This window comes from Carcharodon carcharias, chromosome 14 (assembly GCF_017639515.1).
Source record: "Carcharodon carcharias isolate sCarCar2 chromosome 14, sCarCar2.pri, whole genome shotgun sequence".
NCBI lineage: Eukaryota > Metazoa > Chordata > Chondrichthyes > Lamniformes > Lamnidae > Carcharodon > Carcharodon carcharias.
The window spans coordinates 144,953,496-145,025,584 of record NC_054480.1 but is presented as its reverse complement, the minus strand read 5'-3'; the positions used below and the strand labels follow the sequence as shown (position 1 = coordinate 145,025,584).

Here is a 72,089-nt window from a genome sequence, read left to right as displayed (position 1 = left end):
ATTCTATTCACCATGTCCGACAACTGGAGCCAGCAAGGATTTAATTAATAGCTGTTCCTAACGTGCTGACTGCAGAAAAGACACCATGCTCTAGATTGGAGTTCAAGGTCTTAATCACAACATCCATTAATAATATTGCTGAATTTGGGATTGCAACAAAGGCACCTCACAACCAAGAACTTTGGAGTAGCTTTTCCATGGTTTTCTGTAGCTGGTCAGATGGTAATCCATCGTCATGCAGGTGTGGGTTGTGAACTCCATATATACAATGTAGAATGCTTATAGTACATTTTCAAATGACTGCATGAACTACTGATGTTGAGCTACCAAGTTGCTTTTATTGACAAGCACATCAAATGCAAACCCAAATGCTTAGGAGTGATTGGAGCCCTCAAGTTGTCTGTCCAACCAACAGGCTGTGGCTCTTTGAATTCTACCAGTATTTTGCTTCTCCTGAACCATGCTGTTTACCAAGGCCTGTAACTCACTAACTGAGAAATGGCACCTGGTGGGTAGGGAGTCTATTAACCTGATGCATAAAAGCATCACAACTGTATGGAATAGGCTGGATGGACCAGCTGGTCTTTTCTTGCCTTCCAGTTTTCATATTTTATAATAATAAACTGAAGTCAGTTTATTTTGGAATACAGCAACTTGTAGTCAATGTGTGGCGAGATTTACTTTGAAGGATTTTGATGTCAGTAGCATAACTTTCTGAGTGAATTAATGTGCTAGTTTCAATTATTCCAGGAAACAGATATATTTATGTTTAAGCTACCACTGGCGGAATGCATGATGTGGGTGTTGAGTCCGGATATTGAACTCTGCCACTTCCTCCTAAGTTCTAGAATATTGGCTGTAATGCCCCTTGAAAAATTGAAACAACTACAATATTATACTGTGGTCCTACTTGTGAAATGTGACTGTGATTAAGGAAATAAAACATGATAAACAAAGGATGATATTATCCATAGGCTTGAAAGACTTCTGCCCACATTCCCTTCTATTACATATATACTTAGAATCTCCCCTCTTTAACCCGAGTCAAGATCATATCTTAAGTCACTCCCCCTCCAGTTTGTTTGTGTGTGCAGCCTTGTTGTGTCACATGCTGTTCCAAGGTAGCCATCCTGTTTCTATTCTTCTACCGATACCTCTATATAACAAATCATTAGGAGGTACCCAAGAGCTGCATGATGTACATTCCTGGCTAATTCCTCTCACTCCCCAGGTGGTCATCCATCACTTTACACATTTGTTGAGATTTGTGAACTTGCCGTAATGAAATATTGTTCACTTTCTATAGCCCAAATGTAACTGGGGTCAAACGTCATGCTCTCCCAGTTTGCAACATGAAGCTGAGATCATTTTAACTTCAAGGTCTTACTTCCTTATTTAAATAAGTTAGGCCCAACTCCTCTGCCAAACCTGGTATCATTGAGGACCTGGCAGATGGAAGCAGGCAAGTGTAGCAGGCAGCTGCTGCCAGGACCTGTGAAAACTGTCCCCAGGCAATAAAGGTATCGCTAGGTGGGGGAGCTGGAGGAGGAGTGCCTGATGTCATTCCTGGGAAGAGGGAAGCCTGGGGTAGGGAAGACCCTAGGTATCCTTGAAGGGCCTGGAAGAGCTTTTTTTTTTTTAATTTAGCCTCTTCAGCCTGCTGCTTCTTGGTATCTGTAGTTGCTGGTGAGGTGAGCACCAGGTACTGACATCGATGAAAGTGTGCTAAAATGACACTGAGGTCTGAAGCCATTCTCAGACCCCAACTTTATCATTTCAGTTAGGCCTGCACCTTGCCTAGGATGAGACACTGTCTGAATTGCACCAATAGAAGTAGCATCAGGCTGCCATGATTTTAACCCCATACTGCCCCATTTTCCTCAGGGTGGTTAAAGTCAGGGCTATTGAACCAGTAGCCTTCAGCAGCTGGATAATTTTCTCCTTTTAAATGCTCAGACTGAGACTGAGTCACTTATTCCATTATATTATAAGAAGGTTCCCGTACATCTGGTAAACTAGATCTCAGCAGAAAGAGAAGAATCCTTTGTACTGCAAATTACTGAAATGGGGGGTTTTATTTTCAGCAATCTAACAAACATAAAAACAGGAATGCAACAAACAATTTGCATCTTCCCTTCATTATTTACAACAGGAATTGATACATATGCATAACAAAGAAAGTCGGACTGTTGGGAGCTGCATTTCCAAATCCAATGCTGGTATGTTCATTTGTTTTATTTTCCTTAATAGCGCTATGGTCTTTTCTTTAGATAAATGAAGAGGTATTGGGTTTCCCCAGAGGCATTAAACATAAAAAAGACTAACAAAAGTGCACCCCTGTTTAGAAGGGCGCAACTGATAAAAAAAAAACTTAAACAGTAACATTAATTGCTCTATCCATCAAACACTTACCGGTCACAGGTCTCAAACATACCGGTGAACATGTGCTCTCTTGCTCAGGGGTCACCCAGGCCTGGACAAAGCCACAGAAGAGAGGCAAGCAAACACAGTGACCATCCCCAAGGGCCGCATCAAACCAGACTAGCCATATTTTGTTCTGGTTGCGTTCAAATCACTGGTTTCTGCACCATTGTCTTGACTGCTGGCAGGTCTCCTTCTTTCAGTTTTCTTCTAATGATTCTGACTCATGATGTAAATATGGGTCTCAAAGCAACCAGCAGCCTTCAGATACCTCGCCAAAGTGAACAGTGATCAGGTTTTCCAAATTGTGAGATAAGCATTAAGACCGACCGGAAGATCACATGTGAACTTTGCTGCAGGAGTCAATAGAGAGAAGGGGGAGGGGATAGGGTTAGAAGCTGTGGGTTGGAAAAGAGGGATATGGGGAAAGTAGAGTGGAGAGGAGGGGGAGGTGGATAGAGGTGGGGGTTTGGAATGGGAAAGAGAGAAGAACTGGGGAAGGAGAATCAGGAAGGGGGAAGAAATGAGTGAGAACCATGAGGGTGAGGATCCAAGATGCTAAGCAGTAGAGAAAATCTATTCATTGTATGCTGTTCAATACGGGTTTGGGGAAGCTGGAGGTTGGTGACATAGGAATAAGTTAGCTAGTACCTTTCAATTGGTGGGAGCACCTGTAGAAAGAGCCAGCATGCTGCTCAGAAGTGTTGCATGCAAGGAGTTACCATGCTGCTCAGAAGGGAAGGCATTCATGTGTTGCTGACAGCCAACTGAAGCAAAGAGAATTTCAGAAAAGTGGCACCTAGGAGTAGGCAGTTTTATTGAGATCAGGATGAATTGCAATTCTAGGTCTTGTGTGAGTCTGACACTATCTGTCCAGTGGATGAGGCAGGAGAATATGTTACTTAACAGTTGGGAGTTTACAAGTTGGGCCAGGAGTGGAGGATGGGTCCAATGTACTTGTTAGAGGGGAGGGTGTGTTGGAAAAGCTGAGGAAATGAGTGGTTGAATCAGGGCAAAGTAGCTACTTATAATCTATTATCTGTGCGTCATAGCGTGCAAGGAAGAATCAGCTATCAGGGTGGGGTGGATGGGGAGTTGAGAGAGCTGTTAGGCAATAAATTTTATGAAAATAAGTTATTCCTGGTTTTAAACACAACTTATTACCTTCCAGACTTACCTAAGCTCAATAGCTGCTAGCTATCACTAGGGAGTTTAGGTTACACTCTATCAACAATTGGTAGCCAGAGCCTGCAGACGAAAACATATTTTTTTAACACACTATTTATTAACAGTTATTATTTTAGCAGCTAGTGTTAAGTGACTGAAAAGCCCTTTTATAACACCACTTCCAGGCTTAACAGATTCCTGCAGTTAAATTTTACCACTTTTATAATGGGTTTAGCCATAGACAAGAGCCTTACGTGAGCATTTTCAATGCATGTTAAAATGGAATTTTGAACCTGCTCCACAATTCCAACAAATAATAGATACATGTCAAAAACATTCTTTCCTTTTTTTCCTTTTCAAGAGTCCTTATTCTGCGTATTTCCAGAATCACTGGTCTGTTTGGAAATGTTCTGCAAAGATGTTTTGGAGGTCTCTGAGGAACTATACAAGAACTCTGTCTATGTGCTGGAATCAAATGCACCAGTTCTGCCTGATCCTGACCAGGAATGGTGGAAAATAAATCTTCCAGATTGGATACAGTATGTCAGTAGGGTGTTGCCTGCATTAGACGACACAATTATCAGTATTCGGAATATAACACATCAATTTCTAGAATATTTTAAAACAACCTCTATTGCTTGTAGCCTGAAGAGCCATCCAGATGTGGGGTACTACATCAGCGACTACGGTTTCAAAGAGGCGTACATGAAAAAAGTGTGGCGCCTGTAATAGATGTGCAGAAAGTTATATAAATAGGATAAATAATTTGTGCAAGAGCGTGAGATAAGGTTGGAAGTAATTAAAATGGGGAAAGAGAAATAAAAAACAGGTCAGCCCTTTTTTCTTTGATCTCATCCCAAAACAGGATCGAGGGAAGAGTGTGGAAGAGAATTAATGTATCATCTTGGAAATTGATACAACACAATTAGTGGAGCTGAACTTTTATTAGTTGCCCTTCAAATTAAGTTAAAATACCAGGGTCCATATTTTCAAATGATCAAATGTATCAAGTTAGTTGTTAAATCCGTTAACTTGTCTTAATTTATCAAGTTAGTTATTAAATCCATTAACTTGTCTGACACAAACTTTCGACAAATTGAATAATTTAACTTTATGTTTGTTCATTTTTTAAAAATTGTAGCTGTCTGCCTAGAACATGATTCATTAATAATTCCGATTTCCTTTATTCAAATGCTGTTTTGGATTTGGATGTGTAATTACAGCTTCTACAGGACATCTAAAATGACAAGATAATTCTGGTTATCAGATTGAAGGCTTAGAAGACAGATTTTACCTTATGGTCAATGATTCCCCGTTCAACCATATGTCATGACTGTACTACCAGTGACATATCAAAATCTAGTTGAAGGTTGTTCAAAATATATGTGTCAGAGGATATGTAGCTTGTGTCACTCATGCTCATCAAAAATTATCTATAAATGATTGCATAATACTAGTACTCACTGACAACTTACATACTCACCAAATTCATGATGGTTTTACAAAATTGAATGTAGGATGATTTTCTTCCACTGTAATTCTGTGAAATACCTTATGGAATAATTGTATGTGATTCTTATGTACAAAGAAACTGTCAAGTGGAGCTATTGTGCATATATTGTTGCCTCAAAGTAAAACACAAAGTTAGATGTTGATTCATTAAATACTTGTGTGTTAAAGTGCATTTAAAGTTTGTCTTTTAAGTCTTTGCCGTTTTCCTGAAATGATTCATTTTAGAATGTGACATTAGCTAGCTCAATTAGTCTAGGTGAAGTTTTAATTACTCAGCTTGGGACAACTTTACATAGGGCAGGATATTGAGGTCGGCAAGTGGGGGGTGGGGGGGGTGGGGGTGGGGTGGGGAGCCTGCTCGCTGAGGCGTAAAATGAAGCGGGATGACATCGGGCAGAACTCCTGACATCACCCCGCATCATTTCAATTTTCAGGTTGGTGGGGGCACAGCTGAATCAACTGTGCACCTGCCGATTTGCCAATGGCCAATTAAGGCCATTTAAAAACTAATTGAACCAGTTAAAGGACCTACCCGTCCAATTTTAAGGTTGGTGGGCAGGCTGGGAACCCTGGCGGGCTTCAGAAAAAGCGTGAAAACCTCATCCATGGGCAGAATGAGGTTTCATGTAGGTTTTTAAAAATTTAATAAAAGTTTAATTAAAAGTGATGGACATGTCCCAACTCATGTGACACTGTCACATGAGGGGACATGTCAGGGAAATTTTATTTTTCTACATTTAGCATTCTTAAATTTGGCGCCGATCTCCCTGAGGCAGCACTTAGCCTCAGGGACATGAGTGCACTCTTTCTCGCACATGCGCAAAAGAGCACACTCCCGGCTGAGGGATTCCCCCACCCTTGCCTGCACAGGGAGCGCATAGCACTTCCTGGCGGACATCTCGCTGGGCCAGCCTTAATTTACCTGCCCACGTAAAATGGTGGCCGGCCCCTATCGGGGGCACCAATTGGAGGCACGCCCGCTCCTGAACATTCCCCCCGCCCACCCCCACCCCCTAACCGACGTGGGGAAAATTCTGCCCATGGTTTCTTGGTGATTTTAACAAGAACAGCAGATAACAAATTATTTCTATTTGCTCTGATACAATTAAGTACCGCTTCCAAAAAATGTCTTTGATGTGGATTCTTTGCCTTGGTTTAAATAGGTGAATGGAAACAGGTTGTATGAAATATTGCACTGTAAAATTTGTTTAGTTATTTAATGGCAATAATTATTTCACTTTTATCTTTCATTGATGAGCATTGGTGTAATGTTGGCTCTATTTTCTTTATATCTTAGAATTCTTGCATAAGATCGGGAAGATCTGAAGAAATAGGAGCAGGAGAAGGCCATTTGGTCCCCCTAGCCTGCTCGACCATTCAATGAGATCATAGCTGATCTGAATGAACTTTACTTTCCTTCCTGCGCCCCCCCAACCCCATAAGCTTTGACTCCAATGTAGACCAAAAACCTGTCTAACATGGCCTTGGATATATTAAGTGACCCGGCCTCCTCTGCTCTCTGGGAAGAGAATTCCAAAGACTAATGACACTCTGGGAGAAGGAATTCCTCCTTCTAAATAAGAGCCACCTTATTTTTAGATTGTGCTTCCTGGTTCTAGATTGCCCCCATAAGGGGAAACATCCTCACAGCACTTACCCTGTCAAGCCGCCTCGATCTTGTATGCTTGAATAAGATCACCTCTCATTCTTCGAAACTCCAATAAGTATGGGCCCATACTGCTCAATCTTTCCTCATAAGACAACCCCTTCATCCCAGGATTTGGCTGAGCGAACATCCTCTGAACTGTTTCCAAGGCAAGTATGTCCCTCCTTAAGTGAGGAGACCAAAACTGTGCACAGTACTCTAGTTGTGGCCTCAATAATGCCCTCTAAGGTTGTAACAAGACTTCCCTACTTTTATACACCATTCCCCTTGCAATAAAGGCCAACATTCCATATGCATACCTAATTACTTGCTGTACCTATACGACTCATGTACAAGGACATGTACATCCCTGGTATCCTTGTACAGCATTCTGCAGTCTCTCTCCATTTAAAATGATATTCTGCTTTTCTGTTCTTCCTGTAAAAGTGGACATATTCACATATTTTCCCCACACTATACTCCATCTGCCAAATTTTTGCCCACTCACTTAAACTATCTTACTATTTTGCAGACTCTCTATATCCTCCTCACAACTTGCTTTCTTACCTATCTTTGTATCATCAGCGAATTTGGCTAAAATACTTTTGGTCCCTTCATCCAAGTCATTAATATAGAGTGTAAATAGTTGAGGTCCAGTACTGATCCCTGTGGCATTCCGCTAATTAGCATTTGCCAACCTGAAAATGACCCATTTATCCCGGAACTCTGTTTCCTGTGAGCTAATCCACTGTCCATGCTAATATATCACCCTCCCCTACCCCCTGCCCCCTACCCAACACCATGACCTCTTAACTTATGCAGTCACCTTTTGTGTGGCACCTTATCAGAAGCCTTTTGAAAATCCAAATAAGCTACATCTGCTGGTTCCCCTTTATCCACCCCGCTTATTACATCCTCAAAGAACTCTAATAAAATTGTTAAACACGATTTCCCTTTTAGAAAACCATATTTCCTCTGCCTGATTACATCATGATTTTCTAAATGCCCTGCTCTTCGCTCATTAATAATAGATTCCAGCATTTTCCAAATGACAGAACTAGGCTTCTGGCCTAAAGTTTCCTTTTTTCTTGAATAGAGGTTTTATACTCATGGTTTTTCTGATCTGCTGGGACCTTTCCTGAATCTAGGGAATTTTAGAAGACTTCAACCAATGCATCCACTTGTATACTTAATACGTTTTACTCCTGCAGGAATATTGCATCTACTTTCGGATAAGTATTAAGTAATTATGTGCAGAAAATAATCAATTCTATTGCTACAATTCAGCTAGTGGCCTTAAACTGGCATCCGGGGAGTGAAAATGACGGTTAAAAAAAACCCAAATCATGCTGCTGATTGTGAGCAACGCAGAGATCAGTGATAAAGTAGCACTGTGTATGTCTGCTTGGATGCACCAGCACTTCTAGTCATTCTTAACAGCTTATTTTGAATACTAAAGAGCGGGCAGTAATATCCAGGTTATTTTTTCCTTCCCAGGCAACAAAAAAAACATTTTACTTATATAATGGCCTGGATTTTGAGGTCAGTGGCAAAGTGATAGTGTTTCCATTGACCTTGTGACATGTATTTCACTCTTCCCAACATCAATTTCACCCTAGCACCAATTGTAGGGGATCTCAGGCATCCTGCATCAATTATGTCATCAAACAGGTTAAAAGCCAATCACTTTGAAGAATTCTCACAGACAGCAAACCAGGAAGTAACAAGAAGGTTTTATTGTTCACTTTGTATTATTTTTCAGGAAGCGAAATAAACACATGAACACACAAATTAGGAGCAGGAGTAGTCCACTCAGCCCCTCGAGCCTGCTCTGCAGTTCAATAAGATCATGGCTGATCTGAATGTAACCTCAACCCCACATTCCTGTCTATGCCTGATAACCTTTCACTCCCTTGTTAATCAAGAATCTATCCAGCTCTGCCTTAAAAATATTCAAAGACTTTGCTTTTACTGCCTTTTGAGGAAGAGAGTTCCAAAGACTCTCAACCCTCTGAGAGAAAAAAATTCTCCTCATCTGTCTTAAATGAGCAACAGTGACCCCTAGTTCTAGATTCTCCCACAAGAAGAAACATCCTCACAACATAAAGCCTGTCAAGACCTCTCAGGATCTTAAAGGTTTCAATTAAGTTGCCTCTTACTCTTCTAAATCCCAGTGGACACAAGCCTAACCTGTCCAGCCTTTGCTCATAAAACAACCCACCCATTCCTGGTATTGGTCTAGTAAACCTCCTCGAAACTGCTTCTAACGCATTTATATCTTTAAATAAGGAGACCAGTATTGTACACAATACTCCATATGTGGTCTCACCAATGTCCTCTACAACTGAAGCATAACCTCCCTACTTTTGAGATCAATTATCCTCACAATAGATTTTTACATTCTACATGTTTTCCTAATTACCTGCTATACTGCATACTAACGTTTTGTGGTTCATGCACTGGGATCCCTCTGAATCTCAGAGCTTTGCAATCTTTCACCACTTAGAGAATAAGTTTCTTTTTTATTCTTCTTGCCAAAATGCACGACTTTACATTTGCCCACATTATACTCCATTTGCCAGAGATCTTTGCCCACTCACTTAACCTATCTATGTCACTTTGTAGCCTCTTTATGTCCTTTCTACAATTTACTTTCCTAACTGTCTTTGTGTCGCCAGCAAATTTAGCCACCGTTCTTTCGGCCCCTTCATCCAAGTCATTTATATAAATTGTAAAAAGTTGAGGCCCCAGCATTGATCCCTGTGGCACACCACTTATCATATCCTGCCAACCAGAAAAAAGCCTATTCATGCCTATTCTCTGTTTCCTGTTAGCCAGCCAATCTTCTATCCATGCCAATATGTTACCCCCTACCCCATGAGCTTTTACTTTCTGCAATAACCTTTGATGTGGTACTTTATCAAATACCTTATGGAAATCTAAGTACAGTACATCCACAAGTTCCCCTTTATCCACAGCATATGTGACTCCTCAAAGAACTCCAATAATTTGGCTAAACATGATTTCCCTCTCACAAAACCATGTTGACTCTGCCTGATTGCTTTGAATTTTTCTAAGTGCCCTGCTATAACATCTTTAATAATAGCTTCTAACATTTTCCCTATGACAGATGTTAAGCTAACTGGCCTATAGATTCCTGCTTTCTGTCTCCCTCTCTTTTTGAATAAAGGGATTTGCTATTTTCCAATCTAATGGAACCTTCCCCAAATCTAGGGAATTTTGGAAAATTAAAACCAGCACATCAACTATCTCGCTGGCCACTTCTTTCAAGACCTTAGGGTGAAGTCCAACCAGACCTGGGGATTTGACTGCTCACAGCCCCAACAATTTGCTCAATACCACTTCCCTGGTGATTGTAATTTTCCTGAGTCCATCCCTCCCTTCCTTTTCCTGATTTACAGCTATTTCTGGGATGTTACTTGTATCCTCTATAGTGAAGATCTGAGCAACATACCTGTTTAATTCATCAGCCATCTCCCTACTTTCCATTATCAATTCCCCAGATGCACTTTCTATAGGAACAATGCTCACTTTGTTAACTCTTTTTTAATTTAAATATCTATAGAAACTCTTACTATCCACCTTTATATTACTAGCTGGCTTTCTCTTATACTCTTTTGTTATCCATTGCTGTTTTTTGTATTCTTTCCAATCTTCTGACCTGCTACATGTCTTTGTGTAATTATTTGCTTTTTTTCTTTAAGTTTGATACTGTGTTTAACTTTTTTAGTTAACCATGAATAGTGGACCTTGGAATTTTACCTTCTATTCAGTGCATTCTGAAGTATCCCTTTAAATGTCTACCACTGAACTTCTATTGACCTATCCCTTAATCTCATTTGCCAGTTCACTTTAGCTAGCTCTGCTTTCATGCCCTCATAATTCCCCTTATTTAAGTTTCAAATACTAATTTTGGATGCACTGGTTTCTCCCTCAAAATGAATGTAAAATTTAATCATACTATGATCGCTGCTACCTACGGGTGCTTTCATGATGAGGTTACTAATTAATCCTATCTCGTTGCTCAATGCCAGGTCTAGTACAGCCTATTCTCTGGTTGGGTCCAGAACGTGCTGTTCTAAGAAACTATCCCAAAAACATTCTATGAACTTCTCATCTACGCTACCTTTGCCCATTTGATTTTTCCAGTCTATATTTAGATTAAAACCCCCCATGATTATTGCTGTACCTTTATGGCAAGCTGCCATTATCTCTTCTTTTATATCTGTCCTACTGTGTAGTTACAATAAGGAGGCCTGTACACCACTCCCACAAGTGACTTCTTGCCTTTATTATTCCTCATCTCAACCCAAACCACTTCAACATCTTGGTTTCCTGAACTTAGGTTACCCCTCTCTATTGTGCTAATACCATAATTAATTAACAGAGCCACCCCTCCACCTTTTCCTAATATCCTGCCCTTCCTAAATGTCACAGCTCTTCAATATTCTGGTCCCAATCTATGTTATCATGTAGCCGTGTCTCTGTAATGGCTAACAGATCGTACTTACTCATTTCTATTTGTGCTATCGAATGCTATGTGCGCTTAGATACAGAGCCTTTAGTTTTGTCCTTTTATTATTTTTGTAGCGTCTAGCCTTATCTGCTGATTTACACTTAGAATTGTATTCTCTGTCCCTTTGTCTCACAGTCTGTTTATCATTTCTCATATTATTAATACCTGTCTCTCTTGCCTTGTCTGTACACTTTGGTTTGCCACATCTTCCCAAATTTTATCCCTTGCCCCCACTATTCAGTTTAAAACCCTCTCTACTCCCCTAGTTAGGTAGCTTGTGAGGACACCAGCCACAGCATTGTTCAGGTGTAGACCGTCCTAATGGTACAGATCCCACTTTCCCCAGTACTGGCGCCAGTGCCCCACGAATTGGAACATCTGTCTGCCAGACCAGTTTCTGAGGCACGTATTCATTTCTCTAATCTTATTTGTCCTAATTCAGTTTGCACGTAGCTCAGGTAATAATCCAGAAATTATTACCTTTGAGGTTCTGTTTCTTAATTTAGTGCCATCATACTGACTATGCAGAGCTTTCTTTCTCATCCTACCTATGTCGTTGGTGTCTACATGGACCACGACCACTGGATCCTCCCTGTCCCACTGCAAGTTCCTCTCCAGCCCTAAGCAGATGTCCCGAACCCTGGCACCGGATAGGAAACAAAGCCATCTGGACTCTCGCTCTTTGCTGCAGAGAACAGTGTCAATCCCCCTCACTATACTGTCCCCTACTACCACTACATTCCTTTTTGCTCCCCCCACTTGGATGGCTTCCTGTACTTCGGTGCCATGGTCAGTTTGTTCATCCACCCTGCAACCCCGATCCTCATCCAGACAAGCTGAGAGAACCTCAAACCTGCTGGACAATTGCAGAGGCTGACACTCCTGCCCTCTGGGTCCCCTTCCCTGCCTCACTCACAGTCACACCCTCCTGTCCCTAGCCACTGGCCAAATCAGAAGAACCTATCCTAAGTGGTGTGACTGCCTCCTGATATAAAGCATCCAGGTAACTTTCCCCTCCTGATGTATAGCAGAGTCTGCAGCTCAGCCTCCAGCTCAATGACTCTGAGCTAAAGTTCCTCGAGCCGCAAACACTTATTGCAGACGTGTTTGCCCTGGATCACAATGTTTTCCAGGAGCTCCCACATGCTGCAGCCTTGACACATCACCATTAAAGATTGGGACAAACGTATTGGATTAAGGTAGGACCTGAAGCATCACAGACAAACTTTTTAAAAAAAAGTCACTTTCATTATTTTAAATGTCTGTGGAATTTATGTCATGTATTGGAGACATTTAACATTCTGCAAATATAAAATTAATTTTGAAGAACCAAAGAGGTTACTCAGCAATAATTATCACTTAAAAACCCAGTTATATCGCATTTATCAAGGTGTTTTCAAGGGTTTTTCAGCAAGAATAATAGCATAAAAAGTGGACGTTCCCATCAATTCAGTGATTTCCAATTGATTTTCATCTGTGTGGAAATCAATAGTTTACCCAGTGAAGGAGTGGGGGAATCACAGGCAGATAACAACATTTATGAAATGTCTTAATTGAAAAAGAATTTTCAGTTCAAGATGCTCATCAATGAGTGATGAGAACATTCTTCTGATGCTTCTAATTTAATAGTTTAATTTCTGTTTCATTGCTATAGTAACAGTGTGAATTATGATCTGCCAAAAGCAGCATTCATAACATCAAAATCTATGTGTTTAGGGTCAATTAATTCAGCAAGAGAAAGACTACTACATAGGATGATTACAATCATTACATCAGACCCATCTGTCCAGTTTTATTGAAAAGTAAATCCCTATTAGAAATCACATTTTCTCCACAACCCTGTTGTACATATAATTAGTGCATTTTTAAAGGATACCAAGTATTTGGATAGAATGAAAAATTGCTGTAAAATGATAAAATGAAAACTGTGTTTTTGGATAAGGGTGCCCAAAGTCTATCTGATTGATCTTGGACAATGACTGTATCAAGCAGACCGCCCATGATTAAGCACAATTACACAACACGCAGTAACATGTCCTGCACTCTGGGATCACAATATGTTTACAGAACAGTAACGTGGTTGCAAAAGATTGGGCAGAATTTTCCCATTGGTGTGCGGGGGCAGGCCCTGCACTCCACGCGTGTAAGATGATGCGCGGTGACACTGGGCATGTGTCCCGACATCACCGCGCACCATTGCGATATGTCGTTGCGCAGGAGCGCAATGATCTCCAATGGGCGCCCACCATTAATTAATAGGCCACTTAAGTTGCTTGAGGCGCCAATCGATGGCGATTTTTCGACGCCTTTGCAATCTTCGGGTCGGCGCATCAGGCAGGCGGGTAGGACACATTTGTATAAACCCCATCCACGGGCGGAATAAGAGGGCTCAGTGGGGCCTCGAGTGTGCTCTGTCAATGTTACTGGTACTTGCCTGTGTGATCTGCAATACTTCAAAACGCATTCCAGCTGCTTGTTCTGGACTCACAACCTTCAGGTCAGCACTCTGCAGTGAGGAATCTTTTTTGGGCCTGCACATTTCAGGAAGCCTTCCCTTAGCCTGGGAATGGGAGCTGATCCATCCACTGGAGGCAGCTTCTCTGAGGAGGAAGGGAGGGCTAGAAGTGGGAGGAGGCCAGGGGTGCACATTCAGCCTCCAGGAGAGCCATATTTGAGCGGTCAGCACAGGCACAAGGGGCGCAGGACCAAGAAGTAGTTCAAGGTGGAAGGGGCTGCAGAAGACGCCACTATCCTGCTGCCAGGGTTTACAGGTAGCGAAGCAGCTACCTCAATAGGTCTGAGGTGCAGTGTCGAAGGAGGCTCCGTCTCTCAAGGGAGACAGTCAACTATATCTGTCAGACGATTGGGCCTGAGATCTCTGCAAACATATGTGGGCGGACACCCCATGCCAGTGGCTCTGAAGCTCACAGCTGCCCTCAACTTCTATGCCTCTGGCTCCTTCCAGGGCTCGGTGGGTGATCTTTGCGGTGTCTCCCAATCAGCTGTCCACACTTGTGTCAAGCAGGTCACAGACACCCTATTCAGGCGTGTATTGAACTTCATCCATTTCCATTGGGACCAGGCAAGTCAGACACAGCGAGCCAGAGGCTTCACGGCCATTGCTGGCTTCCCCCGTGTCCAGGGTGCTATAGACTGTACACATGTGGCCATCAAGGCACCAGCAGGTGAGCCCGGTGCCTTCATCAACAGGAAGGGCTTCCACTCCATGAACGTGCAGATAGTGTGTGACCACAGGATGCTGATTCTACAAGTCTGTGCAAGGTACCCAGGCAGCTCCCACGACGCCTACATCCTCAGACACTCCCAGGTGCCGGGTCTCTTCAGTGCTCCAGCCCCGCTGGATGGATGGCTGCTGGGTGACAAGGGCTATCCCCTCAGAAGGTGGCTCATGACGCCTCTCCACCATCCAAGAACAGAAGCTGAGCAGCGGTACAATAGGAGCCACATCTCCACAAGGGCTGTGGTGGAGAGAGCCATTGGTCTTCAAAAAATGCGCTTCCGATGCCTGGACTGCTCAAGAAGTGCACTCCAGTACCCACCAGATCATGTGTCACTGATAGTGGTTGCATGCTGCGCTCTCCACAATCTTGCGCTGGAAGGGGGGGACACAGTGGACGATGAAGTCATCGATGCATTGGCTGCAGCAGCACACGATGAGTCCAGCAGTGAGTCTGAGAATGAGCATCCACAGGGTAATGCTGAGGGGGTAGATGCTGACCCAGGGAGGCAGGGACACAAGGGAGGCTTTAATCCAATGAATCTTCAGCTAGCACACCACATATGGACCTCCAGGACAAGCCTGGGTTGTAGGCTCCATATTTGAGGCCTAAGTGCAAAATCTGCCTGGTTAGGAACATTAACTAAAGTCCTTGTTAATAAAGCTGAATGTCCCACAAAACACTCATTACATTATTGAAAACCATCCACCTGCCATGATGACATGTCTGAATTTATTATTGCAACCAAAAAACTTAATGAAACAAAATGAAAAGGGTGTTAAAAATCACACCAAATCATAAAGACCTCATCTCAGGTCAACACAAAAGCCCCAGTGATAAACCCGTGGTGTGCCTAAGGTGTTTTATGTTTACGTTTTCAGGTGCTACGTCTTGGCGCTGCCCCCTCGCTGGGAGTGGTATCTGAGCCAGCTGCTGACTCTGCTGTCCTGTTGGCCTCGATGACCTTGGCTGTCGTCCTCTGGCCTGTGGAGCCAGTGCCAGCCCTGCCTGGGAGGGAGATGCCAGTTCCACAGCTGGCATCTCCCCAGTCATCGCAGCCTCACTGGATGATACAGTCACTGGGAGAGGGGCCGAGGAGCTGCCGCCCTCATCCGGAGCGCCCTGAGAGGAGCCCACAGAGACGACAGGCAGCTGCTGTGCCGACGTGAGGTCACTTCGGACCTCCCTGCTCACCATGGATAGATGGGCACTGAGCTGGGAACCTTGGTGCCCAGACCATCTAGAACACTGGCACTGACCAGCTGAGGTCAATGCCGATGTGAGGGCTTGCTGGTCCAAGCGCATCCCCAGGAAGCCCTGGTGGGTCTCCTGGAGGAGCCTCTCCACCAGAGTCGCCACTTTCTCCATGGAGGACGCATGGCGCTCGGACATGTGGCTCATTGCTTCAGCGATCGTCCACCTAGACTCCTCCACCACGGACACCAAGCCAAGCATAGCCTCATGTATCTCCCCTAGATGCTCCCGCACACCCGGCCTCATTTCCTGCATTTGCTGCATCGCGGACGACTCCAGAGGGTCATCATCAGGCACCGACAGAGCATGTGCCTGGTCCCCTGCAGTCCTCCCACTGCTGGCACCATGGGCACCCTCTGTCTCTGCCAGCTCCTCCAGCGACTGTGAAGTGCCCTCATCGCTGTGCCCGGAACAGTAGCCAATGTTCTAATTCCCACTGAGGTGTTAGTATCTGCGCTGGTGCTTGCCTGGCAGAGATGGTGTGAGGCTGGTGAGACTTCAAGGCCCTCGGGTGTGAGAGGGGGCCTCTGCTGCTCCTCCTCCCAGCCCTGGTCCAATGATGCTGACAGGAAGAACAAGGACATTGGATCAGTTAATTTGGAGACAATGTCAATGTGTATCCCTGTCCCCCGGATCATTATGTGCTCATCCTTCCATAAGCAATGGTCAAGCCATGTTGTAAATTTCAATCACTGAACATTCAGCACTGCCATGGCTGCTGGGAGAACAATGGTGACCTCACTGCTGGGCACACATACCTGCCCGTGGGACCCCAGCCTCACCGACACCAGTGGACCTGGGCACATGGCTCCTCTCCAGATCCAGGGCCTCCTGCTCGAAGCAGCTGAGAATGGCTAACTGGGCCGGCCCTCCACCAGTCCTCACCCACTCAGCGGCATTATGTACATTCTTCTCCTGAGAAGGAGAGAAGAGCATTGATTAGTGCAAATTGTACCTGGACCCCCTTCACGCACGGCCCACCCCAACCAGAGGGGGACATTGCAGGACTCCAGTGTCTCCTCACCCCGCTGCTGCCCAACACTCACACAAAGATGCTCGGCCAGTTCCACACTCTCCCAGCACCCCCTTGGCCAAATGCAGCCTACATCACATTAGGCACCACATGGTCTAATCTTCCATAACCAGGAGGCACAAGCACGTGGAGCGCAGAGGACAGCAGATTGATCGGTGCCAACGCCACCTTGAAGCTCCCCTCCCAGCATCTCATCACCCTGACTATGACATGTCCTGGAGTTCCAGCTCTGCGCCCAGGTGCAGCTCCTCCAGGTTACCCCCAAAACAGTCATGTGGGTCTCAGTGTACCACATGCTGCGGGGGCAGAACCCATCTCTTCTCCACCCTCTCAGGGTGACCTCGGCATGGGCAATATCTGCTGGCCCATCCAGCAAAGGACACAGGCCATCGATGATTCAATGCAGTCCCTACACTCAGAGTTGGTGGGGGGGACACCAGGAGGGTAAGCCGACCTGCTGGGTTAAGTGACTAATGCCAACATTGTCCTCACCCTTCCTGAGCGCAATAGGTCGATGAAGCGCTAGCAGCACTGGACCCAGGAGCGCCGCACCACGTCACGGGAGCTCAGCACCTGCACCACCTCCTCCCAGGCACGCTTGGTCATGTGGGGGGGGGTCTCATCCTCCCATCCTGGGAAAACAGGACTTCCCGCCACGCTGCTACCTCCTCAAGGAGAGCAGCAAGGCAATCGTCAGAAACACAAGGGGCACAGTGCCCCCCTACCGTACCCTCCTGCCTGGCCTGCTCACCAGCAGCGCCTTGGGAGGCCCTTCCACTGGCCGTGATTCACAGCCTTTGAAAGACTGCAGCAGCTTTTTAAAACATAGCAGTCCCACCGCCCGCCCACTCCCAATGTCCTCAGGAGCTGCGATTCACAGTGGGAGGGCCTTAATTGGCTCACCTGCATAAAATGGCAGCACGGACCCAATCGCGGGAGGCGGTCAGGTCCGTGCCCGCCTGCGCCCGTTCCTGCTCTAACCACCCCCCCCCCCACCCCCACCCCCCACCAGCCAGAAAATTCTGCCCATTAAGATGTTTGAATGGAATTAAAGGTATATTTGATGTTGATGTTCATGTACAAAAACAAATAAGGCCCAAATGAAAATGTTTTTAAAGATTGGAAACAAAACCAGTACTGTGAATAATTAAAGAAAATTAGGGCAATTATTAGAATAGCTCATAGATTTTGGAAAAGATAATAGTGGACACTTGTGGTAGTAACGGGTAAGGCTTTGTCAGCTACATCAGGAATAAGACCATGGAAGGATGCTGAAGGTTAAGTTAGAAAGGACTAACAAGGTATTATAGAGATACTACATGGTTACACTGCAACAGTTTTTTCTCTTGAAGGTAATGCTGAACTAACAGAATTAAGTGGTGCTGTTAACCACATAATTGTTAACATTAAGATAGATGAGGTTATCATCTTAGATGGACCTTAAAATGGATCTGGCTACCAGCCCAAATGATATCCAATCAAGGATCCTTGAGGAAATGGTGAGCCCCTTACGTGTGCCTTTAATGACTCTTCGGAGTCAGTGGCTGTTCCCCTAGATTACATGGATGCTAATGTCGTTCCAATTTTTAAGTAGAGTTATAAGGCAGAACCATGTATCAATAGGGTCATTAGCTTCACTTCATTAATCGGTAATTTGCTTGAAGGAACTAGTGTGGTGTCCTATATAAATGCAGATAGAGAAGGCCTTATCAAAAACAGTAAATATAGCAACTAGAAAAAAACGCATCTTTTGAATTTGATTGACTTTTTTTGAAGAAATCACCAGATTAATGGATGAGGGTAACCTGGTTTAAATATGTACCGGCTCTTTCACAAATCCAAGAACTTGATAAGGTACTGCACAAAGAGCTTCTCTACTAGATGTGGTAGATTCTCTACTAACTGTGGACTTAGTACTGGCTTGAGAACTGGTTGAATGTCCAAAGGCAATAGTCAATGGATTTGGATCTGCTTTGGAGACTTCTCACCAAAGGTGTCCTGTAGCAATTAGAATTAGAACATTTACTATTTTCATTAATAATCTAGTTGTAAATATTGGAGGAATGATCAGCAACTTTGAGGATAATGCCACGATATGTCTGAGTACTATGCATGTAGTAGATGCTCAACTACAGCAGGCAGATCTAGATGTGCTGTAAGAATAGATGTGCTTAGCAAATCACATTAACCTTAGAAAGATGTAGAATGATGCATGTTAGGTTTTCAAATGCTGAGTATAATTTCATTCTACATGGAACAGAAATAAAGCCAGTGGTAAAAGGAGATCTGATGTTTAATTCAGCACGTCTGAAGCTTGACGGCTACAGTTGTGAAGATATAACTAAACCAAACGGAGTTCTGGGTTGTTTTAACAGGACAATTCACTATAAAACAAAGGACACCATTTTGTCCTTGCACCTGTGAGAATATTCATGGCTGCACATAGTGGAGGATATTGAAGATCTGGAAAAGGTGCACAGAATGGACACAAGATTATGCCTCGTTTAATCACTGCAGTTATCCAGTAAGACACAAAGAGCTATTTGGTATTTGTTAGAAAAGCGTAGATTCAGGAGAGATTTGATCAAGGATTAAAAAATAATGAAGGAACTGGATTGTGTTTACGTGGGCTAATTCAGTACCTTGATAGATTCGATAGATCAAGGGGTCATAGCTAGAAGTTATACAAGGCAGAACTATGCTGGATTTTAGGCAGTTTTCCCAGAAAATAGGTTGCAAACACACAAAGTAAATGCTGATTCATGGTATTCCTTCATGAAAGAGCTGTGACAAGATCTTTCTATGACAAAGATCAACTTGTTTAACAAGTAGGTAACCTGTTATATAAAACTGAGTTTGTGTAATCCCTATGAACATTTTTGATTGTCTAAAGGGATGGAGAGGAACTTTGCAGATTTGCTATTCCTAACTGTTTTTACGATCTGGAATGCATGGCCTGGGAGGGTGTTGGAAGCAGTTTAAGCTGTAACTTTCAAAATATATAATTGAAAATGAGAAACATGCAGGGATAGAGAAGATATAAAAAAGAGGAGGGGAGTGGGACTAATTGGGAAGCTGTGTCAAAGAAGTAGACACAATGGGCCAGATAGTCTCCTTCTGCACTGTATGACTTTTACAGTTTTGTGCTTTTATCTAGTTTCTTGCCTTTCACAGTTTGCACGGCTCCAAGCAGGTGGGGAAATGTCAGTATTGTGATAAGTTCGACATCACTACTATTTAGGACATGCTAGAAGGACCTGTGGGTCTTTATCTATCCTTCATTTTCATATTTAAGTTCGTATGTTCAGAAAATATACTGGGTAAAAGTTGACCATTCTAGTAACTCGCAATAAGGCTCGAAATACATCACGTTTACAGGATGTGTTCCTGCCACTGGTCCTCCTTTACAGTTGGTCAGGCACAACTCTCATCATCATCTGCACACGTCTTTCAAAGATGCAACTCCAGGAGCTCAAAAAAAAAAGGCCCAATACACAGATAAATTATAAAACTATCTCAGAGTTAAGTGAACATTAGCAGATGCACTTTATTTAAGTAGATGCTTCAATAAGTCAAAGTGTTTGCTCTTCAGGTTGGACTCGTTTTTACAAACACTGCACATCTAAACTGGTTATGTTCCCACCCACATCAACCTCCCACCCAGTATGCTCTCTATTTCAAATTAAGTAATTGGACCATATATTGGGTTCTGCATTAATACAATGTAACTTAAATTTGGGAAGAGATCAAATTATTCACTGTGCCGGAGTGTTTCCTATTTATATAAAAGGCTGTAGTTGTACAGATTTCACCAGCTGCCAAAAGGGTCAAGGGGAGACATCCAATGTCCATGCGAATGTACAGTCACCAGCAGGCTTTGATAATAAAAACGCCCCGACACTTTGCAGAACATGCATGAGGGACACAGGGTCATGGATCTATCATTCATACCCCAAAGCGTTAGCTGTATAAAAGAAAGATGTCATATTTTTATTTGGTGGATTGTCCTAAGTTTAAAAAAACACCTTCAACCAATATCGCCAAATGACTTTTCCTTTACTGAAAAAGTGCATATTACATTTAAAGAGGTAGGGTCTTATCACAGGACCTGAGGATTCAGATCTACAACTTGTATTTTGACTCAATGGGCTGGATTTTCGTGGAATCAGGCCAACTCCAGAGGCCTTTAAAAATGGTGGGCAGGACCCAGATGCCGAGGTTTCTTCCCCATTTCCGACAGATCCTACTTATGCTAGCAGGGGAAGGAGGCAGGGTGTGAATCACACAAACGGAAGCCCAAAGTCTGCAGAGCCATTTGAAATTAGTGCTGAGTTCAAACAGAGCCCCTTTCGCTGGGCATTAATCTGCAATGTGAGAGTCATGAATTTATGGAGTTGAACTAAACACTATTGAAGTGTGGAAAAGAGCTGCTTAGGTATCACAACTGTAGGTTTTTTTACACCCCCAGCTCTTTGTACATGAAAGGTTGAAGCTATCTGAGTTAAGAACAAAACATCCTCTGCTGGACTGCTTTGACAGCCCATCTGGAGTAGAGTAAAAATCACCATCTGTTCCTGCACTTCCAGTAGAGTTTTATGTTGACATTTCCCAAGGGCTATTATTACAGCTGTCATTCTGAATGTTTGACTGAGATTCAAAAGCTACAAAACCACTTATCTCAGGGGTGGCTGAGTTCACGTGTTGATTGACAGTTTAAAAAGGCTTTTAAAGTATTAGCCCCTGAAGGATTAGCTGCCTTTGATTATTGAATAGAAGTTTATTTTTGTAACAGATTGAACACTTGAGGGGATTTAAAATCTTTGAATGGGTTTCATGAGTGTGAGTTATTTTCAGTGTTGTGTGTATGAGTGAGAGCAATATTAGATTATTATCAGTTTACTTTTACCTCTCCATGTGGCTTCTAAGGTCTGCCTATGGTAGGTTCCGGGTGAGTGGCTATGGAGATATCATGGTGTGATGACTCGAGGGAGTGGACAGGTTTCAACAAGAGACAGGTAAAGTTTATTACAGAGAGCTTTTCAGGTGCTACATGCTCGATCAGGGCTCTCATCAGGAAGTCCCACCCACCGGATCGTCCACGCTTAGGGCTCATCAGTTGGAGCCTCCAAGAACATCACGCGACCCCTGATAGACAGCAGGAGAGGCTATCCTTCGGTATCTACATTTCCTCCCTCCTCATTTTTTTACAATTTCTGTTTACGGGGAAACATTTGAATATCCAACAACATATAATAACATAAGAAATAGGAGCAGGAGTAGGGCATCCAACCCCTCAAGCCTGCTCCGCCATTGAGTAAGATCATGGCTGATCTGCCTCAGGCTTCAACTCCTCTTTCGTGCCAACTCCTCAAAGCCCTCAACTCCCCGATATTTCAAAAATCTATCTACCTCCTCTTGAAATATTTACAGTGATCTAGCCTCCACAACTCTCTGTGGTAGAGAATTCCAGACATTTACTACCCTCTGAGAGAAGAAATTCCTTCACATCTCAGTTTTAAATGAGTGTCCCCTTATTCTGTAACTATGTCCCCTAGTTTGAGATTCCCCCACTAGTGGAAACATCTTCTGTCAAGCCCCCTCAGAATCTTGTACGTTTCAATAAGATCACCCCTCAATCTTCTAAACTCTAATGAATAAAGGCCTAACCTGTTTAGCTGTTCTTGATAAGTCAACCCCTTCATCCCAGGAATTAGCCTAGTGAATCTATTTTGAACTGCCTCCAATGCCAGTATATCCTTTCTTAAATACGGGGACCTTACACAATACTCCAGGTGCAGCCTCACCAACAGCCTGTATAGTTGTAACAAGACTTCCCAATCTTTAAACTCCAACCCCCTAGCAATACAGGCCAAAATTCCATTTGCCTTCTTAATTACTTGCTGCACCTGCATGCTAACTTTTCATGTTTCATGCACAAGAACACCCAGATCCCTCTGTGCTGCACTTTTTTGGAGTCTCTCATCATTTAAATAATAGTCTGCCTTTTGATTCTTCCTACCAAAGTGCATCTTCTCACACTTTCCTACATTAAACTCCAGCTACCAAGTTTTCACCCACTCACTCAACCTAACTATATCCCCTTGCAGATTCCTTATATCCTCATATATACAACTTCAGGTATTTAAAGAACAAGTCTCCAAGGTGCTCTCCTTATACGACTAGAGTGGCGTAGCTCTACCACTTGAGGTTCCTTAACAGAAACCAACAGGCTGTGGAACTGCACCATAAGATACATCATTAGAAAGTGGCAGTTCTGGATTTAGCAACTCTACAGAGACATTGGGCATGTCTATTCAGGAATTGACAGTTCAACATTAATCACAGGCGGAATAGTTGGTCGTTGGAATATCTCTCTAGCACGAATATGATCTACATGCTTACGAACGATTCTATCTTCCACTTGTATTTGGAAAGATAATGGACCAGTCTCTGAGACAGTAATTTCAGGACCCCAAAAAGGTCCACTTCCGAAATTCTGCATGAACACCGTGTCACCTACACTGAATGTGTGAGCTTTGCTGTGTCTATTGTGGTTCAATTTTTCATGACTGTGATTCCGTTCTACCTTCCCCTCTAAATTTGGAAACACCAGGCTTAACCATGTACATAGGCGGTGTTTCATCAATAATTCAGATGGTGTTGAACCCATAGTCGATTGTAGTGTTGTACACTGAAAAAGTCGAGATTCTAGAGTACCTTCTGATAACTTTTTCATATCAGACTTGAAACTTTGTACAGCTCTCTTGGCTAAACCATTTGATGAGGGATGGTAAGGGGCTGTTTTAATACGTCTGATTCCATTCATATTCATGAATTTCTGAAAATCTCTGCTGGTAAAGGCTGTACTTGCATCAGAAACGATGATTTCAGGTAGGCCATGTATGCTAAAACAGTGACGCAGCTTCTCGATAGTTGTGCTCGACGTTGGTGATTTGATTTCGTATACATCCATCCGTTTAGAATGTGCATCTACAATCAACAAAAACATGGTACCGAAGAATGGTCCTACATAATCAATATATAGTCTAACCCAGGGTCAACAAGGCCACTCTCTCAAACGCAGGGGAGCTGAAACAGGCAACTTCTGTTGTTGCTGACAATGGACAGTGTTTAAGCATGCTTTCAATGTCACTTTCAATACCTGGTCACCGGACATAGCTTCACGCAAGGATATTCATCTTTGATATACCTGGATGCACGTTGTGAAGCTCTTGTCAGGAGTGGTTGTCTACCTTGTGATGGGACAACAACTCTTGATCAGCTGAACCCTGTTTCTGGCATGGAATGGTGTCAAGTCTTTAAATACTGGTGAATTTGACCATCCTTACAAAACAAAGTCTCTGACTTTTGACAATATTGGCTCGCTGTTCGTCCAATTTCTAATTTGCTTCACGCACACAGGTGAAGAATCCAAGAAACTCAGTAATAGCACAACATCTTGTGGAACAGGAACATGTACAATGCTATCTGGTAACGGGAAACAACTGAGTGCGTCCATGTTTGCAATGTAAGCCAGGATGGTACATAAAAGTATACTCATACGCAGATAATATCAGAGCCCAACGTTATATTCTTGCTGATGCTATTGGCAGAATGGCCTTATCCTGACTGAATAAATCCATTAGTGGTTTATGGTCCAACAGAATGGCAAAACGTCATGTATCTAGGTACTGGTGAAATTTCTTCACTCCGAATACCACCGATAAACCTTCCTGTTCTAGCTGGTAATAACCCTTCTCGGCTATGGAGAGGGTTCTTGAGACAGTCAATGGGCCTTTCTGATCCATTTTTCATTCTATGTGATAACACAGCTCCTACACCATTAGGAGACACATCACACGTTAATACCAACTCTTTCGATGGGTCGTAGCGTACCAATAAACGCAACAAATTTAAGTTTCTTTACTTTCACAAAGGCTTCTTCCTGTTGTGAATTCCATGACCAACGGTGATTCTTTTTTAACAAGTGTAATGGTGCCGATGGCAAGAAGCGACTATAATCATTCATCATGCCCAGGAAGTACTTGAGTTCGGTTACATTGGATGGTGAAGGTGCATCTTTTATTGCCTGAACTTTCTCTTCTACTGGATGCAAACCCATGGCATCCACCCTGTGACCCAGATAAGTAACTTCTGGCACTTGAAATGTGCATTTGTCTTTCTTTAATCATATGTCAGCTTCCATGAACCTTCTTAGCACCTCCTCCAGGTTGGCCAAGTGTTCGGTCTCAGTTGACCCTGTGATCAGAACATCATCTAGGTATACTATCACTCGGGGAAGTCCTGACAAAAGACTCTGCATTGTTCTCTGGAATATAGCACATGCAGACGATACTCCAAAGGGTAGGTGAGTGTACTGAAAAAGTGTGTGTTAATAGTCACGTATTCTCTTGACATGCTATCCAGTTCTAACTGCTGGTAGGCGTGGCTCATATCCAATTTTGTTTAGGACTTGCCTCCAGCCAACTTTGCATATAAGTTGGAATGATTGCCTGGTTTTGCTGCCTTATTTCCTCAGCTTTTACCACACATGGGACATGAGTTGGCGTGGAGGGGACCCGGGGAGTGGGTGGGTGAGAGGTATGAGGGGCGATGGCTAAGTGGGGCTGACAACTGGGGCACCAGGTGTCCCCGTCAGTGTAATGTTAACGCCCCTCTTACACTTTTTCAAGATCTGTGCGCTGGCAGCACATATGGTGCAATAAAGCCTGTGGGCAGGGGCATTGCACCCAAGTCACTGGAAGTCAATTTGAATTTGTTCCATTTCCACTTTGAGAAGCAGCAGCAGCTTCCGAAAAATAAAATATATCACCCAGGATCCGGGATACAGCCTCCCCCATCCCCCCCCCCCCCCCCCCCCCCCCCCCAATCTCCACACGGAATCCTCCCCCGCCGCCCAGGGAAAACTAGTCAGGTGGAAACTCCCCATCTCTCGGTGTCTAAACCGTCCACCTAACAGCGTCTCCTCCCCCAGCCCCGCCCCCACTCCCGCCTGTGTCGCACTTCCTGCGAGACCACCACCAGTAAAAGGCCCCCAGGGCTATAGGCGGCGTACAAACTGCCTGATCCATTTGTGACACAAATGGCATGGAAAGTTGACGATATATTTTTTTCTCTCTCTCTCTCTCTCTCTCACTTCGTCGGTTTCTTAATGTGATTTAAAATAAAAAATACGGGGGGCCGCACTATTCGTCGCTGGTGATTAATGGAGTTGTTGGTTTAATGAATCAGGCGGGTTGTGGTGGGAAATGAGCCGGCGGGTGAGGTAGGCCCCCCACCTCGGAGCGGGGCCTGTTGTGTTGTTGACGGTTGGAAGGCGATGAGCTCGAGGAGGAGCCGGAGCCGGGACCGGGACCGGGACCGGAGCCCGAGCCCGGAGCGCAGCGCCCGCAAGCGGAAGGAGAAGCGGCGCCGCAACCGCTCCAGGTCAGCTTCGCGGGACGGGGGATGGAGGAGGACGAGGACGAGGACGAGGAGCGGCAGCCGGGAGCGCAGCCCGGCCCGGGAGCGGCAGCAGCAGCAGCAGCGGCGGCCGCCGCCTCCGCCGCCGCGGTCAAAATCGCGCTCGCCCCCCGCCCGCTCCAGCAGCTCGTCCCGCTCCCCCGGCGGCTCCAGCCGCTCCTCCTCGTCCCGCTCGGGCAGCCCGAGCAGCGTCAGCCGCCTGCTGAGCCTGCAGGAGAAGCTGAAGCAGAAAGCCGAGAAGAAGCAGCAGCGGGAGCTGGCCAAGGCCATGGAGACCCCCGAGGAGAAGCGGGCCCGCCGCCTGGCCAGGAAAGAGGCCAAGGAGAGGAAGAAGAGGGAGAAGATGGGCTGGAGCGAGGAGTACATGGGCTACACGAACGCGGACAACCCCTTTGGCGATAACAACCTGCTGGGCACCTTTATCTGGCAAAAGGTCACCGTGAATTCTTGCAAACTCATTTGCTGTTGGGTGTATTGTTCTCAACTGTAGGGCAGGATTGCATTAAGGTTCACCCCACTCACTGATACTTGGGATGAGGAGAGGTTGCGCCTGCATCCGTTGGAGATTTTTTCTAAAGAATGTGAGGTGGTCCCATTGAAACGTGTCAGTTCCTGAGGGGACTTGACAGGACTGATGCTTTCCCCTTGTGGAGGGACTGGAACCAGGGGACACGGTTTAAAAATAAGACAGCGATGAGGATTCCACCCACCCCACTCCCCTACTTAGAGGGTCGCGAGCCTGTGGAACGCTCTTCCCCAGAGAGCGGTGACTATTTTTAAGGCTGGGTTAGATAGATTCTTGATTGACAAGGGAGCCGAGGGTTATGGGGTGGGAAGGAAAGGAGTTGAGGCCACAGTCCGATCAACCTTACCTTTTTGAATGGAACGAATGGTCTACTCCTGTTCTGAATTCATATGTTCGTAAGTAACTCTAGTGACCCGTAGTTGTGAGTTACCACTAATCCTCAAGCTGTTTTGCTCATCCTTTTAATAATGTTCGGGATCCATAGAAGGAAGGAGCTTGCATTTATTATATACTGCTTTGCACAGCTCGTGGGTGCTCACAAGTACTTTACATCCAATGAAGTACTTTGAATGGTAGTTCATTGTTGCAACGTAGGAAATAAGGCACTCAGGTTGCTGCACCAGATCCTACAAGCAACAGCATGACAATGAATAGATAACCTGTTGTATTGATGGTTGAGGGTGAAATATTGGTCAGGTCACCAGGAGGAATCCCCTGCTCCTCTTCGAAAAGTACCATGCGATCTTTTACTTCCAACTGCGAGGAGATGAGACCTCTGTTTAAAATCTCATCAGAAAGACACGATTGTTGAGAAATTGTTATGTGGAACTGTTGTTTTGCTTGGCTTTTGCCATAGGCCTTTATATTTTTACAGATTCCACACTGCTCTCTGTCAACCACAGATTTCTTCCTCCACATATTATATTTTTATACAGACAATTACCTATACTTGCTATACTCACAAATCAATGTACTCTGTTTCAATTAATTTTGTTTTGGTGTTGTTGGTTGAGGGATGAAGTTTACCCAGGGTAATTTCTCTTCTATGGGATTCTTCACACTCATCCGAAGATGCATCCTTGGTTTAGCGTTACCTTTGACACTGCAGTAATATCTGCATTGAAATGATTGTTAGTGATTCTGTGGCTAATGACTCTTCTGTGGTTCTCTTATACTAAAGTTCTCATCTTTGTGGTCAAATCCCTCAATAGCATTACCCCTCTCTGGCTCTAACTGTCTCCAACTGTACAATCTTTTGAGATCACTGCACTGCCTGAACTCTGACCTCATGTAAAACTCCTTCACCCTCTCATTGGCAGCCATGTCTTCAGCTGTCAGCATCCTAAGTCTGGAATTCCCTCCTTAAATCTCTCTGCCTCTCTACCTCACTCTCCTCTTTTAAGTTGTTCTTTAAACAAGTTGGTTAAATATAGGTTTTGTCTCCTGTCCTGATATCTCTTTGTGGCTCAGTGCCAATTTTTGTCTGATTATGCTTTTGTGAAACATTTTGAGATGTCTTACTAGTTAAAGGTGCAATATTAATGCTTTGATATAAACGTTAACACAGGAAATCTGTTTGTGCCTTTTATTTAAAAAATCTTTGAGAGTGAAATGCGTTGTAACAGATCCAAAGGAGCTTTGATTGAAAATAATGCTTCCTTTGATTTCTGTAATTGGCCAAAATTATTGTTATGATTTTTACAGATTTTTCTCTCTATCATGAGGTCAGGTTGTGTTCAGGAAATGTTACTGCTTTATTAAAAGAAGTTTTTATTTCTTGCATTATAGGCCCTGGAAAAGAAAGGAATTAGTCACCTTGCTGAAAAAGATTTAAAGGACAGAAACAAGCAAATTCAGGAGGACAACCGCTTGGAATTGCAAAAAGTATGGGTTAATATCGCTTAATTTCCCACAAACCTTCCATTGTTACTGTCCCTTTTGCTCGCAAAATGGCTGCAAATATGTGTTAAATATATTTTTTAATATATTCATTCACAGTATGTGAATTTCACTGGCTGGGCCAGCATTTATTGCCTGTTGCCATTTGCCCATGAGGTGGTGAGCTGCCTTCTTGAACCGCTGCAGTTCAGGTGGTGTAGTTACACATACAGTCCTGTTAGGAAGGGAGTTCCAGGATTTGACCCAGCGACAGTGAAGGAACGGTGATATATTTCCAAGTTGGGATGGTGAGATACTTGGAGTGGAACTTCCAGGTGGTGGTGTTCCCATCTATCTGCTGCCCTTGCCCTTTTAGAAGGCAGTGGTCGTGGGTTTGGAAGGTGCTTTTGAAGAAGCCTTGGTGAATTCCTGCAGTGCATCTTGTAGATGGTGCACACTGCTGCTACTGTGCGTCGGTGGTGGAGGGAGTGAATGTTTGCGGATGTGGTGTTAATCAAGTGGGCTACTTTGTCCTGGGAGGACTCAAGCTTTTTGGGTGTTGTGGGAGCTGCACTCATCCAGGCAAGTGGGGAGCATTCCATCACACTCTTGACTTGTGTCTTCTAGATGCAGTACAGGCTTTGGGGAGTCAGGAGGTGAGTTACTCATCGCAGGATTCCTAGCTTGTGACCTGTTCTTGTAGTCACAGTATTTATATGGCTAGTCCAGTTCAGTTTCTGGTCAACAGTAACCCCCAGGATGTTGATAATGGAGGATTCAGTGATGGTAATGCCACTGAATGTCAAGGGCCGATGATTAGATTCTCTCTTGTTGGAGATGGTCATTGCCTGGCAATTGTGTGGCATGAATGTTACTTGCCACTTGTCAGCCCAAACCTGGATATTATCCAGGTCTTGCTGCATTTGGACATGGACTGCTTCAGTATCTGAGGAGTTGTGAAAGGTGCTACACATCCTGCAATCATCAACGAATACCTTATGATAGGAGGAAGGTCATTGATGAAGCAGTTGAAATGGTTGGGTCAAGGACACTACCCTGAGGAACTCCTGCAGTGATGTCCTGGAGCTGAGATGCTCGACCTCCAACAACTAAAACCATCTTCCTTTGTGCTAGGTATGACTCCAACCAATGGAGTGTTTTCCACCTGATTCTAATTGACTCCAGTTTTGCTAGGACTCCTTGATTCCACACTCAACTGCGGCCTTGATGTCAAGGGCAGTCACTCTCACCTCACCTCGGGAGTTCAGCTCTTTTGTCCATGTTTGAACCAAGGCTGTAATGAGGTCAGGAGGTGAGTGGCCCTGGTGGAACGCAAACTGGGCGTAAGTGAGCAGGTTATTGCTGAGCAAGTGCTGTTTGACAGCACTGTGTATGACTCCTTCCATTACTTTACTAAGGATGGAGAGTAGACTGATGGGGCGGTAATTGGCCGGTTTGGATTTGTATTGCTTTTTGTGTACAGGACATACCTGGGCAATTTTCCACATAGCCGAGTAAATGCCAGTTTTGTAGCTGTACTGGAACAGCTTGGCTTGGGGTGTGGCAAGTTCTGGAGCACAAGTCTTCAGTACTGTTGTTGGAATATTGCCAGGACCCATAGCCTTTACAGTATCCTGTGCCTTCAGCCATTTCTTGATATTACATGGAGTGAATCGAATTGGCTGAAGACTGGCATCTGTGATGCTGGGGACCTCCGGAGGAAGCCAAGATGGATCATCCACTCAGCACTTCTGGCTGAAGATTGTAGCAAATGCTTCAGCCTTACCTTTTGCACTGATGTGCTGGGCTCCTCCATCATTGAGGGTGGGGATATTTGTGGAGGCTCTTCCTCCAGTGAGTTATTTACTTGTCCACCACCATTCGTGACTAGATGTGTCAGGACTGCAGAGCTTAGATCTGATCTGTTGGTTGTGGGCTTGCTTAGCTCTCTCTATCACTTGCTGCTTATGCTGGTTGGCACGCAGATAGTCCTGTGTTATAGCTGCACCAGGTTGACACCTCATTTTTAGGTATGTCTGGCATGCCCTCCTGCACTCTTCACTGAACCAGGCTTGATTCCCTGGCTTGATGGTAATGCTAGAGTGGGGGATATGCCGGCTCACAAGACTACAGGTTGTGTTCGGGTACAATTCTGCTGCTGCTGAGATCCACAGCACGTCATGGATGCCCAGTTGAGTTGCTAGATCTGTTCGAAATCTCTCCCATTTAGCACGGTGGTGGTGTCTCAAAACTTGATGGAGGGTACCCTCAATGTGAAGGCAGGACTTCGTCTCCACAATTACTATGTGGTGGTCACTCCTACCCATACTGTCATGGACAGGTACATCTGTGGCAGGCAGGTTGGTGAGGATGAGGTCAAATATGAACCAGATGGGTTTGTGCAACAATCGACAATAGTTCATTAGACTTTTAGACTTTTAATTCTGGATTTTTATTGAATTCAAATTCCACCACCTGCTGTAGTGGGATCTGAACCTGGGTCCCCAGAGCATTACCCTGAGTCTCTGGATTACCAGTCCAGTGACAGTATCACTACACCATTGCCTCCCCCCCCACATTTCTGAGCCATCTTCCTATAATGGCCTAAGTTAGTTGCAGTTAACTAATGAATGTCTAAGAGAGTTATATCGTTAAAATATTTTTTTAATTGAAAAGGAGGGTAGTTAATTGAATGTATAGTCCATAGGGGTTTTTTTTTTAAACAAACGCTTGATTTAGTTCTGTTACCTGTGAAGGGAACTTCACTTGCTGGAGACTGCTTAGTATGAGGTGAGTCAATGTTCCCCCTTAAATGATAGCTCTAAAGTTTGGTTCTATAGTTTAATATTAGTTAGAGGATAACACTTTATTAATTTCAGAGGAAATATTAAATTTAGAAGTCGTTCAGTTTGTTGGAGGTGACAGTAATGTGACCTGTGCTCAGCCCGTGTCCAAATGCAGCAAGACCTGGATAATATCCAGGTTTGGGCTGACAAGTGGCAAGTAATATTCATGCTACACAAGTGCCAAGCAATGACCATCTCCAGCAAGAGAGAATCCAACCATCACCCCTTGACATTCAGTGGCATTACCACTGTTGAATCCCCCACTATCAGCATCCTGGGGGTTATCATTGACCAGAAACTGAACTGGACTAGCCATATATATACTGTGTCTAAAAGAGCAGGTCAAAGGCTAGGAATCCTGTGACAAGTAACTCACTTCCTAACTCCCCAAAGCCTGTCCACCATCTACAAGGCACAAGACAGGAGTGTGATGGAAAACTCCCCACTTGCCTGGATGAGCGCAGCTCCAGCAACTCTCAAGAAGCTTGACACCATCCAGGCCAAAGCAGCCCATTTGATTGGCACCACATCCACAAAAATGCTCTCCCTCCATCACTGACGCAGTGTAGCAGCAGTGTGCACCATCTACCAGGAATTCACCAAGGCCCTTTAGACAAAACCTTCCAAACCTACCACCACTACAATCTAGAAAGACAAGGTCAGCAGATAGATGGGAACACCACCACCTGGAAGTTCCACTCCAAGGGTAGAATTTTCCCGTGTGTAAAATGATGTCGGGCGAATGCCCTGACATCATGGCGTGCTGTCGCGATATTTCAGTGGGTGGGCACGTGATGATCTCAGATGTGTGCCCGCCATTAACTAACAGACCACTTAAGGCCCTTGATGCACCAATTGATGGCAATTTTTTGGGGCTCTTGTGATCTTCAGGTCGTCGCACGGGCACAACGGGCAGGCGGGTAGGTCACATTTGTATAAACCTCATCCACGGGTGGGATAAGAGGGGTCAGTGGGGTCATGAATGTTATCAGTTAGATATTTAATTTAGAAAGTTACTGATACTTGCCTGTGTGAGCAGAAATACTTCAAAACTCATACCAGCTGCTTGGACAGGACTCTCAACCTTCAGGTCAGCGTTCTGCAATGAAGATCCTTTTTGGAGCCTGCAGGTTTCAGGAAGCCTTCCCTTAGCCTGGGAGTGGGAATTGTGCTCTCCACTGGAGGAATCTCCTCCTCAGAGCAAGGGAGGGCCAGAAGAGGAAGGGGTCCAGGAGTGTGCATTCAGGATCCAGGGGAGGCACAGGGCCAACAGGTAGTCCAAAGCGGAAGGGGCCACAGAAGATGCCACTATCCTGCTGCCAGGGTATACAGGCGGCGAAGCAGCTACCTCAGTATGCCTGAGGTGCAGTGCCGAAGGAGGCTCCATCTCTCAAGGGAGACGGTCAACTCTATTTGTCAGATGATTGGCTCTGAGATATCTGCTAAACTGGCACCCCATGCCAATGGCTCTAAAGGTCACAACTGCCCTCAACTTCTATGGCCCTGGCTCTTTCCAAGGCTCGGTGGGCGATCTTAGCGGTTTCTCCCAATCACCTGTCCACACTTGTGTCAAGCAGGTTACAGACGGTCTGTTCAGACGGGCATTGAACATCACTCACTACCGCTGGGACCAGGCAAGTCAGACACAGCGAGCCAGAGGCTTCACGGCCATTGCTGGCTTCCCCCGTGTCCAGGGTGCTATAGACTGTACATATGTGGCCATCAATGTGCCAGCAGGTGAGCCCAGTGTCTTCGTCAACAGGAAGGGCTTCCACTCCATGAACGTGCAGATAGTGTGTGGTCACAGGATGCTGATTTTACAAGTCTGTGCAAGGTACCCAGGCAGCTCCCACGACGCCTACATCCTCAGACACTCCCAGGTGCCGGGGCTCTTCAGTGCTCCAGCCCGGCTGGATGGATGGCTGCTTGGTGACAAGGGCTATCCCCTCAGAAGGTGGCTCATGACAACTGTCCGCCATTCAAGAACAGAAGCTGAGCAGCGGCACAATAGGAGCCACGGCTTCACAAGGGCTGTGGTGGAGAGAACCATTGGTCTTCTCAAGATGTGATTCCGATGCCTGGACCGCTCAGGGGGTGCACTCCAGTACCCCCCAGATCGTGTGTTGATCATAGTGGTTGCATGCTGCACTCTCCACAATCTTGCACTGGAAAAGGGCGATACTGTGGATGAACAAGATGTAGACGCAGTGTCTACGGCTGCACACGATGAGTCCAGCAGTGAGTCCGAGAATGAGCACGCACAGGGAAATGCTGAGGGGTTAGACGCTGACCCGGGCATACTCCAGGGAGGCAGGGACACCCAGGAGGCTTTAATCCACTGAACCTTCAGTTAGAACACCACAGTTGGACCTCCAACAAAAGCCTGTGCTGCAAGCTCCATTCTTGATACCTGAGTGTTAAATCTGCCTGGATAGGAACATTAACTCAGGCCCTTGTCAATAAAGCTCAATGTGACACAACTCACTCATGACATCATGGGTAACCATCCACCTACAGAGGAAAAGAGGCACCCTCAGCCATGGTCACATACCTAAACTTAACGACATAACAAAATGAACTTAAGGAAACAAAATGACAAACGTGTTAAACAGCACATCACCTAATCATGACCTCATTGCAAAAGCACCGGTGAGAAACGCGTGGTCTGCCTAAGATGCCTTAACTTTACACTTTTGGGTGCCACGTCTAGGTGCTGTCCCCTCGCTGGGAGTGGTATCTGAGACAGCCGGCTGACTGTGCTGTCCTGTTGGCCTCGATGACCTTGGCAGCCGTCCTCTGGCCCATGGAACCTGTGCTGGACCCGCCTGGGAGGGAGTGGCCAGTTCCACAACTGGCATCTCCCCAGTTGTCACAGACTCACCAGATGCAAAGGTTACTGGCAGAGGAGCTGCTGCCCTCATCCAGAGTGGCCTGAGAAGTGCCCGCAGAGACGCCAAGCAGCTGCCGCGCTGACATGAGGTTGCTTCAGACGTCCCAGCTCACTGTAGATGGATGGGCACTGAGCTGGGAAACTTGATGCCCAGACCATCTCCCACACTGGCACTGACAAGCTGAGGTCAATGCCGCTGTGAGGGCTTGCTGGTCCGAGCGCATCCCTAGGAAGCTCTGATGGGTCCCCTGGAGGAACCTCTCCATGAGAGTCACCACCCTCTCCATGAGGCTCATTGCATCAATGATGGTCCGCGTGGACTCCTCCACCATGGAGACCAAGCCATGCATAGCCTCATGTATCTCTGCCAGATCCTCCCGCACACCCTGCTGGACTTCCAGCATTTGCTGCCTCATGGATGACTCCAGAGGGACATCATCAGCCACCGACTGAGCATATGCCTGGTCCCCTGCAGCCCTCCCACTGCTGGTGCCATGGACACTCTCTGTCTCTGCTAGTTCCTCCAACGACTGTGAAGTTCCCTCACTGCTGTGCCCCGGGACACTAGTCGATGTTCGAATTCCCACCAAGGTGTTAGTATCTGCGCTGGTGCCTGCCTGGCAGAGATGGTGTGATGCTGGTGGTTCAGAGACGTCAGGGCCCTCAGGTGTGAGGGGAAGCCTCTTCCTGGCCCTGATTTGCTGCTGCTGAAAGGATGAACAAGGACATTGGATCAGTTAATGTGGAGACAATGTCAATGTGCAGCCCTGTCCCCCGGATCATTATGCGCTCATCCTTCCATAAGCAATGGTCAAGCCATGTTGCAAACTTCAATCACTGAACATTCAGCACTGTCATGGCTGCTGGGAGAACAATGGTGACCTCACTGTTGGGCACACATACCTGCCCGTGGCACCCCAGCCTCACCGACACCAGTGGACCTGGGCACATGGCTCCTCTCCAGATTGAGGGCCTCCTGCTTGAGCCTGGTAATGATGGCCAACTGGGCTGACCCTCTGCCAGTCCTCAACCACTCGGCGGCATTATGTGCATTCTTCTCCTGAAAAAGGGAAAAGATCATTGATTAGTGCAAATTGTACCTGGAATCTCTTCGCTGCCATCCCACCCCAACCAGAGTGGGACATTGCAGGGCTCCAGTGTCTCCTCACCCCACTGCTGCCCAACACTCACACAAAGATGCTCGGCCTGTTCCCCCCCGCCCCCACTTGGCCAAATGCAGCCTACATCACATTTGGCACCATATGGTCCAACCTTACAAAGCAAAGAGGCACAAGCACATGGAAAGCAAAGGGCAGCAGATGGATAGATGGATCAGTGCCAATGCCACCTTGAACCTCCCCTTCCAGCATGTCAGCACCCTGACTATGACATGTCCTGGAGTTCCAGCTCTGCGCCTCAGTGCAGCTCCTCCAGGTTGCCCCCAAACCAGTCATGTGGGTGTCGCTGTACCACATGCTGCGGGGGCAGAACCCATCTCTTCACCACCCTCTCAGGGTGACCTCAGCATGGACAATATCTGCTGGCCCACCCAGCGAAGGACACAGGCCATCGATGATTCAACGCAGTCACTACACTCAGAGTTGGGGCAGGGGCAGCCAGGGGGGGAAAGCCGACCTGCTGGGTTAAGTGACCAGTGCCAACATGGTCCTCACTGTTCCTGTGCACAACAGGTCGTTGAAGCGCTTGTGACGCGGGATCCAGGTGCGCCGCACCACATTGCGGGAGCTCACCACCTCCACCACCACCTCCTCCCAGGCACGTTTCATCATGTGGGGGAGGGGGGGTGGGAAGCGGCCTCCTCCTCCTCCCGTCCCTGGGAACAAGGATCTCACACCGTGGAGGGCAGCAAGGCCACCGCCTGAGAAACGAGGGGCACGGTGCCCCCCCACCCCCCTGCCCTACCCTACCCTCCTGCCTGGCCTGCTCAGCAGCATTGCTCTGGGGAGCACCTCCACTGGCCATGATTCGCAGCCTTTGTAAGGCTGCTGGAGCATTTTTAAACAGGCCGCCCGAGTCGCCATTGGACCCAGCGGTCACAGAGTCCCGCCGCTGCCCGCTCACTCCCGCTGTCCTCGGGAGCCACGTTTCACGCTGGGCGGGCCTTAATTGACCCGCCCGTGTAAAATGGCATCGCGGGCGGCGATCGGGTCTGCACCCGCCCAACAGGCAGAAAATTCTGCCCCAAGCCTCTCACCATCCTGACATGGAAATATATCGCCGTTCCTTCACTGTCGCTGGATCAAAATCCTGGAACTCCCTCCCTAACAGCACTGTGGGTGTACCTACGCCACATGGACTGCAGCAGTTCAAGAAGGCAGCTCACCCCCACCACCTCGAGGGCAAATAGGGGTGGGCAATAAATGCTGGCTCAGCCAGCGATGCCCATATCCCCTAAAATTAATAAATTAAAATCTAGTTAATGTGATACTAGTACTTTCCTAGCAGGAGTACAGGACTCGAATGCTGCAGGTATGCAGTCAGGTGTAGTTAACAATAGCTTTTGATGGCCATAAACTCAGTTCTATATATATTTGTGTATTTTTAAATAACCAAAAACTTTGGTTAGTTTATTACTTAAGCCACAATTTTCATTGATGGCCATTTCCAGGGAATTAAGTTTTAATTACAGTCAACACACTTCTTGACTTTTTTTTGCTGCATTCTCTTTTATTTGGTCCAAATGAGTTGAAAACATTTGAAGCTTGTTTAATCACCATCTATGTCAGATAATCTGTGGACGCCTTTTTCTGCTTAATTAGTTATGAACTTCTTGAGAAAAATAAAATTTAGTGTTTGTGCAATTGGTAAATCTTGTAAATTTGTGTTAGATGTGGCTCAGTTGGTAGCATTCTCGCCTCTGAACCACAAGATCCTGGGTTCAAGCCCCAATCCAGGGATTGAGCATACGCAAACCAAGGCTGACTCTTCAGCGCAGTACTGAGGGAGCATTGCACTGTTGGAGGTGCAGCCTTTTGTCTGAGATGTTGAACCGGGACCACATCTGCCTGTTCAGGTGGATGTAAAAGATCCCATGGTGTTATTTTGAAAAATCGGGGAGTTGTCCCTGGTGTCCTGGCTAGTATCTATCCCTCAATCAAAAAACAGTTTATCTGGTCGTTATCACATTATTAACCTCATTCATAATAAAAAACACGTTGGCGGAATATGAATGTTAGTCTGTGATCCCAACACAATCAAAGCAGAAGGACTGATCACTGAACTAATCCGAGATCTGTTTGGCGTAAATCTTGTTTGCGAACATGAGCCCTAGTTATAGGGTAGAAATGAAATTATCATCTTTCTAGTTTCACATGTAGATCCAATGTCAGAAAAATAGGTTTATTAATAAATCCAAGTTTTCTCAGTAATATTTATTGATCTAGAAACTGCTGACTTTTTCAAAAAAATTAAGCTTGTTGACAAATTGCTATCAACTTTGTAGAAACCGTTCCAGTGAAAGATAACAGTAAATGGAAGCTCAGACTGATGCATGGAGCATGTTTAAGCTTTTACTAATGAAATTAAAACTGGCAAACTGCTTTGCTGTGAACGAATAACAATTCAAGAAAGTTTCCATGAATGAATTAAAGCAATTAACAAATTTGAGGTAATTTGTGAGCCATAATTGGGATCAGTAATTTTACTTGCCCTCGTTTGTGCAACAAAACTGTTTGATGTGGCCGGTGAAAGTTGTCTAGTGTGCTTTTTGGTGTTCAAGTTAATTTAAGTAGAGTTTTTACTCGTGTGGCTGTAGGTTAAACAGCTACGTCTTGAACGAGAGCGAGAAAAGGCCCTGCGGGAGCAAGAATTGGAGATGTTACAGCGGGAGAAGGAAGCAGAACACTTCAAGACCTGGGCAGAACAAGAGGATTATTTCCATTTACAGCAAGCTAAACTGAGGTAAACATGAATTTTTTTTTTTTTGCAGGGTGCAAGGAGACACACTTTTCAATATTCTCTTTGTTGAAAAGAATTCAGTTATATCTCTGTTTGAATATATTTGTTCACTACTGGGCTGTATTTCTGGAGGGGAGAGTGTAACCTGTAATTTAAATTTTATAACTAGCAGATCTTCAGTGACATTGCTCCTGGTAAGTTGGAGGCATGCTGTTTTATTACAATGAGGTTCTATTCACAAAGTTAGAGGAAGTAATGCTTATAGACAGCTTTGATGCTGAATCATTCAGAACAATGGCTAAGTGGTGTTTTGGTGAAAAATTCTAAACGTTTACTAATTGGTGATTGTTTAGCTTGTTTATTGTAATAATCAGTTCTGATGCTCAGTTGATAACTTTGCTATTTGACCTGCAGCTGAGTCATACAGACCTGAAGAATGCAATTTAAAAACAGAAAATGCTGGAAATACTCAGCAGGTCAGACAGCTTTTGTGGAGAGCAAAACAGGGTTAACGTTTCAGGTCAATGACATTTCATCAGAATTAAGTTCTGATGGAAAGTCATCAACTTGAAAAGTTAACTCTGTTTCTCTCTCCACAAGTGCTGCCTGACCTGCTGAGTATTTCCAGCATTTTCTGTTTTTATTTCAGATTTCCAGCATCTGCAATATTTTGCTTTTGCTGCAGTGTTCAATCCTTATCGAGTGAACTTAGAGAAGTGGTGGGACAGTATGATTGTTCTTGAGATAAAAAGAAAATGAGCCGAGGTTGTGCTCCTAATAGAGCCATGTGATATCTGCTGGCAAGCATGCATGCACACCAGCCATAAGCCTCTTGGTGAACTCAGATGGGATTTACTTTTTTTTGTCAACATGGGTCATAGTAAGCAAAACAAAAATACCTGGAAAAACTCAACAGGTCTGACAGCATCTGCGGAGAGGAGCAGAGTTAACATTTCGAGTCCAAATGACTTCATCAGAACAGAGTCCGAATGACTCTTCATCAAGAGTCATTCGGACTCAAAACGTTAACTGTATTCCTCTCCGCAGATGCTGACAGACCTGCTGAGTTTTTCCAGGTATTTTTGTTTTTGTTTTGGATTTCCAGCATCCGCAGTTTTTTGCTTTTATCTTAGTGGGTCATAGTAAGGATGTTCAACTGAAATTCAAAACTCATTTAAGCATTTATGCTGTATATGTTGCAAGTGTTACTTTGGTTTGTTTATGTAGAGCATGAAATGGAGTCTTCTGAGGCTCGGAAAGTAAAAATTATTTGTGTGATTTGTGCTTTGCTTCCATAATTTGTTAGCTAGCTTCAACAATAATCGTATTCAATTTTACCCTGTGTACTATATGGGCAAACAAAATTTATGAGTATGGCCTTACCTTATGTTGACATGTGAAGGGGTCTGTTAGCTTGAAGATGGCTTTCTATTCATTCTTTCTCTGTTTTAGATCAAAAATCCGCATCTTGGGAGGCAGAGCCAAGCCGATTGACCTTCTTGCTAAATACATCAGTGCAGAGGATGATGATCTAGCTGTAGAAATGCATGAACCTTACACATTTCTAAATGGGCTGACAGCATCAGACTTGGAAGATCTTCTTGAAGATATCAGAGTACGTACAATGTTGTGCCCTCTTCCTCAGTGATGCCTTGAAATTTGGCTATTGGAGATTCACATTCACCAGGTCTCTCCCTTAGTTTGCTCAGTTGTATCAAACTGCAAGAGGTTCACCACCACCATTTTCTCGGGGCAACTAGGAATAGGCAATAAATGCTGGCCTTACCAGTGACGTATATATTCCCTTGAGAGTAATTTTTATTTAAAAAAAAAACCTTAGTTTCATGCTATTTCTGTTTTATAGAAGCACTTGATTTTGACACTGGGGAGTATTCCAACAGTGACATGCTTCTCTGAGCACCAAAAGCAAAGGGGGTTTCTTGCAGTAGATTCCAATTATAGCTATCATAATGTAGTAATAGTAGTGATAGCAATGAATTACATACAACAACTGCTTTATAACTACACCTTAGCACGCACTCCACTTCATTCGAAGTTTTATTGCTTGGGGTAATGTTCAAATTTTGTGATATTACTAAGTAAGCAATTTTAATGAAATGTGGGCAGGTTTGAACCATATCGATTTGAATTAACATAATTCAATATTTCTTAGTTTGAATTAAGGTTAGATTGTAATTGTCTCAGCATTGACAGTCCTCCAGCCCAATGTAGAAGTTGGGAGATGGCTTTTATTTGTTGCTTCAGCTTTAGACCTGATGAGCTCCAGCACTGGCAAGTAATCAAGATTAAAATATTTACTTGTAATTGAGGGGCAAGACAGTTTCAAGATTTGACTGAGGCTATTTCACATTCCTTGTAAATTTCCAATTTGTTTCCTGTTAAATAAGTAATTGATCCTCAGACCTTTTAAAAATGTACTTTGTGGTACTGCCACTAGATGTCAGTGCTGCACTAATTTTCACAAAATATAGATAAAAGCAAAAAACTTTTGCTGGAAATCCAAAACAAAAATAAAAATACCTGGAAAAACTCAGCAGGTCTGACAGCATCTGCAGAGAGGAACACAGTTAACGTTTCGAGTCTGTCTGACTTTTCAACAAAAATGTAAAAGTCATACAGGCTCAAAACGTTAACTGTGTTCCTCCCCGCAGATGCTGTCAGAGCTGCTGAGCTTTTCCAGGTATTTTTGTTTTTGTTTCACAAAACATATATGTCCAGAGCACATTACAAACTGAGGAAAAGATGGGATTAAATTTGTGAGAAAGTGAATCTATAGATAGTTTAAAAGATTTTTTAGGAGACTTTTGAAGGCATGGAGGGAGAGAATTCTAGAAAGGAGAGAGGGAGTAATGGCTGTTTGCAAGTATAACAAGATTTCTTGAAGCTCAGTGTGGCTTTATTACCAAAGATGTTTCAGATCCCTCTCACCCTCCCCAGTGACGAATTACTTTGAACAGGTTGAATCATTTAAAATTGGTCCAAAAAAAATTGAAACCTGCTATTGTTATGTCAGCCTGAGAAGGGATCAAAACATGGGGAGAGAGGAAGACTTTTTTTGGTTTAGAACAAAGGAATTAACAGAGGCAAATCCATGGCACTATAGGAGACTTACAGCACAAGGCTCCCAAGAAGGGGTAGGAGTTCAGTTTGTATAGGGGAGCCAATAGTTTCTGCAATTGCAGGTGAGTCACGAGCGGTGTATTTCCCACCTGGTGCTCAGACAAAGGGCACCACTGAACAGGTACAAATCATTCTGAGAGGAGAAGGGAAACAGCCAGACGTTATGGTCTGTGTTGGAGCCAATGACAAAAATGGGAAAAGGGTTTTCAGGAGCTAGGAAGAAGATTAAAGAACAGGACCTCAAAAGTAGTAATCTCTGGATTATTATTACATCTGCAAGGTGCAAGTGAGTACGGAAACAGGAAGGTGAGGCAGGTGAATGGGTAGCTGGGGAAGTGGTGCAGGAGGGAGGATTTCAGATTCCTATAACATTGGGACCAGATCTGAGCCAGGAGGGTCTTGCACAAGCTGGACGCAGTGCACCTGAACAGGGCTGGGACCAATGTTCTCATGAGGAGGTTAACCAGTGCTATGTAGGGAGATTTTAAACTACTTTGGCTGTGGTAGAATAGGGGAACATCAGGACTTGGCAGCAGAGATGAGAGATAAGATACTTAGAAATCTCTGAGGGATGAACAGAATAAAGAATAGTGCAGAAAAGGCAAAAGTTATGTGGATGGAGGAAGAAAGCAAAACTGACTGGTATGAAGTGTTAGAAATAGGGTTGAAGCGCTACAGGCACAAGTTGCCACATAGAGTTATGATATACTGGCTATAGAGACATGGCTTAAACACGGGCAGGAATGGGAATTAACCTTTCCTAGCTACAATGTATTCAGGAAGGATAGGGAAAGATAAAGCAAGATGGGGAGGCGGTAGTGATCAAGGATAATATTTTTCTACAGAGGGATGATACCTAGAGGGATTCAAAGACTGAACCTATTTGGTTAAGAAATAGAAAAGGAGCTGTTACATTGCTGGCTATTTACTATCGACCCCCAAATAGTGAGAAGATGCTAGAGGAGAAAATCCTGTAGAAAAATTGTCAGAAATATTTAAAAATAAAAGCAGCAATAGTAAGGACTTCAACATAATATAGACTGGTGGGGAAAATCCGTGTAAAGGATAAGGAGGGTGAAAAATTCCTAAAATGTATACAGGAGAATGTTCTCAATCAGTATGTTTCTAGCCCAATGAGGAAGGAGGCAGTGCTGGTTCTAACCCTAGGAAAAGAAGAAAGGAAAATGTAATGTGTTTCAAGGAGGGAACATCTGGGTAATAGCGATCATCATATAATTTGGTTTAAAGTAGTTACGGAAAGGGGCAAAGAAAAATCAATGGTGAAACTACTCAACTGGAAGAGAGCCAATTTTATTGATTTAAGAAGGAATTTAATACCAAAGTACTGGAAATAATGATTTGCCAAAGGAATAGTAAATGAGCAAAAACGTGCCTTCAAGTGGAGGATTAGATACAAACCAAAAATATTCATGTAAGGAGGAAAGATAGGGCATCGAAAATCTAGAGTTCCCTGGATGACAGAGGAAATAGAAGTTAAAATAAAATTGAAAAGGAAATTTATACTGAAATCGTGAGCAGAATGCAGTAGAAAACCAAGCAGAATACAGAGTGTGCCGGGAAAACTGGAAAAGGATACGAGATGGGAAAGAAAGAGTATAAGAAAGTATCAATGGTAACATAAAAGGGAAACCAAAAATATTTTATAAACACATTAAAAAGTAAATGGATAGTTTATGATTAATTATGATTAACATCTCATGAAATAAAAAAAAGAGTCAGTAACCAGAGGTTGCAGATTTAAAATACTTGGTAAAAGAACTGGAAGAGAAAGCGTTCCATACAGGAATCGTGGAGCTGATTAGGGGCTTAAAAGAGAATCTTCTCGTGGAGGCAGAGGGCACCTGAACTACTGAATGAGTATTTTGCACTTGTCTTAACAAAAGAAGAGCATAAAGTTAATGTTGGAGTAAAGGAGGAGAGAATAATACATTACATAAGATAGAAAGGAGGTGCTAAATAAGTTGGCACCACTCAAAGTTAAAGTGATTCACTTTGAGAGGAACATTATGAAGAAGCAGTCTAATCTAAATAGTATTATTCTGAGTGGGAACAAGAGAAGAGCAGTCTGGGGTGTATATGAATGTGGTTGGGCAAGTTGATAAGGCAGTTAAAGCATTTGGGTTATTTGGTTTTGTAGACAGGGACATTGAATATAAAAGTAAGGAAGCCATGCTAAACCTATAGATCCCTGGTTAGTCTCAGGTGAAGTATTGTATACAATTCTGAGTGTTACTCTTCAGGATGGCTGTCAAGGCCTGAGCAATGGTACAGAGGAGGGTTATTAAGAACATTATATGTAGAGATTTGAGAAGTTGGTATTGTTCTACCCACGGTGAAGATGGTTAAAGTGAGACAGTGGAGGTATTCAAAATTATGAGGGGTTTTGATAGAGCAAGTAGAGGGAAACTTTCTTCTAGCATATGAAAATGGGGAAATGGTGGTAATGTCATTGGATTAGTAATCCAGAGACCCAGGCTAATTCCCTGGGGACACAAGTTCAAATCCTACCACAGCAGCTGGTGGAATTTAAATTCAATTAATGAATCTGGATTTGAAATCTAGTCTCAGTAATGGTGGCAAGGAATCTATCATTGCTGTAAAAATCCCCCTGGTTCACTAATGTCCCTGAGGGAAGGAAATCTGCCACACTTGTGTGATCTGACCTACATGTGACTCCAGATCCACAGTAATTTGGTTGACTCTTAACTGCTGAGCAAGCAGTTTAAGAGCAATTAGGGATGGGCAACAAATATTGGCCTTGCCAGTGCTGCCCACATCTCATGAAATAAAAAATTGAGTCAGTAACCAGAGGTCGCAGATTTAAAATACTTGGTAAAAGGAACTGGAAGAGAAAGCGTTCCACACACAGGATTACATTGATCTGGAACAAAATACCTAAAAGAATGGTGGAAGCAGATTCCATGGGAACTTTTAGAAAGCAGTTGGATGTTTATTTAAGAGAAATAATTTACATGGTTACAGAGGAAAAGCTGGGATGTGCCCTATCATTGATGATCATGGCTTCTCTTCTCCCTCTTCCTTTGAGATCCCTCCCCATCCTTAAAATCTACCTCTCTCACCAAGTTTTTATATGTTACAAGTTACATTAAGGCAAGTTGTTACTCTTGATGCTGGAGTTGGTATGATATTGTGTTCATGCACAGCCCACAATTAAAGTTTGTTGAATGATAATGACAAAAGCTTAATTTAATGGAGATTTGCACCATATGATTTTTATATAATGAGGTCAATCCAGCAGTGAATATGCACTATAGTCAATGTCCCAACTGAGATGTAAATTATGCCTCACATGCCTTCCTAATGCACCATGTTCACACTGTATTAGAGCCAAATTGGGCTCTCCTATTGGGCTGTAAATTATTCAATGATTCATTCAACTGTATAAATTAGGAAAATCCAGGCTCTGCCCCTGCATTGTGCTAAGGTTAGAAGAAAGTTTTTGGTGAGAAGATTGACCAGAATTCAATTTTTGATCGTTGTCTGACAATTCCTGTTGGAAATGAAAGTGTGTGAGCATTTAATGAGGGAATGTTTCTGTTCAGTTGTGAGGTGTGCAGTGGCTGGCTCACTTTTAACATTCACCACCAAGGCTCACGCATTAATAATGTCTGTATCCCTTTGCGGTTTGATCGCCATGAAATAGAAATTAGGCTTTCCAATGTGTGTTAAAATGTTTTGAACATTTTGTACCAATAAATCTCAAGGGACAAAGCTCCGATAATTAGACTGTTCTATGATTTAGAAATATTAACATTATGCATGGTCCAGCCATGAGTAAGTTGAAGATCCTAGTGGGGCTGACTGACTTTTTTTCTTTTTCCTAAGGTTTACATGGAGTTGGAGCAAGGGAAAAATGCTGACTTTTGGAGAGATATGACTACCATTACTGAGGACGAAATCAGTAACCTGAAAAAGCTGGAAGCTTCAGGAAAGGGGCCAGGTAATGGGAAAGTAATACAGTATATGCAGAGGACAGACAACTCTTAATTTGTTTAGCAGGAGTATTTTTTATTAACCATTTCTGCTGAAGCACTTGCAACACTAAAACTCATGTGATGACAGAGCTACTCAGACAAGATTGTTTTTCTTTACGTTCAGGCGAAATCTTTTTCCTCTTCTTTCTCATTCTTTCTAATTATTAAAACTTTGCTATTGATATTTATCTCAAACTTTGTTCTATTTTTAATTTTCCTTAAATGGATCTTTTATTTGCTTGTTTGCTCTCTACTGTAAGTCCCACCGCTCAATTTGGAATCCAAGTGGAAAAAAATGGCCCCAGTTGGCTGAAAACTGTCTCCAATTGCATGATGTCCAGCTTCAAATGTTGACTCTAAAACCACTTGAAACCTTGAGCAAGTAACACGTTTATTGAAGAAATAAATTAGAAGTTGTGCACAAGACAAGTTACTTCATCTAGGATGATGACTGATTCGGTCATGTCTGATGAGGCAATTCATCTACATTATAGGATTGCTGTTAAACAGTTTCTGTAATAAAGCAAAATACAATTTCTTCTCCCAAAATGAAAATCTATTTTATTTTAAAGAAATAAGCCTGTCACTCCTGTGTAGTTCAGTCTGTTAGCTAAAATCTCAGCTTCTGTGAACTTATTTGTCCATCTGCAAAACCTAAATCCCAAGTAGCTTTGTCTTCCTTGACTTTGCATTGTTACTTTATAAAAGTTTGTACTGATTTTTCTATTAATGACTATTTCCTCTCCACCTCATGGACTAAGTATATTTTGAATTTTAAGTCTGTCACTTTCCTCCAGTTTGGATCTGGGTACTCATGTTGCAGACTCTTTCTTCGATATGTATGAACTGCTTGCCCCTTGGCCTCCGGCTTTTTGCTCTGCCCAACCTTCTATCTCACCTAGGTTCATACAGCAGCCATATGACAAGCTCCTTGTTCAATCTGCCTCCCCGCACCAACCTAAATCTCATCTCCTATCTGAAGCTCTTGATACATTTACTCTGTTTTATGATTCTGAACCCCCCTATCTCTTTTACATTCATGCTTGCAGAGAAACAGTGCCCCCCCCCCCCCCCCCCCCAAACTCCTGAATGTTTGGAAATAAAGAAAGGAAAAGCCTAAGATACTTGAGTCAAATGACAAAATAAAACCTCGGATGAGACTGCTTGTGACCTGGACACCAAATAATGGATGGGGAGAGTAGGTGGCAAAGCACCATGTGAGGAGCTGGTTGCAGCAAGAACACTCAGTGATCAAGAAACACTGTTTCTCAGGCTAGAGTCAAATGTGTGAACTTGCAGCAAATTGATGCTAGGAGCAGATTGGCCAAGGGGGAGCCAAAGTTAGGGTGACTGGGTCAGGATTGCAGTCAGTACCTGTTCTTTTTTGTTTCTCCAGAGGTCATGTTCATACTCTTGTCTGTTCATTTGTCTTTACATTAGTGCTTTCCATTTAGAATCAAATGGCAGAAACTATGTGCAGTAGCCACAAATACACTATGAATACCGCATGGCTACAAAGAGAAAGAGCCTGAACAAAACTGTGAAGAGTGACTGCAAGGAATAAATATTAAAGCTTGGGTATCAGAGAGATTCAAACAAAGAGAGGCTACTTATAACCCTCCAGTGCTATTCAATGTTCACAGGATGAAAGGCTTTGTTGTGGCTGGACTAAAGCCCATACCCAGTTTGTTTTTATAAGAGACTTGGGAATGTATATTTTTGTAATAATATAGACAAAGACTGTAGTTCTGTGTTTATATGCCAAGGATGAATTCTTGGATACAGAGTCAAACACTGTTAATATTTTCACAGCTAACACACCAGAACAAATGGCGATGCTTTGCAGAGATTTAGGGAGCTCAGCCTTTCCCCTCTATTTCTCTCCCTGTTTCTATCTCTATCTCACTTACTCTCTCCCTCTTCCTTCTGTTTCTTCTAATTAATAACTATGATTTCACCCTATCTAATTGTACTAATCTGTAGACATCTGTAATCTATAACCTTTAAGTTACTTTCAGTAGCAGTCAAGGTCAATGTGTATTAAGATGTTCCAGACTGTCTAAACATTTATCTTTCTGTTCTGATTTCCACAGCTCCAAGATTGACAGGCATTTAGGGTTAGCAATTCCTAGAATGTAATATGGTTAGTTACAGATACTTGAACTCTAAAGATGCGCAGTGTGTAATCTGGCTCAGGATAAGCTGCTCAAAATCTCTGGACAAAACTTGCACTGTTAAACAAATGCAGAATTCCAGATTTAGGTTTTCGGCTGTAGAGTTAATATAAAAATGGAACCTAATACGAATGTATTTGTTTCCTATCTCTTGATCTTGATCTCTACTGCAATGTGCTGACTGTGAAAGATGCAGTAAATAGTACAGCTCATCCTCAGAATTTGGCAGGGGGAGACATAATGCAAGGCACTGCAAGTCTCAGGCAGCAGGTCTGAGTTCTTGGACATGGCCCCTAGCAATGTTGAGAAGGTTTTAATAATAGCCTAACAGAACCCCCTTCAATAGGAGCTGGATGGCTAGAACCATGCAAAATTCGTGTCTCAGCTGAGGAATGTTTTGAGCCATCATTTCAACTGCAGCCCCCTGAAGCTGACTTTTGTTCCAAAGCACTGTCTTCCAAAGACAAGTCAGAAGAGTTTAAAGCCTGTTCAGACTTTTGGAAACTATGATTGGTCAAGTGCTTTGAACAGGACAGTTTGTCCCTGCTTGCCTCTACCTGGTTACAGTGCTCACTTTGGACTCACTGAAGGTTGGATGTAATCTTTCTTCATTCCTTGTCTTTCAAATAAAGCTAAGATATGTATATTAAGTTTATAAAAACATGAGAGGCATATGGAGAGTACATATTAAGGGAGAGATTTGCAGAAAGAAAAAGGATTGAAAAATAAAACTTGTAATAAATTATAGGTTAATACAATAAATTGAGAGAGGAGACATGCTTAAAAATTTGAAGAAAAAGCTAAAGGACTAGATAGAAGCAGGCGTACGGTTATTTGGAGTGGACAGGTGCTTGTTTTTTTGTCTGTGAGCAGCCACAGTTCACATTAACTAATCACAATGGTTACAGCACAGAAGGAGACCATTCAATTCAGCCTGTCATATCTGTACCAGCTCTCTGTAAGGGCCACTCCCACTCTCCTGGCTTTTTCTTGTGGCCCAGAAAATTGTTTCTCTTCAGATAATTTTCCAATTCCCTTTTGAAAGCCACAATAGAATCTACCTCCACCACTTTCTCGGGCAGTGAATTTCAGATCCTAAACACTCATTGCATTTAAAAAAAAGCTTGTCCTCGTGTCACTGTAGCTTCTTTTGCCAATCACCTTAAATTGGTGTCTTTTGCATCTGGGCTCTTCCCCAGTGTCAGTGCTACTCTGTCCATACTGCTCCTGATTTTGAACACTTCCATTGAATCCTCTGTTAATTTTCTGTTACTCGCGCACACTTAACTGCTAATAGGGTGGTAAGCAACAGATATAACAATTTTATGAATCTGCATACAATAGTGTCACTGTTTAGAGTGTTCCATTGGGGTTGTCACTGATCAAATCACATCCTGCTCTTTAAATGGCCTCATGGGCCTTGCAAGATGTGATGCCATGTGAAAACCATCCTAGTCTTATACAATGTAATCTCTCTTTATCTACTATAATGGTCAGGTGGATATTAAAAATGAACAGATAATTGAGTCCCCAAATTTGGTCCTGCACCTGTGATACAGGAACACCTTCAGCACAGGATAGAAAACAAATAGTACAGAAACAAAAGCATTAGTTTTGACATGTCATGCAAGGCATCTTGATGTGAAAACTCCTGATGGATGATCACAGTTCCACACTGAGTAAGCACCTATTTAGAAATTTTGATAGTACTGTGCAGATATGTTCCTTGCTCTAGAATTAGCCATAAGCAATTTTTTTCAAAGCATAGTGACTGTCAGAATAGTATTCTTTCTTAAGATAAAAACAAAAAAACTGCGGATGCTGGAAATCCAAAACAAAAACAGAATTACCTGGAAAATCTCAGCAGGTCTGGCAGCATCGGCGGAGAAGAAAAGAGTTGACGTTTCGAGTCCTCATGACCCTTCGACAGAACTCAACTCACTTCTGTCGAAGGGTCACGAGGATTCGAAACGTCAACTCTTTTCTTCTCCGCCGATGCTGCCAGACCTGCTGAGTTTTTCCAGGTAATTCTGTTTTTGTTTTAGTATTCTTTCTCTTCATTTTAAAAAAATTCTTCTCCAGGCGAGAGACGAGAGGGAATCAACACTTCAGTGAGCACTGATGTCCAGTCTGTATTTAAAGGGAAAACCTACAACCAACTTCAAGCACTGTACCAGAACATCGAGGCAAAAATCAAAACTGGTGGTTCAAATTTGGACATTGGCTACTGGGAATCTTTATTGCAGCAGCTCAAGGCATATATGGCCAGAGCCAGGTAGGACTGAGCACAAGGTGTAGAGAGCAATAAAAAGAAATTCATTATGAGCAATGCTTACATGGGTAATTTTTTTTGTTGTACATGGTGGGACTGAGCCCATATTGCTGTGCAATCACACCCGTGCAGTTTAGAGGAAACATTGATTATGGGTGTGAAACTTTTCCATTGGTTCATTCAGATGTGCTTTTCCGTGGTTGTAATGGAGCTCTGTGCATTTGGAGTATTTTTGTAATTGGCTGCTATTTGGCAAAATATTGATGATGCATATTAGGCACATGTATCCACGTGAATAGAAAGAACATGCAAGTAGTGGAGCCCCTTCCCTGGAAAAAATGGATTCAGCCTGACATATAATTTCCATTAATGTTTTTTTGTTTCTGGAATGTTGCCCAAGCTGTCTCCTCACACATGAACTTGGACAAAGAAGGCCAATGGGCTTTTTGACCCTTGGGCACCCTACAAAGAAGTTAAAACAGACTACTTAACCCTAACTGTCTGTCAGCGTTTGGCCTCCACAGGCTGAGAATAGGCAAACAACCATTAATCACATTTTTCTGCCTTGTCGCCAATTATTTTGGTCTCACTTGTGTGGTCTAAATTGTGCATTTATGGGCTGCTGACGTAGTGGATGCATGGATTGTGATCTTCCAAAATTCCTTAGATTCTAGAACAGCCCCAATGTTGGAAAGTGGCAAATTTAATGCTGCTATTTAATAAAGGATGGAGAAAGGAAACAGAAAACAACAAGCCAATTAGCTTGGCATCGGTTATAGGGAAAATGTAGGAATCCATTATTAAGAAAGTGGTAACAGGCACTTAGAAAATCATAAAATGATTAGACAGAGTCAAAGCTTTTAAAGCAGGGAAATCGTGTTGGACAAACCTATTAAAAGCTTATTCAGGATGTAACTAGCATGGTAGTTAAAGGGGGACTACTGGATGTAGTGTATTTGGATTTTCAGAAGGCATTTTAAAAGGTGCTACTCAATGTCATTACACAAGATGAGCTCGTGAGGTTGGGGGTAATATACTGGTATGGACAGAGAATTGGTTAAAGGACAGAAGATGGAACGTAGGAATAATCTGACTATTTTCAGGTTGGCAGCCTCTTGCTAGCTGAGTGCTGCAAGAATCGGTGCTGGAACCTCAAATATTTAAAATCTATATTACTGACTTTTATGATCGAGTATAAAGTATCCAGGTGTTCAGACAATGCTAAGCTAGGTGGGAAAGTAAGCTGTGAGGAGAACACGAATCTGTAAAGAGATGTAGACAGATTAACTGAGTGAGTAAGAAGGCGACTGGTGCAGTGTAATGTGCAGAAATGTGAGGTTATGGTAGGAAGAATAGAAAATCAGAATATTTTTTAAATGGTGTGAATGTGTTAAATGCTGGTCGTCAGAGAGATTTGGGTGTCCTTGCACACAAAACATGAAAAGTGACACACAAGTACAGCAAGCAGTTGGGAAGGCAAATAGTATCTTGGTCACTATTGCAAGGGAGTTACAGTGCAAGAGTGAGAAAGCCTTGCCGCAATTGTACAGGACTTTGGGTGAGACCACACCTGAGGTACTGTTTACTGTTTTGGTCTCGTACCTAAGGAAGGATATGCTTGCCTTGGGGGTGGTGCAACAAACTATAATGGGTCTGTAGTCTTTGAAGTTTTGAAGAATGAGAGGTAACCTCATTGTAACATACAAGATTCTTAGAGGGCTTGACAGGATACATGCTGAGAGGGTGTTTTCACTGGCTAGAAAGTTTGGAACTAGAGACCAGGATAAGGAGTCAGCCATTTAAGATTAAGGTGAAAAGAAGTTTTTTTCACTCAGGTTTGTGAATCTTTGGAATTCTCTACCCCATTGGGCTGTGGATGCTCAGTTCTTAAGCATAGTCAAGAGAGAGAGAATAGATTTTGGGTTCTAAGGGTATGGAGAGATGTGGGGATAGCGCAGGTAAATGGTGTTGAGTTTGAAGGTCAGCCATGATCCTATTGAATGGAAGGGCCTACTCTTGCTCCTGTTTCCAATGTTCTTTACCTAGTGAGATGTGCAAAGGTCACAGATTTTTCTTTTGTTTCCTCCATGTTGTTACTTCTTTGGGTGAATCGATACTTATTTTGTATTTGTGGTGATTCCCTCAGACTACGTGAGCGGCACCAGGATGTGCTGCGGCAGAAACTTTATAAACTGAAGCAAGAGCAGGGAGTGGAAAGTGAACCCTTGTTTCCCATTCTAAAGAAAGAATCAGAGTCTCCCAAGCACAAGTATGTATCCTTAAATTTGAGGTCTATTCTATGTGCGGTTATTGCATGGGGTGAGAGCTGTCAATGTCACTTATTTTTGCCATCTTGTACCATGCACTAAACTAATTTCTTACCTTGGAAGCATTCTTTAGAAGCTATCACACTGTAAATGTTAGCATTGTCTCATACTGGAGTCAGTTTTGTGATTAAATATCATTGATGCACGTAAATACTATTTTCATGTTATTCATTGCAGTCGATTGTGCAGGCCGCTTACCACAAAAAGTGGCTGGAAAAAGAATAACGCTCCTCTGGCAAACGGGTTAAAATGTATTGATGACAGTAAAACATCTTGGGTTTCAGCTGCTAACGAACTGATCAGAGTTTATTGTCTGAACCATGTTATTACTGCCTTGTATCAATCTACAGCCTATATATTATTCTGGATAATAGTCTTCAGGATGCTTAGGCGACAGCAGTATGATTGGGTAATTCATGTTAGTTAAAACTTCAAGTTCCATTCTGTCCAACAATTTACTATTGTGGAAATTGTCCTGTTCAAAGCACACTTGATAACTGTGTTAAGTATGAGCCATTTTCAACTAAGTGATCTTACAAGGGTGTACTTACAAAAGATTACTCTTTATATAAATTTTGTCATATTCACATCACTTGTGCAATATTTCAGCACAGATCAGAGCAGCCTGTCTTCAACTGGCAGTTGTAATGCAGAGAACCTTCCTGTCAGGTACGGATATTTGATAGGGCTAAAGGAATACTCGTAATAGATGAGGATTTTTTTCCATCTTTTCCTTGTGACGGTAAAATTCCATTTTGTTGCATGATACCTTTGTAGCTTATTTTATGCTTTGACAGTCTCTCTGTTGGATTGGTCACAGTGATTTTCAGAGTGCTATGTCACAGAAGTTTGAAAACACTGTGACTAATTGAATACAGAAATTGGACAACTGGCCACCAGTAACGTCTCTGAAATGTCAACAAGAACAAGAACTGGAGCAAACGCAGAGTCGTTACTAAAGTGGAGGAGTTCCTGGAGGATGTGCAGCAGCAGGAACGGATGATCAGTGGTCTTGTGTCTGGAAAAAAACCAGACGAAAACCTGTTCTTGTTGACGCTGGCGAATACATAAAAGATCTGGTCCATAATAAAGAATTGAAGCCACTGCGAATTGATCTAATTCTACAGTCAATTCTGCTTTCTACTGAAACATAAAAATAACTGAAATGTAATGGAATAACAGGACCATGCCTGATGCTGATTTCAGCTGAATTGCTTTAGCATTAGTTCCAAATTAAATATTTCAGCACAGTACAACCTTGCACTATTGTAGCATCTTTATAACTAAAATAATAATTCAACACTGGATGGTGAACTATTCAAGTTTAGTGTGGAATCATTTTACTCATCTCGTGGGGCATTCAAGATATTTAACTTATTATCATGAGTCCTTTTCTGAGTCTGAAGTGGCAGTGCAATGTAGAAAAACTTTGTGTCTTGGGAGTATTGATGTTGAATCTTTCTTTCGCTGTGGGGAAAAAAAATTGCTTTTTCCATCATTGCAGCATCTATCTACAACAAGTAATAGAAAGTAGCTAATATATGCTGAATATATTGTATTAGAGAAACAAACTCAAATTGTAATTACTTTTTTCTTAGTACTCTGCAGTTTCAATTTATCTAAATATTATTTTTTGTTTCCATTAGAATTGATGAAACAGACCAAAATGAATTACATCAGAACCTTTGCATGCTGAAGCAAAATCAAGGAGTTGAAAGTGAGCCCTTCTTTGCAATTCAAAAGAAAGACCCTCCGTTTCCCAAGGACAAGTATGCATTCTTACATTTTGAGACATTATGTTATATGTGGCTGCACCAGAGGCCCAGAAATGTTAACAGCCCATTTTATGGTCTGTTGGTGTAGGCATCAATTGAATTTCCGGTCTTGCAACATAAGAATTAATTAAAACCAGCTTCATACGGTAAATATTTACATTCTAGTCGATCTAATGGCATCGGTCTCAAAGTTTCTCCTCTTGGAACCCCCTTTTGCTTTTTCTCCCTTTACGTTTTTTTTCACTTAAATTCTGCTGCTTACTAATTTTTCTTTCACCTAGTTTCATGCATTTTCTCCTCTGTCTCTGCCAACCCTCTCTGTAACCTTGCCCTTTCCTCTGACCCCTCTCTGCCCTGTCACCTGCAGATCGTCAAGATTAGGACTCCCAGGTTACCTTTAAAAGATAAGCATTACTATGGATGTTTGGGATTTATTCTTTGATCTGCCAAAATGTGTACCGTCATTCTCCAATCAACCTTGTATAGGATTCAAGGTTTATAATTAATATTGGCACAGAGAGCCAGCTACTTCTACGTTGAGCATGCTTGAGATACCCCTGCACGCTGTAGAAAAGCAAACTGTTGTATCAACAGTTGCAGTAGGTCATCTAGAGCGACAGGAATATACCCACAAGAAGAATTAAACCCATTTCAGCCTGCTTTGGCAAAGCCGTGGATAAAATTCTCTTCCCTAATTAACCAAAGCATTAATGGTGCTCTCATGTTAAATAACAAATTTGAAAGTGTGTCCAACTTCATGGCCAACTAGCCATCACTATTAAAGGACGAGATTCTGATTTTATTTGTATCCTGCAGGTCGGGAGGTGAAGAAAAGGAAGCACCAGGCACTTCTGCCTCAGGAGCTTCAGAACCCAATGAAGAAGAGGAGAATGCAGAGCCTGAAGCTGAAGGAGAGGCAGTGCTCACTGAGGAGGATCTAATCCAACAGAGCTTGGATGATTACGATGCTGGAAAATACAGTCCAAAGTTACTCAGCCCTCATGAACTACCTATGGACACCCACATAGTAGATGCTGATGAGGATCTGCAAAAATTAATGATGGCAAGGCAGCAATTGCAAGTGACAGGTAAGGGATGGATCTGTTTACTCAACAATCTTCAAAATTCTGCAAGTGTTTTATAAACTGTTGTCTCACACCACAACCATTCTCTAATCATTTTTATTATCTGCGAATATTGCAAACAGCAATTCAATTTTTATTTATTACATGCTCTTTCTGCACCAGAATGTATGAAATGTCTCTTCCTTGCCTCAACAAGGGGTGACAAGACCCTTGACCTTGTTCATTTCATTTCCTGCGCCTCTGCTCTCAAAGCAACAACAGGTTCACCTTTGTTCTCACATTTCACTCTAGCGGTCTCTCAATTTGCAGACCACCACGTGCAACTTAAACCGCCTCCAGCACAATCCCATTAGTAAGGTTGTCCTCGCAACTCATATCTGCTTCCCAGTTTTTTTTATTTGTTAAGCTTTGTTAGTGCAGTAATTTATTTCTCAATGACTACTATAGCTAACAGGTTCTCATTTTTGTATGCCAACTGGACCCCTCAAATTCTGGATGGGGAGCAAGAAGAAAAGCACAATAATTATCTGACTAAGATATGTACAAGCTGTTCTTCCTAAGCACCCAGTTCCAGTAACTTAATGTGTTACATGTTGTGACTAAATAGACAAATATATTCAGGATCCATACTTTAAATCATTAATCTTAGCTATAATTATAAGCTATAGTTTCTTCAAGTAATAAATGTATTCTTTGTCAGATTGAATTATCTCCTGTTTTCAGTGTCTGTTTTACTTGTTCTGTGTAGGTGATGCCAGTGAGAGCGCTGAAGATGCATTTGTGCGCAAAGCCAAGGAGGGAATGGGAACTGATGAAGCTCAGTTCAGTGTGGAGATGCCCTTAACTGGAAAAGTGTACCTTTGGGCTGACAAATACCGTCCAAGAAAACCACGTTTCTTCAATCGTGTCCATACAGGCTTTGAGTGGAACAAATACAACCAAACCCATTATGATTTTGACAACCCTCCTCCTAAGATTGTCCAGGGTTACAAATTCAACATATTTTATCCAGACCTTATTGACAAGAGGGCAACCCCACAATATTTCCTTGAGCCATGTGTGGACAACAAGGACTTTGCAATTCTCCGCTTCCATGCAGGCCCTCCGTATGAAGATATTGCTTTTAAAATTGTGAACCGCGAGTGGGAGTACTCTCATCGGCATGGTTTTAGGTGTCAGTTTGCCAATGGAATATTTCAACTATGGTTTCATTTCAAAAGATATCGCTACAGAAGATAAAAGCACCAGAGTAAAAACTAATGACTGTTTATCATATTTAGCTTGTATCCTTTTCTGAGATTGTCAATCAGTTATGTATGTTTCAAGTGAATTTAGAATCCACAATGATGTGAGCTCATTTTAATCCTCGCCATACTGTTATTTTCCTAATAAGTTTCTATAGTTAGAGAAACATAAGCTCAAAGCAGTTCATAATGCTGCCCAGCTGCAAGAACTAAAGCTCCTAAAGTGTCTATTTTTTTTTTGCATTATTTGGGGTGTATATGTTTTATTGCCTCTTTCTCTTTTGGTGGTACTCAGCATTTCTTCATTTTTCCCTCTGATTTTTTTTTTGAGGAGGAATGTGGGAGTAGGCTCTTTATCCCCTTGAGCTTGTTTCCCCATTCAATGAGATCATGGCTGATCTGTGTGAACTCCATATACCCACCTTTGTCCCATCCCTTCACAACTTAGGCTAACAAAAAAATTTATCAAACTCAGTTTTAAAGTTAACATTTGATCTGTCATCAATTACCATTTACAGAAGAGAGTTTCAAACTTCTACCATCCTTTGAGTGAAGTGTTTCATAAATTCATTCCTGAAAAGTCTGCCTCTAAATTTTAGGCTGTGCCACCAACGTCCTAGACATTCCGACTAGTGAAAATAGCTTCTTCCAATCTATTTATTTGTTCCCCTTAATATCTTAAAATTTTTGAATAAATCACCCCTTAATTTGCCAAATTACAGGAAATGCAACTGTAGTTTGTTTAATCTCCCTTCGTAGGAAGTATCTTGGTTACCCATTCTGTGAGGATATCACTGCCACAGATCCATAATTTTTTTACCCTGTGGAGCAATACATTGGGATTCTGACATGCCATACATTTCCTAAATATAGAAAAATCTCTGTATTCCAATATGCTCCAGGAATGGGAGGTACCAGTTAATCGAACGTGCCAATTAACTGAGATGTAAGGTGAGTTCTGCGTTTTCACTCCGTGAGACCCCAGGATGATCTCACAGGTATTGAGATCTCACAAAAGGTGCCGGAGTGCACAAATGAAGTGCATGGCGCCAAGGGGAGGTGGTGCTGCAGAGCAGTGGGAGGCTGACACTTGAGTGAGGACAAGCTACCAATAACTATTATCAGTGAGTTTGACATCTCCAATCAAAAGACAGACCTGACACCAGGATTTCAAAACGAGAATTCCAGTTGGTAGAACACTGGATAATTTTACTGTAAATAATTTTTATTGGTATTATTAGCAAATAAAGATTACAATTCTGTAGTACCTTTCATCACTTGAAGATTCCCCAGTTCAATTTGCTCCCAGCAAGATTCCACGAACAATGAGATACTTAACAGAAATGTTTTTTGGTAGTGTTGAGGGATAAATGTTATTGGAACACTAGGGGAGCTCCTGCTTTTCTTTAAATAAAGCCATTGGATCCTTTACATCCACCTAAGCAGGGAAATCGGGCAGTCAGATATCTCATCAGAAAGATGACGTGTCCAACAATGCAGTAATCCCACAGTACTAGATAATATCCGTCAAGATTATGTGCTTAAATCGTAAACTTGTTAGGGCTTGATCTCACATCTGTATTTTCAAATCTACAGCATTGTTCATACTGTTGATGTATCCCTGTATGGAGATGTCCTGCAGTGAAAAAAAATTTAAGAGCTTACCTGGATCAGTTGAAGTTTTGTGTCTCATGCTGTCTGTCACACTTATGTATTGTGCATAAAGAATTTACATAAATATGGTAAAGATTAGTGATGGGTTGAGATTATCTGCCTGGCAAATTACCAAATATCATATGGATTATAATTGACCTGATTTTGATTTTGTCACTAATTCAGAGTGACTTTGAACCAGTGAAGAATGAAGAAATAGGAAATAATTGAGTACACTTAAATTGACATTTTTCCAAAAGCTACCATTTATTGAACAGAGAGTAATCATAAACATTGACCAAATTGCTTATTACTTTGTGCAGTTTTTGTCTGTAGTTGTTTTTCATTCAGATGAGAATATACACCAGGGAATAATATTTATATTGAACACATTTTTAAAAAAGATGTAGCACTGAAAGAAGTGAGTAAAATTGCATGTATAACTAGCTACCAAATGATTGAAAAGAACTGCCAAAGATTTAGCTCTGCTCTCCTGGCTGGGGCTTCAATTGGAATAGCACCATAGTTCTGGAACTTTTGCAAATTCTTATTGTGCACTGAATTAACAAGTGTTTCTACTCTACTGTGAAACTACACCATGCACCATAATAACCTGTGCGACATGAAAATAAGGTGAGAAGGACCAGTGTTTTTGTTACTGTAAAGAAGTTTTGTGTGAGATGCATCACGTGATTTGCAATTCATTTTCCCTGTACCCATAATAGTTATGTAATCTAGGCAAAAAAGTTGAAATTAATTGTGAATATTGGAGAAAACAAATTAAAGCCACTTTTTCAGCATTTTATACAGCTTACGTGAATTTAAAAAAATGATTTTTATGGCTTTTGGGATGAGTTTTATGTTGCTGAAGGGACCACTGGGGAACGCTTGAGAGGTACTCTGAGTTCTGACATCGGAGTCAGAGTTAATTAACCCTGCTTATATCTTGTCCAGTAATGACAGAAAAAGGACATTCCAATATGCAACCTCACAGTAAATGGAAGCAAATCAGAACATGTCAATCACTTCAACTAACTAGGAAGCACAGTAACATCTGATGTCAGTACTGAAATCTGGAAAGGATTGGACAAGCCAAAAGTGTGTTTTTTCAAAATTAAGCAACATTTTAAGAAATGTTAGCTTGAGTCTTGAAATGAGAATGTGTATGAAATGTTATGTCTCATCAATAATGAATTAAAGATAGTGAAGTTTGGAGTACTGGGAAAGAGGAAGAAAAGAAAATCAACAAACTTGAAGTGTGGTGTTTAAGAAGGATCCTAAGGGTAAGCTGGGTGGAGAAAGGAACTAATGAAGTATTCACTGAGGCCAGAAGAACAAGAGAACTCTTAAATAATATCAAAAGACGACAAATGAGAGTTCTTCAAACACGTTATCTATGCAGAAGGATTAATGGAAGAAGAGCAAGAGGCCAACACAAAGGAAGCAGCTAGACAATATTAAAGACTGGCTTAACCAGAACTTCAACAACAAGGTCACGCACTGCTGCTAAGATGGATAAGTTTGGAAGAGTGTGCTCACCTATGACACTTAGATGACGTTACTGGGTGCAATGCTGAGAATTAGAAGTTCAGCAGTTGTGGGAGTGGGGAAGCTTTACTTTCCTTGACAGTTCTACACCAATGATTGATTCAGCAAAAGCTAAAAATTCACTGTGAAGTAAAGCAGAATAATTTTTTTTCTGATTACAGAAATAACTAAGAAAAAAGCAAAGCTTTAATGAAGCAAAAAAGTAAGCGATCAAGATGAGAGCAGGATGGCAGTAGGAGCCTGTAATTTTCATGCAGAACCAGGAGGAGCACTTGCATTGCTGTTTTGGTGGTGGCCTGTGGGATCCTTTAAGGACTGCTGGTCAGGCCACATATAGGCTTGTTTGTTCTGAATGCAACAGATTGAAGCCAGAGATTTCCTGCTGGGAGCAGGTTCAGTGGAAGTTCCCTGTGTAATTTAGAGGCATGCCATGTATATATACGGTGGGATTGTGTCATCTGTGAGATTTCTTGCTTTCTCACCTTTTGAATCACCCTACATACTACATGCCAGGGTAAAATAGAAGTAAGGACCTGGGAACATCTAGAACATTGGCATATGAAGGGAGCTAATTCCACTTGTCTAATTTTAAATCAGACTCACTGAAGCAGACAGAAATGAGTTTCAAATAAATACTTTGCACCATCATAGTAGGTGCTGAAGATGTGATCATGGTGCAGAGCTCTCTGTCTTATGTAAATTTCCTAGCCCTAAAATTGGTAGGATCATGATTTTTATAATCAATGGATTATAATTCCTGTTTGACTGCATTTGGTGGAGTGGGATCATGAATTTTTGGATCCATTGACAACAATATTCCCACTACCTGATTCTTGATCTATTGATAATTTTAATTTACCGTCTTAATAATTATAATTATTAATAGAGGATAAATACATTATTCTGAATGTGACTGGGTACTTTATAATATCACTTCTGGTTAGGGTACTACTGGGCCACAGTACCATGTAGAAATACCGTGGCTTTTACTTTAATATTTTAATTTAAACCCTTTCCCTTTTCTGAGAGGGGGGATATGACTTTATATTAAAAATATGAAGCTGAAGTGGAGACTTGGAGGCTATGGAAGACGGTGGGAACTAGAACAACTGGCAGCCAGTCAAGGGGGAAGCAGATGCTGCAAGGCCTGAGCCTTGTGCCCTCTGACATTAACAAATGTAAACTCCTTCAGTTTTTCTTCAAATTGCTGCCTTTTGAAATTAAGAACATGACACAGGTTAAAAGGATTTGGGCTCTGTTCATTACTTCAAAGGGAGCAACAAAGGGCCATAGTACGTTGACTGTTTCCTAAACTGCATCGTCTCTGCATATGTCTTCATGCCTTTCACCGTGCTTTAAGGAAAAAAACACTCTGGTGACGTTTACTGAATGATCACAATGTAAAATCACTGAATTGGCAATGCAGAATGGTCCAAGGCAAGTTCGAAGATTATGGAGCTCTGTAGACCCTAATAAATTCTAATTTAGCCATCAGCTTTGCAGGATTTTAGATTGTTCTTCGTCAATGTTCAGTACCTGCATTTTCTTGACTAGCATTGTACCGCTGATTCAGTCTTAATTAACTGTTGTTATGAATCCAGAGTTCTGATCACAGCTTTATATGGCAACATTTAATTGAATTCTATCTGAAATTAGAGGCAAAAACAAACTCCCATTGCTAGCAAAGAATTTCTCCCCTGGCATTCACATGCATGCATGACACAGGTTCATCTGCACATGCTCATATACATATCACCAATATTTAAATTTTAACACTTTTTACATTTTTTATTTGCTTAAAATACACAAAACTAATCACCAATAGGAAATTATTACAATTTTCCTTGGCATTTGGTTCTTGAATTCGACTTCATCCTTTATTTTTTATCTAATGAATATTCTGGATGCAAGCTTTTTGTAGTTACATTTTCTGCAAGGCTTAAAGGTCAGTTTCTGTCTCTGAAACGCCACAGCCAGGAATATACAGCTGATGGAACACTTCAATATGAATTGAATAAATTTTAGCAGTTGATTGTTTAAAATACATCTCAAAACGATTTGCTTTCAGACCAGTGCTTCAGATTTCACATCAATAAAAAGTGTTAACAACATTTTACAATTTGCCCTTTTCTGATAAACACCATTCATTTATCTTTCAAGGCTTAGCATACCTAAATCTACATGGTTGTAAGTTAAGTTGAAAATGATCACATATTAGTTTGATAAGTGCCTTTAAAACATTTTCTCCTAGGAAAGAAACTAATAAATTACAGGGCAAAAAATGTTGATAGAAACTGTAAAAATATCAAATCACAAGTCTAAAAGACAAATCTATTACCTGGATAAGGTAACATTATCTGCTCAAATAATAGAGGCTTAACAGTAGTAAAGAATTGGAAACCCACCAAGAGACAATAATTTATAATGTCATTTTGATTACACGTCAGACTGCAGCTCCCTTTGGCAAATTGTGTCGGTTCTTGGCCAGTAAAGAAAAATCAGCATTGACCTATCACATCCGTTTGTTATTTAAGAACCTAAGAAATAGTAGCAGGAAGAGATCATTCAGCCCCTGAAGCATGCTCAGTCATTCAGTGCAATCATGGCTGATCTTCTACTTCAACTTCATTTTCCTGCCCACTCCCCAGGTTCCTTGATTCCCTGAGAAATCAAAAATCTATCAGTCTCCGTCTTTAATATACTTTAATGGAGCAGTGCACAACTCTCTGGGTTAGCTTTCCTGAATGAAGAAATTTCTCCTCATCTCAGTCCTAAATGATTGACCCCTTGTGCTGAGGCTGTGCCACCTCCACCTCAAACTCAGTGCTCTAAATTCCCCAGCAACAGGAAACAACCTCTTCATGCCTACCCTGTCAAACTCCTTCAGAATCTTGTGTGTTTCAATGAGTTTGCCTTTCTCATTGTTTAAAGTCCAGAGAATGGCCCAGTTTACTCAGCTTCTTGTCATTAGGACAACTCTCTTAACCCATGAACCAACCTAATGAACCCTTGTTGTATCACCTCCAAGGCAAGCAAATCCTTCCTTAAGGATTTAAGTGCTCCAGTGTGATCTCACCAAGGTCCTACACAACTGTAGCAAGACTTGCTGTTCTTGCATTCCAATCCTCTTACAATAAAGGCCTACATGCAATTTGCAACCCTAATTGCTTGCAGTACCTGCATGTTAACTCTTTCTGTTCCTTGTTCAAGTATACCCACATCTCTCTGAACATTAACATTTAAAAAGTTTCATGCCTTTAATTTTTTTTCTATTCTTACTATTCAAGTGAATAAACTCTCATTTTCCCACGTTATACATTATCTTCCACCCTGTTACCCTCTCACTTAACCTGTCTATATCTCTTTGCAGATTCTTTGTATCCTCCTCATAGCTTACATTGCCACCTAACTTTGTATCATCAACAGACTTAGATAGATTACTCAGTTCCTTCTAAGTTAGTAATACAGATTTTAAATATTGCATTGATTCTTGTAGCATTCCGCTAGTTACAATCTTGCAATCTTGAATATGCCCCATTTATCCCTCCTTGTGCTTCCTTCTGTTACTCAATCTTCCATTCATGTTAATATATTACCTCCTATTCCATGAGCCCTTATCTTGCATATTAAACTTTTGTGTGGCACCTTATTAAATGCCGTTTGGAAATCCAAGTATCCTACATCTACTGGTTCCCCTTTATTTACCCCACTAGTAATATCCACAAAAAATGTAATAAATATGTCAAAAACAATTTCCCTTTCATTGGACTATGTTGACTTTGTCTGATCCACAATTTTCTAAGTGCATTGTTAAGAATTCCTTAATTTTTATATTCAGTTTTTTAAAAAAAAAATCAGTTCAAGGTGTTTAAATGTAACCCTAAAATACATTTTTTGTAAATTTGTAATCCTCATGCCATTTTGGGATAATACCATTTTGTTGCAGGAAACTGCTGTGGAACCATTCCACAAACTCATCTTCCAAACTACCTTTGCCGATTTGATTCATTGTTGAATACAGGACAGCTGACTATAAACCATTCATCCTGCGTTTTCCATTAAAGTTTATAAAATATTAAATTTGCTGTGTCTGTTGTGCACTGCTTATTTGGGGGTTATTCCGTCATACCCCTGGTGACATATTTTATTGGAAAAGACAAGGGGGCTGGTTGTTTGGGAGCAGGAAACTTCTACACCAAGAATTCAAGACAACATGGAGAGAGAGGTTGTAGTGCCAATCCCTGCAGGCAACTTGCACATTCAGTTCATCCCACGACTTTTAAAAGTAGGGCACAATGATGCTATAATAACATATACAGGTAATGCACAAACTTACCAAAATCAGGTAGAAGCCTCATAAATATCTGCCTATTGAGATTAGATTACTTAGTTATGACCACCCACATATTTGTGCAGAGGAGAGCAGAATGCAAACACAATAAATATCCAGAATGAAAGAAAACTTTATTAAATCTTTGACAGGCACTTTATTCAGGAAGTTCTAGACCTACATGTTTGTGTGAAGTGTTTTAAACTTATTTTTCTGTATATTGTATTTCAAAGCTCGCTGTCAAACAAACTTTGGCTCTACTGAGTGAAAAAGTTGCTATTACTAAATTGAAGTATACTGTGTAAAAATATTGTATAGTAAAAAAAGTGACTCATTTAGATGTAAAGCAGAAATCTGATGCCAAGGAAGTGACTATTTCCTCATATCTGGATCCAATTTGCCAACAAACAAAACTAATCTACTGTCAGGTAAAATAACTGGTGTTTTGAAACATGTAACTATTTATATTCTAAAAATATTCTGATTATATTACAAAACCATTTATTTAATGTGTTGCTTTGAATATGGCGTAAGAATGTAGCTCAATAAATCATTTACATGTAATCATTTTAAGAGAGCTTTCAAAATATATGAAAGAATTTTCATGGAGCTCTCCATCAAGGTAACTAAAGCCTTTATTACACTTATTAAGTTATTTATACATGTGATTGCAACTAACCCTTTGGGGTGGTTAAATCCTAGGCAGCCTCTCTCAGGGCGCACTCCTTGAAAGAAAGAAAGAAGAAATTTGCATTTATCTAGCACCCTACAGCATTGTTCACACATTGCCCCAATAATAAATTACCTTAACAACTATACAACAATAAAGCAACCAATTTGTGCACAGCATGGACACATGGACAGCAGTGGTGTTGGTTGAGGTAGGAATCTTAGCCAGCACACTAAGAAAGTATCCAGCTCATCTTCAAAATGTATAATGGAATCATTAGCATCTACCTGAACTGGGGTACAGTCCCTTGGTTTCATGGATCAACTGAAGGACAGTGCCTGCATTAATAAACTCTCCCAATTATAGACTGAAGTTTTAACCTCATGCTTCAAGTTTTGAATTGGTCTTGAATCCACAACCTCCTTACTCTGAGTAAAGGGGACTCCAAATTGACTAAACTGACACCCTGGATGAGAGCAGAGATTTTGTGAGAATGGCAAATTTGGGATTGAGTTGGACTTGAACTAATGACATATGTGGCAACTCAAGGGACATACAATACCAAATGTTACCATGGGACTCCCTCCCTGTAACTTGATAGACACCTGGCACATGAAAAGTGAGCTCAGTGAGCAGTGCATCATGTTGCCTGGGAAGTACAAAAAGATGAGACAGCAACTGAAGTTTATGGCAGATGAAACTCAGGAGATCAGAGTCTTGGAGTGAAAAAGACATAAATGAAGAATCCAGCAACAGATGGGCTGATGTAGAAATGAAGATGGACAATGTTTATGGACAAGGGTTGATCACAGAATCACAGGACTGCTACAGCTCAGAAGGAGGCTATTTGGCCCATCATGTCTGCACTGGATCTCCGAATGAACAATTCCCTTAATGCCTTTTTCCTGCCTTCTTCCCCTAACCCTACACATTCTTCCTTTTCAGATAGTAGTCTGATTCCTTTTTGAATGATTTGATTGAACCTGCCTCCACCACTCAGGTAGTGCATTCCAGACCTTAACCGCTCACTGTGTGAAAAAGATTTTTCTTATATCACTTTTGCTTCTTTTGCCAATTACTATAAACCTGTGCCCTCATTCTCAATCCTTTCATGAGCGGGAACAGTTTTTCCCTATCTGCTCTGTCTAAACCCTTCACGATTTCGAATATCTATATCAAATCTCCTCTCAGTGTCTTCTTTTCTCCAAGGAAAACAATCCTAACTGCTCCAATGTATCTTCACAATTGAAGTTCCTTATCCCTGGAACCATTCTTGTGAATCTTTTCTGCGCTGTCTCCAGTGCCTTCACATCCTTCCTAACGTGCGGTGCCCAGAACTGGACACAATACTCCAGCTGAGACTGAACTAGTGTCCTACATTGCTGAAAGAGTCATTGGGCGCAATCACCCCAGATTTGCACTAAGTCTGGTAGCAGGCTTGAAAAAGAACGTGTTACCCACTGGCCACAATGGTGGGTTTTCGCACTGTTTTGTCACATTCCCATCTCATTAATTATGCATTTCTGGGAAACATGCGCCCTCTGATTCACCTGCCCCACAGGCACCTCAGGCCTTCATTAAACCGGGTGCCATATTTAAAGGCTGCCTGTGCAAAGAGCTGGCACTTTAAGGGGTAGGAAGCTGCTGGGAACTGTTGGCTGCCAAAGAGAGGAAACATGTGACACCTACTTGAAGCGCCCACTGGATGCAGTGGAGGCCCACCATGATGTCCTCTATGCCCACTCTGGGTGAAGGCCAGCAAGCAAGGTCACCAGTCCAGGATGGGAGGCGGTGGTAGTGGTGGTCAGTGTTAACCCCTGTAAAAGAGGACAGTTAGTGCTGAAAGAGGATGAACGCTCTCACCCCTTCCGCCAGGGTAATTCACTCATCTCATCACTCTCAACTCACACACTCACAAACCCATCACACATCCACAGGAATCCGACACCTCAAGGGTCAACACCACTAACTCTCACACACACCCTCACATCTCTATCAGGCTCATATCCTCTGGAGCTCACGTCCTCATCCTGTCCATGGCTCCGCTCACCACACAAACATTCCACTCAGTGCCATGTGTCCTGCTCACACTCTCTCTATCTGTTTTCATGCAGGAGAAGCTGGCTCACAGCAGCAGGGAGAGGTCCCAGACCGGGGATGGAGTGGCCCACATTAGGCCGCTCACTCACTTTGAGGAGTGTGTCATCACGCTGACTGGTGAGGACATGGACCGTGGCTGTGGTGACAGTGAGGTCAGTAGTGAACACCCTCGTGAGCATCCTGCACCACATCATCCCTCTCTCAAAGCAACTGTGAGTGCTCTCTCTCCTGTTTTATGACTCTGCTGCCATGCACTAATTATCTACTTTGGTTCACAGGGAGCTCTGCCAAGTGACTGACACCCTCAGCCAGCCAGTCCCTCAGCTCCATCCACATCCTCACCTCCAGCCAAGAGGACACCTCCTCCATTGAAGAGCCGGAAATAAGCAGCCTGGAAGACCCATCACAGCGCTTACCCACACCCTGCACCAGTGCAGAGACACACACCTCGGTGGGACCTCGATCTAAAGCAGGCTCGGGTTCACAATCTGGTGGTCACTGCATGGACACGTGTCCGCAGCAGGAGGAGGCAGGTTCAGCCGAACTCCCCGGCACTCAGAGGACTGCTGGGGAAGAGGCATTGGTGAGGTCTGAGTCAGATGACCCTGTATTCAGCCTCCCTGGGTTATCCACTCAGGAATCTCAGAGGCTGTCCTCTCCCTGCAAGTCCCTTTTGCCTGCGAACCCCTCAACCTCATCCTCTGTCACCACAGAGGGAGCAGCTGGCCCATGGGAGGACAGCCAAAGCAAGCCGAGGCCCCCAAGGTCTCACCTCTCCAGAGGACCAACGCCAAAGTCATCAGAGGCAACAGAGCCAACCATTCCACAGGCTGCCTCAAACTCCTGCTGCGGATGTCAGGGCAGCACCTAGAAGTCTAAGGCCTAGAAACGTTAAAAAATTCTGATCACGAGTGGTTGCATGGGTGAACACGTTTTGTCACTTTATACTCTGAAAATATATTCACTTGTACTGAATAAAGTGTAATGGCATCTTTCACCAACTCTTACAGGCTTCGCAAGTCACCCCCAGCATCACCCCCCCCACCACCAGTTCAGGTCCATACAGCCGGACCACGAGTGATTCTGGAGGGAGAAGTGTGTGAGTGGCAGAGCCTTTCAGAGCCTTGTGCAAGCCTCTCCCACACACACGGAGCCTTCCTCCATTACACTCGTCTCAAAGTCCCGAGGATTTTCAATGCTGCCTGCTGGGGTTTTCCGTCGTCCATCTGAGCTGGCCTGTATCTCTGCCCAAACACAGTCCCATCATATTCCCATACTGCACCGGTACCTGTCCAATGCCAGATTCCTCTCACTTTCGATTTAAGAAACATGGTGGTTGTTGAGTATGTTTTCAGCTCCCCCATCCTTTCCCCTCCCCCAGTCACTCATGTCCTTTCCCCCGTCACTGTTGACCCCACCTGGCACTACCTCCCGCCTCCCCACTGTCACCTACCAACCAGAACTCTTGTCTATCCGGGATGTCCAGGTGGACGTGCATGTTCCCTGTCTTTCTGAGGATCCCCAGCCCCTCTGCATTGACCTCCCCAACCTCCTCCTTCCCACCCTCAGGGTCCGTGTCTGCCTCCGAGTCCCCACCCACCACCCTCACCATCCCTTCTACTGCTCCCATTGCACCCTTACCCTCCTACCCTAACGGCTCACTCTGCCCTCTCTCATTCTCACCATTCCCTCCTATCATGCCCACCCTCAGTTCAGTCCCCAGGAAGCAGTCATCAATTCTACAGCCCCCATCCTTGCACATTCACCTGGACATCCACCCCGTACTCCTTCCTCCACCCTTACTTCTTCTTTCTCCCTTACTCCTTTCTCCCCCCAACTCCTTTCTCCACTCTTACTCCTTCCGCCCCCCCCCTAACTCCTTCACCCTTACTCCTTCCTCCTCCCTAGCTCCTTCATCCCCAGGACTCCTTCCCCGCTCTGAACTCTTTCCTCCCACTGTACTCCAACCCCTTTCCAAACTCCTTCCTCTCCCCAGATTCCCTCCCCCTCCGAACTCCTTCATCCCTCTGAAGACCTTCCCCTCTCCAAACTCATCCCCCCTCCTTACTCCTTCCCTTACACCTTCCTCCCGCCCCTTACACCTACCTCCTCAGTTGCCACATTCTCCCCCGTTACAGCCTCCTCCCACTGTACTCCTTCCACACCCTCCCAACCTCACCCCCAACAACATCTATCCCCCCATCCAAAACTCACCTCCCAACCCCGCTACACCTTCTTCTCTCAGTCAAACATAGACCTTCGTCTCCGACCCCACCCCACCCTGAAGTACACCTTCGTCTCCGCCCCCTCGACGGTCATCCGTAGCAGATCTCGTCCAAGGCCCTGGTGTCCCGAAGCAGACTCCAGACGCAATGGTCACCTTCTGTCAGCTGCTTTGCGATGGAGCCATGTTCATGAAAATTCACACAGCGTGTGATACATGTATTCTCCAGGGCCTGGTGGCTGTAGCGCTCCAGCATGCTCTGTGGAATTCCACGATGTGATCAAGGCCCTAACGGCAAATCCCAACTTCTGCACGTCACAGTTTTCCAGACATGTTCTGGGCCGATGTGTTTTCCCGCCAATGTGGGTGGTAAATTTGATGTGGGGTGTTGATTCTGGCAACAGGGCTTATAATGTTGTGTAAAAATGGTTTTGTAGTCATATGAGACTTATGATTCCAGGTTTCTATTGCATTCAAATTTCACCAGCTGCCCTGGTGGGATTCAAACCCAGGTCCCTGAAGCATTACCCTGAGTCCCTGAAATCCTAGCCCAGTGACAATACCACTACCTCCCTGAGGTATATTGGTAATCTGGGCACTTTTCAAGATGAAAGTGGCGACCTTAGATCCATTCATGAGTTTGCGTGATATACAATGAGCAATGATCTGATCAGGGTAGCCATTGTCCCACAGGGTAGATTTGATACACTCTATTTCAGCATCGAGCTTGCACAGTGAGCAAATGGCTTGAGCCCTAATTACGAGGTTTGCCAATAAGGCCAATCTTATTGTGTGTGGCACTGTAGGAATTCCAACATGTATATTGACCGGTGAAGATAGACTTGAGGTAGAGAACCTCCTAGCAGATTTCTCAACTAGCATGTGGAATGTATCAGGAACAGTTGACTGCAAAGCTTAAAACTGCAAAAATTTGGCAGTTAACCGTTCCCTGGTGCATTTTCCATGGCAATACCTCTACCAATCTGAGTCCACTTGACAACCAACCAGCACTCTCTTCTCATGCAGTATAAATTGTAGTTCCCTTTGAGATTTGGTATTCTTGTGAATCTGTTCTGATGAGTGCAGGACAAGAGGTTTCAAAAGCATGTCTCTTTTTCAGCAATATTCAATTTATTTTAAATAAAAACAAAAATAGCTGGAAAAACTCAGCAGGCCTGACAGCGTCTGCGGAGGGGAATACAGTAAACGTTTCAAGTCCGTATGAGCTGTTTGAGGGGGTGGGACAGGTAGAGCTGGATAGAGGGCCAGTGATAGGTGGAGGCAAAGAAGAGATTGCCAAAGATGTCATAGACAAAAGGACAAAGAGGTGTTGAAGGTGGTGATATTATCTAAGGAATGTGCTAATGGTGACATTAAGGGTATAAAGCAGGACGAGCAAGGTACAGATAGCCCTAGTGGGGGTGGGGTAGGATGAAGGGATCGAAATAGGCTAAAAGGTGGAGATAAAACAATGGATGGAAATAAATTTAAAAATAATAGAAATAGGTGGGAAAAGAAAAATATATTTAAAAAAATACATTTTAAAAATGATAAATTATTATGATAAAGTTTGATCAGAAAGGAGGTGGGGATGGAGGAGAGAGTTCAAGATCTAAAATTGTTGAAGTCAGTATTCAGTCCGGAAGGTTGTAAAGTGCCTAGTCGGAAGATGAGGTGCTATAGCCTCTACCTATCACTGGCCTTCTATCCAGCTCCACCTGTCCTACCACCCCACCCCACCTCCACCCAAACTGCTTATATTTCACCTCATTTCTATTTTTCTTTAGTTCCTTTGAAGAGTCATATGGACTTGAAACATTAACTGTATTCCTCTCCACAGATACTGTCAGACCTGCTGAGTTTTTCCAGCTATTTTTGTTTTTGTTTCAGATTTCCAGCATCCGCAGTATTTTGCTTTTATCTCAATTTATTTTAAGTGGGTTAATATCTCCATTGAAATGGAAGAAAGTGGAATATAAGATCAGCCTAAAATGTCTTTGCTTTGATTCATTTGACTGAGTTCACACAGCTCATATGATTTACTCATCTATATTAATTTGATAAGGAAACCGATTTTTTAGAATTCATCTATAAATGGCCTAAGAAACAGCTGCCAGCAAAGTCTGTTCACATGATGTCTGAGATATCATGTTCAAATGGGCATAAGTGAAAAAGTTTTACTTTGTAAGTGTAAAATGCACCAGGGAACAGTAAACTGCCACACTTTACTTTGTAGTCGGTAGTAATCAGTACTTAGTATTTTATTCTTAGAACAGTTATCAAAAGGAACCATACCTCTTCCCTAACCTTGGAACATTTTTCAGAGCTGTGTCCTGTGATGACGTTTTGTGCCAATTCCTTGTGGTCATTTTTATTTCAGCAAGATTCTTTCCACAGCTTCTGGAAATATTTTGGACTTGCTTCCAAATACTATGCAGTGAGTCAGAACTTTGCATCACAGTGTTACATAGATTGATAAATACTGAGCTATGTATCACTTACTCTTACATACTCACATTAACTCCTTCGAATCTGGGTAGGTGGATGCGGGGGAGAATTTTTCTCCACAATCCTGCTCGAGCGTGGTAAAAGGGTGGCTGGTAGCATAATGATAATGTTACTGGACTAGAACTCTAGAGGCCTGAACTAATGCTCTGGAGGCATGAGTTCAAATCCCACCACAGAAAAGGGGGAATTTAAATTCAATTAATTAATAACTATAGAGCAAAATATTTGTTGCATTAATAATGATCATGAAACTGTTGAATTATCATAAAAATCCATCTGCTTCACTAATGCTCTTCAGTGGAGGAAATCTGCCTTCCTTAAGCAGTCTAGCTTGCAAGTAACTCCAAAACCATAGCAACGTGGTTGACTCTTAACTGTCCACTGAAATGGCCTAACAAGCCACTCAGTTGTATCAAACCACTACAGAAACAAAGCATATGGAGTGCAGTAGTTCAAGTAGATGGCTCACCACTGCCCCTCAGGGACAACTAGGGTTGAGCAATAAATGTTGGCTTTACCAATGGTGCTCACATCCCAAGAACGGATAAAAAAAAAGAGAGAAGATAGTGGAAAAATGGAGGGACAAGGCTTACCGTGGTTTTGCTACCTTGAGCAGGATTTCTATGTCCTGGTTCTCGCCGGGATTGCCAAGGTCTCCTGCTCACCCACCCAC

General features: G+C 42.9%; 2 protein-coding genes across 3 annotated transcripts in view; both read left to right on the top strand.

Moving 5' to 3' along the window:
- The window catches only part of LOC121287313, a 16,829-nt gene extending 11,568 nt beyond the window's left edge, over positions 1–5,261 (top strand). The window contains exons 3-4 of the mRNA XM_041205089.1: positions 2,153–2,219; positions 3,950–5,261. Coding sequence (XP_041061023.1) covers positions 2,153–2,219; positions 3,950–4,317 — 435 coding nt within the window. The 3' untranslated portion in view covers positions 4,318–5,261. The remainder of the gene's footprint in view (positions 1–2,152; positions 2,220–3,949) is intronic.
- A 20,833-nt stretch (positions 5,262–26,094) lies between these two features.
- Positions 26,095–58,836, top strand: cactin. Of its 2 annotated transcripts, XM_041204328.1 has the most exons (11): positions 26,095–26,724; positions 28,606–28,701; positions 38,207–38,352; positions 39,802–39,964; positions 45,358–45,472; positions 49,763–49,955; positions 52,099–52,221; positions 52,889–52,948; positions 53,926–54,048; positions 54,871–55,142; positions 55,888–58,836. In XM_041204328.1, exons 1-11 carry the CDS (start codon positions 26,149–26,151, stop codon positions 56,376–56,378), a joined length of 2,358 nt encoding a protein of 785 aa, XP_041060262.1. In that variant the 5' UTR covers positions 26,095–26,148; the 3' UTR covers positions 56,379–58,836. The 2 variants fall into 2 exon arrangements, with proteins under 2 accessions (XP_041060262.1, XP_041060263.1); XM_041204329.1 differs by lacking the exon at positions 52,889–52,948.
- Positions 58,837–72,089: the final 13,253 nt, after the last annotated feature.

Coding starts and splice junctions, on each gene's coding strand:
- cactin (XM_041204328.1), top strand. CDS start 26,149: ATGAGCTCGAGGAGGAGCCGGAGCCGGGACCGGGACCGGGACCGGAGC. Junction 39,965..45,357: donor ATCTTCTTGAAGATATCAGA/GTACGTACAATG, acceptor CTTTTTCCTAAG/GTTTACATGGAGTTGGAGCA. Junction 55,143..55,887: donor GCAGCAATTGCAAGTGACAG/GTAAGGGATGGA, acceptor TGTTCTGTGTAG/GTGATGCCAGTGAGAGCGCT.